At 37.4% G+C, this 72,089-nt stretch overlaps 4 protein-coding genes and 1 long non-coding RNA gene across 6 annotated transcripts in view; 2 read left to right on the forward strand and 3 right to left on the reverse strand.

Annotated features, from left to right (window-relative positions):
* Positions 1–6,521: 6,521 nt before the first annotated feature.
* LOC115921851 lies at positions 6,522–11,391 on the forward strand. The gene is made up of 4 exons (XR_004063132.1): positions 6,522–6,652; positions 8,353–8,473; positions 10,121–10,261; positions 11,330–11,391. It is a non-coding gene; the product is annotated as an uncharacterized LOC115921851 (long non-coding RNA).
* Positions 11,392–11,420: 29 nt separating this feature from the next.
* LOC580768 (protein ZGRF1) lies at positions 11,421–40,194 on the forward strand. Its single transcript, XM_030979751.1, has 21 exons — positions 11,421–11,506; positions 11,861–13,127; positions 21,007–21,197; positions 21,962–22,100; positions 22,946–23,190; positions 24,605–24,805; positions 25,668–25,767; positions 26,170–26,316; positions 26,918–27,032; positions 29,177–29,267; positions 29,494–29,611; positions 30,359–30,521; positions 31,020–31,097; positions 31,481–31,691; positions 32,325–32,510; positions 33,204–33,332; positions 35,031–35,242; positions 37,237–37,365; positions 37,566–37,675; positions 38,682–38,867; positions 39,494–40,194. Exons 2-21 carry the CDS (start codon positions 12,044–12,046, stop codon positions 40,060–40,062), a joined length of 4,404 nt encoding a protein of 1,467 aa, XP_030835611.1. The 5' UTR covers positions 11,421–11,506; positions 11,861–12,043; the 3' UTR covers positions 40,063–40,194.
* A 4,663-nt stretch (positions 40,195–44,857) lies between these two features.
* On the reverse strand, positions 44,858–53,333 carry LOC115921723 (F-box/LRR-repeat protein 15-like). Of its 2 annotated transcripts, none has more exons than XM_030979753.1 (4): positions 53,266–53,333; positions 51,603–52,035; positions 46,096–46,761; positions 44,858–45,129 (listed from the first exon to the last, which is right to left on the reverse strand). In XM_030979753.1, exons 2-4 carry the CDS (start codon positions 51,938–51,940, stop codon positions 44,922–44,924), a joined length of 1,212 nt encoding a protein of 403 aa, XP_030835613.1. In that variant the 5' UTR covers positions 51,941–52,035; positions 53,266–53,333; the 3' UTR covers positions 44,858–44,921. The 2 variants fall into 2 exon arrangements, with proteins under 2 accessions (XP_030835613.1, XP_030835612.1); XM_030979752.1 differs by having other exon boundaries at positions 53,211–53,327.
* Positions 53,334–63,430: 10,097 nt separating this feature from the next.
* Positions 63,431–66,942, reverse strand: LOC115921724. The gene has a single exon (XM_030979754.1). It carries the CDS (start codon positions 66,931–66,933, stop codon positions 63,985–63,987), a length of 2,949 nt encoding a protein of 982 aa, XP_030835614.1. The 5' UTR covers positions 66,934–66,942; the 3' UTR covers positions 63,431–63,984.
* Positions 66,943–69,744: 2,802 nt separating this feature from the next.
* Positions 69,745–72,089, reverse strand: part of LOC115921725 (dystonin-like) — a 4,713-nt gene continuing 2,368 nt past the window's right edge. The window contains exon 4 of the mRNA XM_030979755.1: positions 69,745–69,873. Within this exon, the coding sequence (XP_030835615.1) occupies positions 69,777–69,873 (97 nt within the window). The 3' untranslated portion in view covers positions 69,745–69,776. The remainder of the gene's footprint in view (positions 69,874–72,089) is intronic.

Consider the following 72,089-nt stretch of genomic DNA (forward strand, 5'->3'; position numbering starts at 1 on the left):
CCAACAAACACATACAAACGTATAATTTACTAAAAAGTGAGGAAAAATCTCGGAAATTATGTCATATCAGCATTATTTGTAATCCACCGTTGTGGAATTAGAAATAAACCACGTTTGAATTTGATTTCCCCCAAGCCCCCCCCCCCCTCCCCCCCCCCCCCCCATCGGTACGCCAGTATCTCCTCTTTTCCTTTTTTCTTTCCCTTTCCTTCCTTCTCTCTTATTTTTTTGATTGGGGGGAGGGGGGGGGGGGGTCAACAGCCTGGGAGGCAAGGCCCTTTCGCCCCCCCCCCCCGATCTCCTTTTTCCCCCTTTTCTTTTCTTCTTCCTCTTCTCTCTTTCCCTTTCTCTCCTCTTTCCCTTTCCCTTCTTTTCCTTTCTTCTCTCTTTTTTTTTTTTTTTTTTTTTTGCGTGGGGGGGGGGGGGGCCAAGGCCCGCTCGGCCCCCCCCCCCCTGGATCCGCGCCTGCTTCCTTCTCCTCTCTTTTACACCATTTTATCCCTTTCTTCTGATGACATAAGATTGAACTTTTAAGTGTTTAACATTGTGATTAATGTAATATTCGATGAGGTATTCAGTTTAATGATTGATGTATTATAGTTTATTATATTTTATCCCTCTGATGACATAAGATTGAACTTTTAAGTGTTTAACATTGTGATTAATGTAATATTCGATGAGGTATTCAGTTTAATGATTGATGTATTATAGTTTATTATATTTTATCCCTCTGATGACATAAGATTGAACTTTTAAGTGTTTAACATTGTGATTAATGTAATATTCGATGAGGTATTCAGTTTAATGATTGATGTATTATAGATTATTATATTTTATCCCTCTGATGACATAAGATTGAACTTTTAAGTGTTTAACATTGTGATTAATGTAATATTCGATGAGGTATTCAGTTTAATGATTGATGTATTATAGTTTATTATATTTTATCCCTCTGATGACATACGATTGAACTTTTAAGTGTTTAACATTGTGATTAATGTAATATTCGATGAGGTATTCAGTTTAATGATTGATGTATTATAGTTTATTATATTTTATCCCTCTGATGACATAAGATTGAACTTTTAAGTGCTTAACATTGTGATTAATGTAATATTCGATGAGGTATTCAGTTTAATGATTGATGTATTATAGTTTATTATATTTTATCCCTCTGATGACATAAGATTGAACTTTTAAGTGTTTAACATTGTGATTAATGTAATATTCGATGAGGTATTCAGTTTAATGATTGATGTATTATAGTTTATTATATTTTATCCCTCTGATGACATAAGATTGAACTTTTAAGTGTTTAACATTGTGATTAATGTAATATTCGATGAGGTATTCAGTTTAATGATTGATGTATTATAGTTTATTATATTTTATCCCTCTGATGACATAAGATTGAACTTTTAAGTGTTTAACATTGTGATTAATGTAATATTCGATGAGGTATTCAGTTTAATGATTGATGTATTATAGTTTATTATATTTTATCCCTCTGATGACATAAGATTGAACTTTTAAGTGTTTAACATTGTGATTAATGTAATATTCGATGAGGTATTCAGTTTAATGATTGATGTATTATAGTTTATTATATTTTATCCCTCTGATGACATAAGATTGAACTTTTAAGTGTTTAACATTGTGATTAATGTAATATTCGATGAGGTATTCAGTTTAATGATTGATGTATTATAGTTTATTATATTTTATCCCTTTGATGACATAAGATTGAACTTTTAAGTGTTTAACATTGTGATTAATGTAATATTCGATGAGGTATTCAGTTTAATGATTGATGTATTATAGTTTATTATATTTTATCCCTCTGATGACATAAGATTGAACTTTTAAGTGTTTAACATTGTGATTAATGTAATATTCGATGAAGTATTCAGTTTAATGATTGATGTATTATAGTTTATTATATTTTATCCCTTTGATGACATAAGATTGAACTTTTAAGTGTTTAACATTGTGATTAATGTAATATTCGATGAGGTATTCAGTTTAATGATTGATGTATTATAGTTTATTATATTTTATCCCTTTGATGACATAAGATTGAACTTTTAAGTGTTTAACATTGTGATTAATGTAATATTCGATGAGGTATTCAGTTTAATGATTGATGTATTATAGTTTATTATATTTTATCCCTTTGATGACATAAGATTGAACTTTTAAGTGTTTAACATTGTGATTAATGTAATATTCGATGAGGTATTCAGTTTAATGATTGATGTATTATAGTTTATTATATTTTATCCCTTTGATGACATAAGATTGAACTTTTAAGTGTTTAACATTGTGATTAATGTAATATTCGATGAGGTATTCAGTTTAATGATTGATGTATTATAGTTTATTATATTTTATCCCTTTGATGACATAAGATTGAACTTTTAAGTGTTTAACATTGTGATTAATGTAATATTCGATGAGGTATTCAGTTTAATGATTGATGTATTATAGTTTATTATATTTTATCCCTTTGATGACATAAGATTGAACTTTTAAGTGTTTAACATTGTGATTAATGTAATATTCGATGAGGTATTCAGTTTAATGATTGATGTATTATAGTTTATTATATTTTATCCCTCTGATGACATAAGATTGAACTTTTAAGTGTTTAACATTGTGATTAATGTAATATTCGATGAGGTAAATGATTGATGTATTATAGTTTATTATATTTTATCCCTCTGATGACATAAGATTGAACTTTTAAGTGTTTAACATTGTGATTAATGTAATATTCGATGAGGTATTCAGTTTAATGATTGATGTATTATAGTTTATTATATTTTATCCCTCTGATGACATAAGATTGAACTTTTAAGTGTTTAACATTGTGATTAATGTAATATTCGATGAGGTATTCAGTTTAATGATTGATGTATTATAGTTTATTATATTTTATCCCTTTGATGACATAAGATTGAACTTTTAAGTGTTTAACATTGTGATTAATGTAATATTCGATGAGGTATTCAGTTTAATGATTGATGTTTTATAGTTTATTATATTTTATCCCTCTGATGACATAAGATTGAACTTTTAAGTATTTAACATTGTGATTAATGTAATATTCGATGAGGTATTCAGTTTAATGATTGATGTATTATAGTTTATTATATTTTATCCCTCTGATGACATAAGATTGAACTTTTAAGTGTTTAACATTGTGATTAATGTAATATTCGATGAGGTATTCAGTTTAATGATTGATGTATTATAGTTTATTATATTTTATCCCTTTGATGACATAAGATTGAACTTTTAAGTGTTCAACATTGTGATTAATGTAATATTCGATGAGGTATTCAGTTTAATGATTGATGTATTATAGTTTATTATATTTTATCCCTTTGATGACATAAGATTGAACTTTTAAGTGTTTAACATTGTGATTAATGTAATATTCGATGAGGTATTCAGTTTAATGATTGATGTATTATAGTTTATTATATTTTATCCCTTTGATGACATAAGATTGAACTTTTAAGTGTTTAACATTGTGATTAATGTAATATTCGATGAGGTATTCAGTTTAATGATTGATCCCAATAAACAAAACACTAAAAAGTAACCTCTTTTGGAAGTGTATTTTAAGTGATTTTAAAGTATGGTGCCCTTTGAACTAAATTTAAACGTTATCGACACGTGCTTTCATTTTAAAAAAAAAGGTACTCCTGTTCACGATTTCATCTAACCTAAAAACCACCAGTTTATCACGCGACTGGAGTAACGTGATTCCACTTACCTCTGTAAATCACGTGTTTATGACCAAATAACCACTTGACCAAGCAAAGAGTTTTTTGTCCGTTAACCGATGGTGGTGATAAATAAGTAATTATTCGGTCTTGTAAGCACCTTAATCGATTGGTTTCACAGGTTATCCAGGTTGATGGTAATAATCACGTTACTTACACCGGCTAATCGTCTTATTGTTCTGTCTGTGAATCTCTGGTTATATTAAATTAGTAATTCTGAGGTGTCTTACACACCTCTTTAAATGGTTTCAAAGTTACCATAACTTTCTTGGTTATGATCACGTAGCTAAAACTGATTTCTAATCTAAGCTGTGTATTCGTGATATTTAGGTGTGAAAAATTAGTAATTTAAAACACCTATTTAAATGGTAGTCAAAGTTGCCAGCAGTTCCGCGGTGATGATCTCGTGACTCAAACGGATTATTAATCTAAGCTGGGCATAAGTGACTTTTAGGTGTGAAAAATAAGTAATTATTAGGTGTCTTAAAACACCTTTTTAAATGGTTTCAAAGTTACCATAACTTTATTGGTGATGATCACGTAGCTAAAACTGATTACTAATCTAAGCTGTGAATCCGTGATATTTAGGTGTGAAAAAATAGTAATTACTAGGTGTCTTAAAACACCTATGTAAATGGTAGTCAAAGTTGCCAGCAGTTCCGCGGTGATGATCTCGTGACTCAAACGGATTATTAATCTAAGCTGAGTATTCCGTGATTTCCAGGTGTGAAAAATGAGTATTTCTGGGTGTCTTGATGGTTTCACAGTTACCATTTAAGTTCCGTGGTGATAATCCCGTGTCTGTTGGCATATTTCTATTTTCACCAGTTGATAACCGGTCTGTGTGCATATTTCCAGTTGCACCAGTTGATGACTGCGGGCTGACTGTTGGCATGTTTCCAGTTGAACCAGCTGACACAAATTAATTTGCATATTGAATATGGGGTGCGTGCAGATCTATGTTTTTTAAACAGTTTATCTGAATTTACAGCATATTTCTTAATTACTGATGATTTAGTTATATGCAATTCATTTCGAAAATACTACAAATATAAATTACCAGTTATAAGGACATTTCGCTACAGGTCGAAATTCCAATAGGATCCGATAGCCTATTGGACCATTAGAGCTATTGGTGTCTATTGGTTTCAATAGGGAAAGTGAAATATTGGACCCACAGAAACCAAAACAAAATATCTGTTGGACCAACACAAACCCACAGAAATAAATGCTGATGGACCAACATAAAGCTTCTATTGGACCAACATCCACAAACGTCTTCTATGGGTTTCTGTTGGTCCATTAGATATTTTTCTTTTATATCCTGCATCAAAACTTTGTTGGCTTTTGATTGGTTGAGAGCTTGTCACATGACCAGAAATATTTGACCTATTTTTAGAAAGTACTATATGAGAGTTTTATTTTGGTTTACTATTTGGGAGTTGAAAACAAAATGTGATTTATTTATTTATTTTTTTTTTAAAATAATTTTTTGATGCAGGATATAAAACAAAATACCATGCCTTCTATTCGAGGTACTGTTTAAACTATAGGCCTCGGTGACTCCAAAAGTACCATTTGCTTCGGGGCTGCGCCCCTCAGCAAATAGTACTATTGGAGTCACCTCTTGCGCATAGTTTTAACCAGAACCTCTCAAGGCAGTGTATATTTGTATACTATATGGGTTTTCTGTTGGTCTATTAGATTTTTTCTATGGGTTCCTGTCGGTCCATTAGAGATCTTTCTATGGGTTTCTAATGGTCTCATATTCTGAATTCCCTAGTGGTTCAATAGTCCATTGGCTTCTATTGGTAAATCAATAAAGATAAATAAAAAAAAATCGATTTTAGCAACTGTCCACCAAGAAGGTATATTCAAGTCTCAATTGCATTAACTCCATCACAAAGATCACTTGAAGTGAAATTAAGATTTAAGATTTTCTTAACTTAAGGCTTGTACTATTCTATATAATAAACATATATGTTGTTTCTTGGTGAGTAATCATTATAATCAATATATCTATTGCTAGAACGTGAATGTAATTGTAACATGGTCAGACAAATAATCTATTGGTCAATAATTGCCGAAATAAAATAAAAATCACAAAATTGATGTGCATGGTCATAAGTTACTTAACAAATTATGATAAATGTATTTTTCTGTGAAAACGTATAAAGTAATCATGAATTATGCATGAGATAGATTTAGCTGTTGGTTTCTATTGGTTTCTATTGGACCTATTGGTTTCTATGTTTCTTAATTCTATTGGTAATATATATTGGTCCCATTGGCTTCTATTGGTTTTATTGGTTTTCTATTGGTCCTATTGTTTTCTATTTATATTGGTTTCCATGGGCCTTGGTTTCTATTGGTTTCTGATGGTTTGAATGGTCTCTATTGGATTCAATTCTATGGGTCCAACAGAAACCAATAGACTCCAACAGAAACCATGAGAGACCAATAGATTTTTTCTAATGGTCTCTATTGGTCTCTATTGGATTTTCGACCTGCATTGGTCAGATACTGGGAACAAAATATCGCAATGTTAAGAGCACTCCACTCCAATTCCAACTTATCTATAAAGCCGTGTTTTTATTTGTAACTGGAGGCCATAAACGTACACATGCGATACTGTTTTTACCAAGATAGGGCTGAAGCCCCTGGTCCTATTTGCCGCCCCGCCCCGCCCAGCCCGCCCCCACAACCAACTGGTGTATTTTGGTAGTGGTATCATCCATGACGTCATCTTTGTGCAACATGGCGGCAAACACAAAAGTTCTACGCGCTGAGTAGTCTGCTGCGGCGTTCGACTCTTCGTGAGCAGTGTGCCGGGATTTTCGTTTATGAATAGAAATCTCAGGGTATGTAGAATGCACGATTTGAGTTTGTGTACATTTATTTGAATTGTTTAGTTATTTAGTATTCGATTCTAGCGTAAAATTACTGTTTCCAAGACCAAGCAGCTCGGCCGTCCACGGGCCTTTGGTCGAGGTGAAGACTGCCGCTGACAAGCTAGCTCCTTGCCCCTACCGCAACGGGGCGGCGGAGGCGGAGGCTACTCCTCCATACAACTAGGCGTTGATGGCGTGCGCCTGTAATCCAGCTAACAGTGGAAGTTACAAACTGATTCAGGCGAGGACGTAGGTTCGAAACTGAGTCACGTCTTTCGGATGGTGACGTTTAAAGGTCGGTCCCCAGACGTAAATAATCACATCTGATTGATACACGTCTGTAAAAACCCAAGACACATAGATCTAGGTCTAGCCTCTAGCGAGTCTAGGTCTACATACATACACGTCTGTCAACTTGTCGTCTGCAGGCTCCTGTCCTAATGCGGCGCATCTTCTTCTTCTTCTTCCTTTTGAGTCCAGACCTCTTTACAGAGTATTATCGTACTATACTGGGGGTGTGTGCAGGTGGACCACTACACAGGGGTTTCCCCCTACTCTTGAGTCTTATAGTAACGAATAGTGCAGTGGGTTCTTTACGTGCAAAGGTAGGGATCGACTCTTCTGTACACGGGTCCTCCATTTAACGTCCTATCCGAGGGACGGAGTGTTTTCCACTTGACATAACCTGCGTCTATGAACAAGGGAAGGGGCACGTTAACACACAACGCAGGCTTCAGTCATCCGCCTGGGTGGGAGTCGAACCCGGGATCTTTGGTTCGACAGACGGACGCTTTACCGACTGAGCCAACTCGCGGCTTTCGAACTTTCACTCTTTCAGCTCAGAGACTCTGAAACTCGATCGACATTCATGATCAGTTTTTCAACAGAATGTTACAAGTTTCATGTACTGTAGGCCATGCATGGGAATAAAAACTTTAACAATCAAGACAAGTTTAGTATGAAGGGGTGACCAAAGTTCGCGGTCATTTTAGAACGCATTACAAAGTGTGATATTCGATCTATGATTTCTCATATTCTACACAAATTTATTTATTTCAATTATTACCGAATGGACGGCAAAGTTTTTTCTACAGATTGGTTCAATTAAAAAAAATTATCGTCGAAGGATTTCGGAGATATAGCGATCTTAAAATTTGATGTCCGATCGTGCGTGCGCGCTGAATCTAAAAAAGTCATAAAAACAACAAGACCTAACTTCACGCACAGGGGTTTAGATCTACAGTTGATTTATCAAAAAATGTGATCCATCAAAAATAAGGTCATATCATAATTTGCAAGGCAAGACATCATACAATCACTTGGTACCACTTTTTACTTACAAGTTTGAGGAAATCTGCTCTCAAATTGAAGATTTTCAGACCCTTATCGGTAAATTGATAATTTTTCGGAACAGACGCAAAAGGTTGCAAAATTTGCTGATCTTTTGTCAATATTTTCACAATTTCGTACACAATTCCAAAGAGAATTTCATATCTGGGTAATTTTATGTTTCTCTTTCCATTGTTGATATCAGATTTTTGAAATCTTACTGATTTTTTGAGATAGCGAACTTAGGTCACGCGCGAACTTTGGTCACACCACCATACATTAATATTAATAACCTTTTCTTTTTTTTCTTCTCCATTTTGCTTCTTTTGTTGTTTTGGCAGGATCAAACTCAAAGTTTCACTACCAAGTCAAGTGTCAGTGACGTCACGTTCCTGGTGATATTATTATGGGCCTGCTACGATTACATTTCAGATATTAACCATGGCAGGAAGAGAGTTTGTTGTAAGTAAGCCCAAATTTAAACTGTGTCTGTGGTCATTAACACTGCAAAGATACTAGACTATTACTAGATAGATTGATAAAATATTGAATTTTTAAAAGAATACGTTAGCTCTGTAGATCTAGTCAAACTCAATGTGATACGTATTTAGTACACCTACATGTACACGTCCTATGTCCGGACAATGTTTCATTAATATTTTCAGACTTATTTTAGACAATATCTTAAAAAGAACAAATATTTATAATGGTTTGATAATATTGATGGCTACTAGTACTACTAATATCTGATGCATATTATTTTTTGTGTAAAGTCCAGTTGCCAACATGACGGCTTTACTTTTTCTTTAGTGTCTAGAGAAATAATCCTCTACCCTACATGTAGGTCTACTATTATTACATTCACGGTATCTCTTTTTTTCTTTCTTCAAATTTAAATAAAAGTTTGAATGAAAGGTCGAAAGCATAAAGTCTGTGTCGATCAGTTATTTTGTTATAGACTGAAGAATATGAATTTCATCAGATATTACAATGTACAACATTTTGCATCAATGTCACAAAAATCATTCACACAATGCCATAGACGGATCATTAGACTGAAATAAAATGCATCATATTTTACTTGCATCTCTGTGCTTTTAGCTGATTTTCTTCGATTTTATGGGGACATGTCCCAGTAATGAAACTTATCTCAAAAACGTAAAATAGGCTGGCACCCTCCAAACGCCCCCTGAAATCCGGCCAAAACAATGTAGTGAAAGTGAAACTCTCGCTTCTGACGTCACAACTCGAGCCCCTCTATCAAAAGGCTATTCCTGTATTCTACAATGGTGATGTTTTTAATAATGTTTGCAGAATAGAGTTTGCAATGCACAAGCATTTTTGATACACTCAAATTATGTATTTACCTATTCACTTAGTTAACAAGTAATGTCAATCCTTGTTTATAGTCAGGATTCAAATAATCCTATTTCGTTTCTTGATTTTGTCTTAAATGTATTTCAGATCAATGACTATTGAGAATTTGTATGATCAAGATGACACTGCACATTTGTAATGGTATAACTGCATACATGTATCACAAAAGGTTACAAAATAAATACCGGTAGTCAATTATTTAGTACTGTTGATATTTATCCAATCAAAGAGCACATTATAAGGTAGACCGAAAGCTTCAGTCTCTGATATCGACAGTTGTTTCGCTGAGATTTCATCTGGCTCCTCTGACCGCCTTGAATGTTGACAAATGTCAGTTTTATTAAAGAATGACCCCATACCAGACAGTTATTTATGTCTGATTATAAGGAAGATATTACTATTTTCTAAAGACCCCAGCTTTTAAGCCAAATATGGCTGGAATTACCCGTCTCCATGCAGCAGACAAAATATACGACATTGATTCATTCTTAGTAAAACGACATTGATTTATTGTTGTAGTTATTTATTAAAGTAAGTCAGTTTATGAAAATTATTGCTGAATACTCTAAAATATTTGTTTTGAATTCAAATTTACGTATACATATATATACACTCACATGATATGCATGCATTTTTCTTCTTCTTCTTAAAAATCCAACAACAAAAAAGGGGGAGATAATGATATCATGTTAGATTTAATACTGATCCCTGTCATTTTTTGTTTACATTTAGGTTTTATACACACATCAGAAGAGGAAGAAAGCCAAGGTTTGGCAAGATGGTGTCCTCAAGATCAATGACCAAGGAACCAAAGCTGATCTTATCGGAGCAGGAAACAAAAGGTTGGATCAAGTTCATATCAAAGCAAACCAGGTAAGCCCCAATTGCTCTCATTAAGTTTTTTCGCATGGTTAGTAACCCAGGAGTAATAAATTTTGTAAAATTCTATCATTCTTCATTAACCTAGGGGGTGTTTCACAAAGATCCTAAGTTGAACTTATCTCTAAGTTGGACTTAACAATTATTGAAAGCCATTAGCATCTTTGAAATATTTTGTAAAAGGTACTTTTAAAGGCATTAAATGTTGATTCAAATCATTCATATCTTCTATTATCACGGAGATTTCATGTTCTTGATGTGGAATTTGTGAAAAATGTAAAATACTTGAGTTTTTGCTTTTGAATATATTTATCCTAAGACTACAAATGGCTCTCCATAATTTTAAGTCCAACTAAGAGTTAGGTTCGACTTAGGATCTTTGTGAAACACCCCAAGGTAGATTATGAGCGCATAATATTGACTGCATTCATGAACTCTATCAAACATTTATTCTGTGTCTCTATTGGGTGAAAGACCTGACATATTTTTGTGAATGGAAATTCATTCTCATAGATGATGTTTTGAGACACTTTTATGCATGGAGTTAGCGGTTTGTTTGTTAAATAGTACTGCAACCTTGATGTACTTCATATTGAGGCTGTTAATGGCTTCAGCTATAAAAATTCTCCACTTAATGTTTAGCAGGTCTTAAATTTTACATGAAGTTTCGAAAGCCTCATTTTTATGACTTTTTTCTTATGTACTGTACTTAGCAATTGGCAATATAGTTTGATCCTTTGTAGGGTAACCTTTTCATTGAAAAAAGTAAAGGGACGTGACATTTAATGTTTCCGTTCACATTAATACATCTCCATTTTCCTACCTAATAGAACTTAGAAACAAACAATTTTAAAATATATACTTAAAGTTCTTACTCCAATCCAGTGCCAACAAGTGAGTACTAGGGAAACATGGAATGTATGTTCGCCCTGTTTAATTCCTAGAACACGGCTTCAATATAAAGAAGCTCCTATATATCTAACACTTTCAGTTTACTGTTTATTGCCTGTTTTATTGTTTTCTTGACTTTTTGTATACTTTTTTTTTTCTTCACTCGTGCAGGCTGCCATTGGAGAAGAGCTAGAAAGTGAGAAATATTTGATCACAATCGAAGAAAATGTATCCTCTGATAGACCAACCCCAGAAGCTGTTAATCATGAAAAGGCTCCAGTAAACCAACCTGATCACAAACCTCATACCCAGGTTCCAAGAAGACAGCCACTGAAGAGAAAGAGAACGGTAAGTAATTGATGATTTATTTTGTTTGTCTATAAAAGCTAATTGAGGGCCAACTAAAACCTGTTATGTACGACAACAAATTTGCTTGTTAAATGAATATCAGGACTATCAAGTATTTTGTGCACAATTGTGGCCCCTCTGAACTTACTTATCTAATATGTGTTCTTTAGCAGAAGCCAGAAATGTTAAGTACACTTATTCTCTTGATTTGAATTATTAAAGTGGCAATTGTAGACAAGTGGGAAGTGGCCATTATATAAATATATTCTATCAGTATGGTAGTATTGAGTATTGGTCATTACTTTTGAATTTGATTACAAGTATCTATTTTATATTACTTTTATTGGTTTGCAGGGATTTGTACCTCCAAGGCAAGCCAACAAGCGACCGAGTCCTGAGAAAGAGAATCCTCCACAGACACAAGAAATCCAGCAATTGGCTACTTCGTCAGGGTTCGGAAGTCCCAGATCTTCACTCTTTAGTGTTCCAGGTAGCAAGACAGAGGTATCTTCGCCACAGGGTCCAAACATCTTGAACATGTATGGAAGGAGCACGGTCAACGCAAGTCAAAGCAATTATGCAGCATCTGAACTACAACATACAATGAGAAGCAATACCCAATATGATCCTCAACAGCTCAAAGATGACTTTCAACCGGTATCACAGGAATTGAATGAGGACTACATGGATGACGTGACTCTTCCAAGTCATAATACAGCCACTAGTTTCTCACCACATCCTGGAAGTACCGGCAGGACTGTCATGGGTGTAGATCCATGTGAACTTCAAGTCAAAAGTCAACCAGAAATGGACCTTGACATGAGAGGTACGTGGGATGATCGAGAAGGTGGAAGTGATCTCTCCAGGACAGATGTACCTGTCATGAACAAATCTTCCTTCTCTACCGATCCTAGTTCCACAAATCAGGATCTATGGAGAACGTCTTCTGAACAGGACTATACCAGCTACAGGAAGCACACAGATCTTTCAGCTAGTTCAGTCATGCCAGGCACTAACCCGGATAGTGTGGAGGCTAGGCTGTCAGAAGAAACCAAAGGCAACACTGGGAATGCTCCAGGAGCTAAAAGAAGCACCTCTAGAATTCTTGCTTTGCTTGGTAAGGGGAAGAAACCATTCCAGCCTCCCCTGAAGCAGAAGATTTCGCAAGGTGGAGTTACTGACACAGTATTACATTCATCTATAGGTCATATGGAGGATACTAGTTCTCCGACAACCATCAGACCACAAGCACCAGTAAATGTCTATCAGAGTAATTACCAAGCAAGTGTGATTTCTTCAGAACCTGTGGCGCTGGAAAAAGATGTGTTTGATGAACATCTGTCTTACAATACAGAATCACATCCTCTTGACAGTCTTCCTATACATACTTCTAGAGAATTTGATGCAGGTCATATGAGAAGAACTGCAGCATCGATGAGAACGTCACAACATCACAGCATCCCCAGTGAGAATGATCTTGTGAGGCTGAAGGCCACTAGTGGTCAAGCAGCCGAAGGTGGTCACAGGGAAGCAGCAGTCTGTGATGAGTCCAGGGTCTCTCAGGAGAGTCAGGCACCGAGGCAAAACCAGCACATGAAACATTGTTTGAATAAAAGAACAGGTATGTTGAAGGGAACTTTGTCTCTGCATGCTTAGGTATCCTAATTTTTCTATAGTTTTCTTATAGTTTTCTCTTAGTCCACGTACAGTATGTAACACATCATTGGGCCACTTCTGTAGCAGATTTAGGTCTTGATGGGTAGTTTGGTTGAGAGTAATGCATGCATATTCTTAGTTGAATATACCATTTACAATTTATTTTAAAAAAAAGTCACTATGTTCTTAGTACATCAGTTTGAATCTTATGATAATTAAAACAAAAGAAACAATACATGTACCAGTAAAAACAGTTAAAGTATAGTTATCCTGTGTTTTGCTATGCTTTAACATTCTGAAGAAGAAATTTCAAGCAAATATATCTAAGGTAACGGATAGTTTCCTCCCAAATTGTCCTCCTACTCTTAGGTTTAGAGACAGACAAGATTATTAAAAAGTGCAAGGTAGACTCACAGTCAGAATTAAAGACCAAGGAATGTAAGAAATGCAAGGGCATCAGGTGTACATGCAATATACCAAGTAAAGATCACGAGGAAGAACTATCTATGACTAGTACAAGTTTAGAGTCAAATATGAATAGTAATAGAATAGATGTAGAAGAGATTCAACATTGCCCATCTGAGAAGGCAGCTGAACAGATTCAGGGCCAGAATAGGGATGAAAGAAGTTGCCAATCCCCTGCAATTCCCGATGTTATTTATTCTCATGAAGAATTGGTCTTGGCAACTCAAACTGGCAGCAGTTCTGATCAATGTCAGGAAAAAGAAGAAATTAAGATTGTGCCAGATATTGATGAACAAGATATGAAATCAAATACACCAGAAGAATCTTCCCTTGAGATAGATACTGCTCACAAAGCACCAGATACCCCTCAGCATTCACACAATAACAATGGTGCAGCCTTTGAGGAAGTTCACAAGACCGTGAAGCACCCATCCCTGGATCTGACCCAGAATGAACAGAAAACCACGCACAAAATGAAACGTAGGAACTTGACAGGTGAATTCTCCGGAGAATCGAATTGTGATAGTATGGAGATATGTTTTCAGATTGACTTTGATCCTGATGATTGGTCTCAGGACCAAAGCTGTGAAGAAGATGGGTCTCAGAATAAAGTGGATGTCTTCCAGAGGTCTCCAAGCATGGCAGCACTATGTGATCAAGGTGAAGGTGCAGACAAACCTGAGAGTAATAATGCACATCAGGATGATGGTATGGACTCTAAGTATGAACATACTGGTGTAAAGAGGACAACTGATGGACTCAAGAATACTACTGATGTGTTACAGAAATCCCCAAGCCTGTTATCAGTTTCTTATCTTCATGAAGATGATTCAAATGACACAGTGCATCCTGTCGTTTCTAAAACTGATGGAACTTGTATTGACCCTAGCAATGACATTGCTAGCTATCAGAATATGTCTGAAGTTGACCAGAAATCCCCAGGCCATAAATCAGTTTCAGATGTTGGTGATCATGAAGACAAACCTGAGAGGGATGATGCAGCATACATTATACATCCTGCTGATTCTGATACTGACGGTACATATGTGGACTGTGTTAATGACCGTGTTAGCTTCGACTCTGCGACTGATGTTGTCCAGAAACCCCCAGGCCCAAAACCAGATACTGCTCAAGTTGAAGATAGAGACAATCTTGTGAGTGGTGATACGCATCACGTTAAACCTCCTGACATTACTTTTGATAATGATGATAATATGGCTTTGAACTTGAGCTGTGAAGAAGATTGGTCAAAGAATAAAATGGATGTCTGTCAGCTATCTCCAACCTCACAGAAATGTTCGGATGTCCATCATGCTGTTGAAAATGAAGCACAGTCTTTGGGAAAAGATTCTCATCGCTGTATAGATCCTGGTGATATTGATACTGATGATGCATCTCTCAAGATTACACCTGAAGCTGATGTGTCCCAGAAATCCCCAAGTCTGAAAGCAGTTTCTGATCTTCATGTAGGTGATGAGAGATACAAACATGTGAGAGAATATGAACAGCAGCTTCTGCATTCTGATGAAGTTAATATTGTGTCTTTGAATATGAACTGCGAAGAAGATAGTTCAGAGAATATATTTGACATCTCACAGACATCATTTGGTTTGGACGCAGGTGCTAATCCCATTATTGATGGAAAGAAATCTGTGAAGAAAGATATGCAGCTACATGTAGGTGAAGATCCTATTGATGACTCTATGGACTTGAGTGGTGAATATCATTGGTCCAACGATACAAATGATGTCTTCCAGGGATCCCCGCATCTGGGGGCAGATTCTGATCCTGTTAATGAAGGTAATTTGTTGAGGAACAATGCACAGAATATCATTCATCCTGTTAACCGCAATCTTCACAACTTCAGCTCAGAGCTGCTTGAAACTTCTAAGAATCGGCAGAAGAAAGAACATGTCAGAAAGCTAGGGACAGCTGACCTTAAATTGTCCAATGGACCGATATCACACGATCTTGAATCAGTGATTCCTGATTGCAATAGTCAGCAGTCCACTGCAACTTCCATAGACACTTTAGACTTTTCACAAGATACACAGAGAAATAAGGACACAACATTTTCTTTTCAAGACATACAGAGTGGCCACTTCTTCAAAGGGAGTAATGGTCATTCACCTATACCGTCTCAGGATATTGATGCTCTGGTTCCGGACATGGAATTGATTGATACACGGCATCTTCCTACAAGCCCTTTTGGAGGATATGGTACGACTGGGGCTGGGCATCCACCTTCCAAGGAAGCTTCAAGGTTGTTTTATCCTACACTTATGTCAGGAGGTGAGCAGTCAGTTCCAGAGATGTCTGATTCAAGGCAACATGAATCGGCCACTAATCAAGTCCAAATTGCAGAGAAGTCATATGGAGAGGTGTCTTCAATGGGACAGTGTAGCACTTCCGCTCAGATAGTGGGACTATCAGGTCAAGCATCTGAATGGTTCGGAAAGGAAGTAAATGGACATGGTGATAGTAATGCCACTTTGTCATGGTCTTCAGAACAAGATCACCAACAGGTCAGAACCGCCCATGTTCAGACACCACATCTGGTTCCGGGAAATTTGATTCAGGACCAGAGCAGTAGTGACATGGTCATCTATGACAATGTTAAGAACTCCAGTGAGTGCCAGTTTGGAAAGGAAGTAAACAGAAATGGTGATAGTAATGCCACTTTGTCATGGTCTTCAGAACAAGATCACCAACTGGTCAGAACCGCCCATGACCAACCATATCTAGTTCAGACGCCACATCTGGTTCCAGGAAATTTGATGCAGGACCAAAGCCGTAGTGACATGGTCATCTATGACAATGTTCAGAACGTTGGTGAGTGCCACCAGATTCCAATCTCTGTGACACCAAACCAAGCAGAGGAAAGCATACCTGTTTGTCAGATAAGAGAAGGATATAAATTGGATTCAAGATTCACATGGAATACTAGCCAAGACCAAAGAAAAATGCAACTTCAACTCGGATCACCAGCATCAATGTCTAGCCATGGATCTAAACAGGAGACATGGTCACCAGTCTTCAAATTGCCACCTCCTGAAGAGCTACGTAGCTTTGCTGCAATGCACCCAGGTGAGTGTTGATCATTACTGCTTATGTTCATCTCCATCGCACTTTTCCATCTTTAACTGGCCGAATTGTTATGTTTCCCTTTCTTTCTGTGGCTTCTGGTTCTTGTATTTAAATTTTCATATGCTATTCCGTACTCTCTTTGCACAACAATACATTCAGAAACTTTGGGCGTAAACACTTTTATAAAACTTTCACAGCCTATATTGGTATGTTCACAAGTGACCAAACTTATAATTTTTGCGTATCACCAAGGTGTCTTAATTTCTGTGAAAATAAAAGTTTTTCTAATACAATTCACCCAAGGTTCATTTTTCAAAATTTTCTAGTTTTACAGTTTTGCACCTTTGCAGTTTGGGATTAAGTTTTCACCAGAATTGAGCCTGTTGTCTTAAAGCCCCACTGCACTACTTATAGCTACTTGCGCTCTCTATACAGCCAACAATGCCTAAGCGGTACCTGTTGATCCCCCATGATGCCCTTTTTCTTATGTTAATTGAGAGCTGATGTGATGAGATAACCACCTGCCAGTGACCTTGCAAGGAGGTCTAATCCCTCCATGCCAAACTAGTGCAGAAGGGCTTTAAGATTTTAAATTCAAGATGAAAGTCATAAGTTTCATTTAATGTTCTTGTTTCTTGTCTTGTTTGATATGCACTCCATTAAACAATGTTCAGTTCAAAGTTTGTATTATAAGAAGATTAATTTTCTATCTCACAGACCATTGCAACACTCCTGATGTGAGACTACAAGATAATCATTCTTCCAGCCCTGCCTCTGCCATATTACCTCATCCTTCATACCTGAAGACTTCAGTGAGAAGAAACGCAACAAACAAATCGGACTTTGAGATTTGTAAGGTAAGAATTGGCATACCCTTGTTGTTTAAAAGTAAGGATTCCAGGTTTCACAGATGTAACCTTTAAAACTACGACAGACCGTATGAACATCGCTAGTAATATTAAGGGCTGGACTGGAGCTTTCTGAACCCTTTGTTTGTGCTTTACATATGTAGCTTAGACTGTACTTAACCCTAAAAAAGTTCTTTATGTTTGAAATTGTGAGTGATTATTATGAAAACTAGTGCAGTAAAAGAATCAACCCCACTGGGACTTTAGGTTTGTATAATTCATGGATTCATAAAGGAAGTCAAACAAAAGGTAATACATAATGGCTATTAATCATTATGTGTTTAATACTACTAGTTAGAAAAAACTGTTGTAAATGCTGCTGTCAATTTAATGTTTGAACTATTCAGTAATTGATGGATACAGGTAAAAGCTCACAAATTAGCAAGGTGAAAGATAGATGTATATAGAGAGGTTGCAATGTTTTATTATTGAAAGAAGGCCTGCTGCCAAAATGTATACAGAGTTCAAACAGTTGTAATATGATGCTTTCTTCATGATTGTTGCACATTATAATAATTTGATTACCCAAAAGATACATGTTGTTCATGTTGGATGGATGTGCAATATTCTTGATGTTTATGAAATACATTGTGTGGGATGTTAAAGATCTAAAGTCATGCATGTTATTTTAGTTAATTATATGTTGAATGTACATCTATGCATTTGTTATTCTTTTCTTTTCTTCCCCCCCCCCCCTTCTCATTTCTCTATGTATCTCATTTTAATTCTATCCCTCTGGGCCTCAGAATAGTTTACTAGATCTATGGCACATAATAAATGTTGTATTATTATTATTATTATTATTAGGTGTGCCTTTATTTTCTTTTGATTTCTCCAGGACCAGAGTGATTCGTCGAAAGGGGGAATCTACTGGAAGCAGTTTGTGTCCAGTGGAAAAGTCAAAAGAAATCCACAAACTCCTACCCAGTCAATGTTCCTATCAAGACAAGATTGGGGTGACGTCCAAGAAATACTGCCTTCCGAGACTAGCAGGATGCTGCCATATGGTACTCCTCTAGGGAGTAGTGCCAGGCTTACTCCACCATTTGACACCTCAGAGAGGAGGCAACATTACACTCCTACCCAGAGAGAATTTCAACCGAGACACGACTGGAGTAAACCACTTCAGATACATCTAACACACGCTGACAGTATCCAAGCACGTAGCACCCCTGCAAGTGGAATGATCAGGTCTACAGCACCATTTGGAAACCTGTTTTCACCTCCTCAAAGCTCATCCTTTAAACCTATAGTGGAGAGTTGCATAACCTCACCAACAGCAATAGAGAGGCCGGGCTTTTGCTCCTCGCAAACCTGTATCAGTAACACAAGAGACAACCAAAGTTTGCCTGGTCTCTCAGAGAGGGATTTCTTAGAGGTTGGACAATCTTTTGCTGGCACAAACATGCAGATTTGGGATACTAGTGTACCCCACACCCATTCATCTGTAGCACTTGACTGTGGTGACTCTCAATCCAGACAAAATTCTCATCCCTTCACCTCAGATGTAAGATTGCAGGATGGGTTCTTTATGTCACATGCAATGCAAAATAGACAACAACATCCAACTTTGCCAAACTGTCACTCACCATGTGATTTCTTTGGAGTCAATGATAGTCAAAGTGGTTTGTCCAAAGGCGCTGGAAGATGTGGAAGGCAACAGCTGTCACAATCCCAAAATGTTGAGATCCTCTGCAGTGTCAACAGACGAACTGACATACCCTCATTTGAGCGAGATGTCATGAGTTTACACACCACAAGAGGCAGAGAGATATGCAGGGATGCTGTCCTTGAGGAAGAGAGATGCAATCGGAGTTCCTCGCCTCAAAGAAAGTCCCAGTTTCATATGGGTAACATGCAGATCTACAATGCTGAAACAATTGCATCATGCAAAATCCCCAATGATTTACAGACTCGGTCTGTTGATCATTTAGACCAAGTGGATATGTCTCATGTAGACCCAAGAGATCAAGAGTCAGAACTCATCTTGATTCTTGAATCAGATGATGACTGTCCATCACCTTCACAAGTACATGTACAGCAGAGTGAGTTCACACAAGATGGCAATCAAGCAAATTATTCACACAGTGTCTCCTTGGATCGATGTACTTCTAGAGAAGCCAACATGAGTGAATGTATACAAGGCCATATGAACCAGCTACATCAAGAAGAAAATGACTGTCTTGACTTCTCTCAGATTACACCTTGTAGAACGAACCTACCTCATAAATTCACAAAAGTTGGCTCAAAGAAACATTATGGTACTAATAATGAGCAAGAACTGGCAATAGACTTTGACATGGTAGATGTAGGTGGAGAGCATGGACAGTCGACATGGGACGTCCACCAAACAAGTTCTGAGGATTCCATCACTGATGATGTCCTCTGCAGTAGTTTCCAAAGCAACCAAGTTTTCCCACAAGAGCAAGAGAATGATGTATTACACGGAGTTCCCATGCTAGTAAAAGATTGTTTACATTATACAGGAAACAGTGTACAGCCTAGAAAGAACTATGAACCGAGCAATCAGTTTAGAGTAGGGACATCACAACAGGGTTTAGCAGTAGGACAGATAGATTTACAAGGTACCTTATGTTCGTCTGTATTTTGAATGTCCACTTTGCTTTCTTAATAGTGGCAACATGCCTGATGAGTTTGCATCAATGCGATATGGTATTCTGTTTTTCTTTCTTTTGTAGATTTGTCTTCCATTTTTTTCTTCAGATTTAATTGATACACATCATTTCTTTTGTTTTGCTATTATGTTGATTTGCATCAATGTATTCATCATCTGCTTTTGAGAATCCTCTATTTCTCATGTCCAACATGATTGGGGACTAACGGTGATTTAAGTGATCATTAATAATAATAATACATTATATTTCTATAGCACTTATTACAATGTTTCTAAGTGCTTTACAAAGTTGTACTTAGATAATAATACATTCAATATCTATAATTAATATATATACTAATCAACCTACAATTAATTCAAAATACATAAGCACAGATACATCTAGTCAATACATATAGATACAATAGAATACAATTAATTTTAGGGCAAAACATTACAAATTCAAATTAAGGCAATTACATTACATCTACCATGAAAAACACATTAAAGCTACTCAAGTTCATATAACCATAATGGTGCATCAATCGTGTTTGTTTGGAAATTCCTGAAGTCCTTATTTTTTTCAGATAAATATTTATCAGTTTCCACTCAAACTTGTGTATAAGTTGTATTGGAAGTTTGGAAATGAGGATATTGATAAAAAGTGTTTGGATGCATCTCATAACTCATCTAATTGTGAATCCAACAATACCTATTTTCTTGATATATACGAAATGTCTAATAATTTTGTTTCAATTTATCTATTGAAGTCGGCAATACCAGAGGAAACTTATCCTCACTGCATCATCTACAGCATGCACACCAGAATAGAACACAAAGTTTAGTTGGGATGAGTGGTTCCCAGACACAGTCAGGAGATGCAGTTTTAAGAGGAGTACCTGGTAGAGAAAGGACGGAAGTGAAGAAGGGGTTCAGGACACCAGTCTCCATGATGTCAAATGTAAGTTACATGCTCAGCTTTTATTTACAATAATAATAATAGGCATTTCTATAGCGCCGTCTATCTAGAAATTCTTTCCTGAGACGCATTTATTATTACCCCGGCTTTAGCCTACATGTAGCTGCCATTACAGCGCTCCAGCATTTCAAGGAATGAATTCCTGCTAGGTACCCATAATACCTCACCTGGGTTGAGTGTGGCAAATGAAGATTAATGCTTTTTGGTTTGCTCAAACATGCAGAACAATAATGTAAACGCAGTCATATGACTCAAGAAATTAAACGAGTTGGGATTCCTGTATGATAGCATTATTGTATTACCTTGACAACTGTCAGATACAATGGGACCTTCTAAGTTGTAAAGAACACTGTTAAAACAAAAATATATAATTACGAAGTAATTTTGCTGGTCCTACATCCTTGCATTTTGATGTTGTTATTGTTGTTTTGTGTTTTTTTTTTTTTTTGGGGGGGGGGATATATATACATATATATTATGATACTGTAATTTCCGTTATCCTGAGAAGTTTGTGATAACAAGTTTCTGCTGTATTATATCTTTTATTTGTATACAAATTGCTCAATTTGTTGGTAAATTGAACATTTTGTCATTTTGGTGACTGCTTTTGTCAAGAAAATATGTACAATAAAATTGATGTGGAACACGCATGATTTATTGAATACATTACAGTGGATATTATTCATTATTATTGCAAATGTATTATGCTCTATGCTTTTGTGTACATACTTGTATGTGCATAACAGATTGGAATGCGTGGTGACCTCAACTTTCCAGCGGCGGACACGGTACATAGTGGATCAGTACGTCAGAGAGAGATTGTGATACCAGTCTCCTTTCCTAGTTTGTCAAGTTACAAGCAGATAATGACAGAGGCTGTCAAAGGTTGGTTTAACAATTCTTTGATAGCTTGGTTTCATATTGAATTTAAAGGATCAAAGAAAATTGAAAAGCTTTCAGGAAAAAGGTGATTTCATATTAAGGCTCACATAGTAATTTAATCAGAGTTAACTTCGTGAGTGTACATGAGTGCATAGACAAGTCGATCTACTCAATCATTGATTTTTCTTTTATCTGAGATTATTTAAACTTACAATACATCTTAAAGAAATTATATTTGAAGTTGATATTTTGTATTACAGTACTTGCATGGAACCCCAATCATAGATATAATAACTATTAGGTGAATGCTACCCTTACGACGTTTCCTTTAGTTCTGGAACTTCTGGTAATAATCTAGAATCTTCTGTGTCATACTGTACCACTGTTAGGGATCATAGTCAGGGATCCTAATATTGTAATTGGATGTTTTTCTGTGGCATGTGAACATGTTCAATTCAATTCAATTCAAATTAGTTTTATTCAATCTCGTCAAAAAGTCCAAAGACTAAAAATGTGAGTTTACATCATACATGTACATACAATTATACAACAAAGCATTAAAAAAGAAAAACATAGCAAATGGGGAAAAAGTATATAAAAATGAATAAATGTTTACATCAAAACATCAAAGCAGCAAGAAAAACAAAAACAACAAAATTACAAAAATAGTATATTGCAAGATTGTCGGATGAGTGTACTGAAAATAAAGTAAATCAAAATAGATTGAAGCTTAATGAGAAAAAATGAAGAAATTAAGGCCTTCTGTTTTGTAACTGAGAGAATAATTGTCATAGACAAATAAAATGTAACATGTCTTTCTCTCTTCCCTTGTACATGTATATAAACAGAGCATTTGAACATCCTCCTCCTCGAGCTCTCTCACCGCTACCACTCCACCATGGAGAAAGCTGACATCACGTCTTACACCAAGACCCATCACGGGGGAAACCCCTCAGAGAGGACCGGTGGTGGAGGGGGGAATCCCCCATGCAAGCATGGCCAACCAGCCAAGATGGTGTGTGTCAAGAAGGATGGTCCTAACAAAGGCAGGATGTTCTACGCCTGCAACAATCAACGGGAGAATCAGTGCAAGGTAATAATAATTATATTTGCTTATATAACGCCGAACACTTACTTTATCAGAAGTCTCTAAGCACTCTACATTAATGCAGCATAATTACCCTGGCTTTAGCAGAGCAGCTGTCACACGCTCTGCGCTTCAAGGAATAAATTCCTACCAGGTCCCCATTTTCTTCACCTGGGTGGAGTGCAGCACAATGTAGATGAATTTTTTGCTAAAGGAAGTTAACGTCCTGGAGTGGAATTCGAACTCATGACCTTATGATTGAAAGACGAGAGTCAGAACCACTACACCATGACGCTTCCATGGTACATGTACATGTAGGTGTGGTTGTAAAATGGTTGTTGGTTGGTTGTTTGGTTTTTGTGCGTGTGTTGTACTATCTTCTTCTAAGATACAATTTAACACTCTGACATGGCTGTGAAAGAGTTTAGTGAAAATTGTTGATAAGTTTTGGCTTTGTATTTTGTACAATGAGATCACCGCAACAGTTTAGATGGAAAACAATTAGTACAGTGAAACCTGTCTCTAAAGACCACCCAAGGGAGACCAAAAATATGGTCTTTATAGGCAGTTGGTCTTTATGTACAGGCGTCTATAGTACATGTTTCAATGTTTCAAGGGAAACAAAAAAAGTGGTCTTTGTAGAAAGGTGGCCATTGTAGACAGGTGGTCACTAAAGCAGGTTTGACTGTAGTATATGTAGTAAGGGAAAAATAAATACATTCATTTTAGATATGAATGTTGGAATATCATTTGTATCATGATACAAATAGCCCTAAAGTCAAATGTATCTTCACAATTAGGATTATTTTCAAAAGAAAGTCATAGCATTGCTGTCACTCATGTTTTATTGCTGCCCATTGATTAAAACCTCTCTGACCAGAACCAAGATCCCCCCCCCCCCTGCAGAATGCTGAAAGCATGGAGAAGTATGTAAAAAACCAACAAGTGTGTGTGTGTGAGTGTAATTAGGTTTTTACAGACGTGTATCAATCAGATATGATTATTTTCATCTGGGGACTGACCTTTAACGTCACCATCCAAAAGACGTGACTCAGTTTCAAACTGGGGTCGCCTGAGTCAGTTTGTAGGCGAAGACAGAGAGCTGACCAAGTGAATGTGCCGCTAGACCAACTCACATCTCCCTATATATTTCTACTGAGATAATAGACCGGTTATTTGTAACTAACATATTCAAAGTTATGGATGTATCTTTCCTGGGGACCTATAGTGACGAGGTATTGCATTAACATGTTATTAATGAATAAACTGCAATACTTGGAATCCAATCTGCATACATAAATTGTTGCTATGTCAGGCAAGCCTTCAGGTTGTCATCAACAACCTTTGTTTAAAAATTAAGCATAAAGTTTGAGTATGTTAAACCAGTCTATTGACAAAGTTTTCCGCTCTTTAATTGCAGTTCTTTGTATGGGCGGATCAGCATGCAGCGCAGGCACCACAAACTTCAACTCAACAACCCTCACAGTCCAGAGCTAAGATTGCTCTTCACAATGCTGAAAGCATTGAACAGTTTGCCAGGACCAACCAGGTTCATCTCTACTGTGAATGCCAGTTGAGTCGGAGAGGCAGTTTGAATGAGGGACCCTTGGGATCAGCGCCGGTAAGAATTTCCTTGGACCAATCCTACGCTTTTGAATTATCCTACTTGTTTCCAGTTTTATTACCGGTACATGTCTTAAATCCAGTTCCTACCCCTCCTGATTTTCCTTCAAATTCTACATATTCCTTTCTGTTAGGGTCCTTATATTGATGTTAGTTGTTTGATGATTATTTTACCTGACTGCTAAGAAAGCATGTGTATGCTTGAAAGTAAGCAACCAGGGGACTTGAGGCTTTAAGTCTTCTACGAGGGTTAATTCCTTACCTAAGGGCACCATCGCATTGATTTGGTTCAGAATGCGGTTACGAGACCACTGCTCTACCACTGATCCATCGCGCCTCTAGTAGAGGAGTGTTTTCTTTCATTTCAGGGGTGATCTGACAAATGCTACAGCAACATTTGTCCCTTCGTTTGTTCCGTTAACTATACATGGGTAGGGTAGTGATTGGGTTTTAGATTAAGTTTAGGGTTAGGGTTAGGGTTAGATATAGTTTGTTTAGTCGAGGGTTGAAGAAGGGAATTTCATTGGCGTACGAAATTGACAACAGAGCATGTGTCTTAGAAACACTGCAGATGAGTTTTCCTAGGATAAATACCATAGATTTGTTCTTTCTTTCCAAATGTGAAATGCAAAATTATGAACCTTGCCTCATGAATTTTTTCTAAAAAAACAATTATAAATATGTGTTATTGCTTCAAATAAATATTTAACGATATGCTTTTACAAAACTCAGTATGCTATTACAATATAACATGCATAAAGATGATCAAAGATTCTCAGTTAAATAAATTCTTAGTATGTTTTGGGACTTTGTAGCACTGTGATGGTTAATGTAGATGAATTGTTTTTCTTTGATCGTAGGCTTGGATTAAGAAGTACAGAGCACAGCGAGTGAACAACACCACCAAAAAGATGTACATCAAGTTAGACAGGAAAGAACACTCATCTACCTATGCCAAAGGTTTGTGGCAGGCCATAATATTCAAATTTTAACTTTTAGTATTTAATCGTTCGTTCGTGTCTCCTTAGATCAAGATTAATGTATCTTGATCTTCGGAGTGGTTGCTACAACCGGCCGTGTCAGACACGTTGCCCCGGGGTGCGAGATAGGACTCTTGTAGCGTGCCCCCATTTAAAACAATTATACAATAACAGTTAACATTGCATTTAATTAATAGTATGAAACTATTAAAATTACTCTCATGTTACGGGAAAAATATTAGTATTTATATTAGTATTTAATTTACTAACGTGATGGTCATGATCATACTATGTAAACTGTTGAACCATGCAGAAATAAATAAATATTTAACTTTTAAAGAACCATGATATGAACAGTTCTTTTGAATTGTTGTGATTCCAGATGACCTGTGGATCATCACTCAAGATTTGACCTTTGACCCATCAAGTTCCTTTGTTGCCAAGAGCATGTTCCATGGACCATCCTCCACCAGTGAGATTGAGATTGAACCGCTGACTGGATACTCACCCTCAAACTGGTCTACAGACGGTAAGAATTCTGCTCGTGATATCTTTTTTAAGCATTTCACTAGGCCACTGCACAGTGCATACCTCGTGACCTGGATATAGGATGAATGTATATATATGGGCATCCCTGCTGTAGCATGCTGTAGATCCAATGGAAGTTGTATTTCTTTCCTGGGCATTCATCAACAACAAAAATATTATTATTATTATTTATTTATTTATTTATTTATCTATTTTGTTTTGTTTTTTGTTGAATACTTTTTTTTTTTTTTTTTTTTTTTTTTTTAGGGGGGGGGGGGGGAGAGGGGGACTTGGAGGGGCTTTATTGGGTACTCCACTGGTCCAGTTTATGGGATGCGCATCCTATCTGTGCTCCATCTGTAAGGACATTACCGCAGATATTTTGTTGTTCGTTTTTGTTGTTCGTTTTTTCATAGCGAGAAAAAAAAATGGACTTTGCCCTTATAGTAATAAATCAATATTTCTTGTTTAAAATGAGGATAATATAAAGAGAAATACTATGTTTCTAAGCACTTTACACTGTAAATTTGAAATTACTATTATTAATGTGTCTACCATCGTTATTCATCTTTTTCACAATAATTTATATGTTGCTTTCACAGGTTCAGTGTACGGAATCTTGGCTTGCAATGCTAGCTCTGAGTTAACTTGTCTCGGAAACCTACAGGAATATGTCACCCCCAGAACATTCCCCATCCTGCCCAATCTCATCAGTTGGTTCGTATACAAACTACTTGGTTCTTCATGGGTGGAATGAAATTGTTATTTAATTTCACAAGTTCAAGGGAATCAATCACCAAACACATTATTATTCTGTATGTCTTATCCTACATCATCTGTTGAGGTGTTGTGGTCAAGTGGATACGTCACCAGACTTTTGATCAAGATCAAGGTCCGCGGTTCGAGTCCCACCGCAGCACTAATGTCCTTTGGCAAGACATTGATCTACATTTGTCTCTCTCCAACCAGGTGTTAAAATGGCATGACGTAAAGTCCTCGTAGCAAAATTGAAATACCCCCTTGCTTCTTGCTTAGATGGAGGTATTGGGAGGCTGCCAAGAACCACTGATCCCCAGGTCAACAATGTGGTTTTGCCAGTGATCGTTGCTGGAAGGGAGAAGAGAGATTGACAGATCGCCATAGTAACCCCCATAGTAACCACTGACCTCTAGGTCAATGGTAGTAACCCTAACGTGACTGCACCACTGACCTCAGGACTGCACTGAGTTGTCCACATGTGCGGACGAAGTGTCCCCCTAATAAAAATCCGTGCAGAAATTAGTCCTCATTAAGAAGCTGCATTCCGTTGCATGAGTATTCACTGATAATAAAAGTACATGTTAATATCAATTAAGATATAACAAGCTTCTGACACAAGACAGAAAATCGTTAGATAGTGCAGTGTAAAGAGAACTTTCTTGTTATTATCAATGTTCGGGTGAAGGGGGTGTTTCAAAACCCGAGTTTGAGGACTCATAATTTATGAATGGGGTTTTTCAATCAGGAAAAAACCCGAGGACTGTCGCTTCGACTTGGAGAAAAAGACTAGGCCACTGTAGACTGAGAAGAAGAAGAAGAACAAGAAGAACAAGAACAAGAAGAACAAGAAGAACAAGAAGAACAAGAAGAACAAGAAGAAGAAACAGAAGATCGAAGAAGAAGAAGAAGAAAAGCGGCCGCCAACCAGAGAGAGAGAGAGAGAGAGAGAGAGAAGAGAGAAGAGAGAATTAAAATTTTGGAGAGAGGGGGAGAGAGAGAGAGAGAGAGACACGGACACCCGGGGAATGGATCGAGAGACAGACATCAATAAACATAAGGAGAGAGAGGTGGGAGAGACAGAGAACTAGGGAAGGGAGAGATAGATAGAAAGGAGAGGGGGAGAGAGACTGAAGGAGGCAGCCTGAAAGAAACAGAGTCGGAGAGAGAGAGAGAGACGGAAAGTAGCGCGAACTATGTTTGGAAAACAAGTTGATCAGTGGTTAGGCCTCCTCTGCAGCAAGCAAAGAAGGGGGTGTTTCAATACCCGACTTTATGGCCATTTACTCGGGTTTGCGAGCTACGAGGGTCAGACGTAATGGGTACATGGTAGGATGCTAAAGCCAATGTAGTATGCCTAGCAATTTGAGCCTAGTAGCTCTTGCTGGAATGCTCCCCAGGGAGTGGAGAAAGTGCATACATAGTGTGCGGTCAAACCGGAATAATGTAAAGCGCTTAGAAATTTGGACATTGCCAATGTATTAAGCACTATATAAGCAAAAATATTGTCTTTTCAGAGCCAGAAGGGCATTAACTCTGTGTTAAAGTATATGACTTTATGTCCTTATAGCTTCAAACATCCAGTATCCAAATGACGGCTTCCTGTACAAATTCATACTGCAAGTATAAATACATCAATTGCAGTATTTGTAAAGGTAGTTAGCAAATCATGAGTAGACTAGCGGGCACACATGCATACAAAAATTGGATCACAGAAAAGTGCAGTATCTGTGTGGACCTTTGTAGTTGTAATCTGTTTCCTCCTTTAAGCTCTGTTATCATTGACCATTTGAATGTCTCACAGTGTAGTAGATACCACTTTTTCTTCTTCTAATGTATGCATTTACATGTATCTCACAGTGCAGTAGGCTTCACATTTCTAATACAGTGAAACCTGCTTTAGCGACAACCCGTATAGAAAGACCACTTGTCCGTTAAGAATACATTTTTTGTTTCCCTTGAAAAATTGTTTCTCATTGAAACATGACTGAGTGAACCTGTACGTAAGACCACCTCATCATAAAGACTACTTTTCTTGCTTTCCTTGAGTGGTGTTTATTTACATGTTTCACTGTATAATTATGCATTTTATACATGTATCACAGTGAACCTGAGAGGAACCCATCTTCCCTGCATGGCCCTGCCTTTGTGAAACCATCAAGGTCACGTCGCCTCAATCTCCCAGCATCGCTCATCGTAAGTCAAATCTTAAGCCTTAAATCTTTATGGGCATTTATTACAATCTTCACTTTATGGGGAACCATCAAATTCATTCATATACAAGCTGAAATTTTAACAATACAGTGAAAATAGTATGTGTCTATAAACAAACATATCAGCACGGATGAGTAGACTATTACTAACGATAAGCATTATGATTGCCAATATGAAAGGATATTGTTCTTTGTGTTTTTCTTTGCAGACTGAGCTAGTTGAAGATACCATTAGATCGTACCACTTGAATCCAGACCAGTCATCAGCTTTACATCAGGTAGCTGGCATGGTGGGAGGAGACTATCCACCTGTTACACTCATTCACGGTAAGATATTGAATTGTAATAGTTCAATTCAATTCAATTTATTTCTCCACAAATGCCAAACATAGGAAAATACATAAAATTGAAATACATACATACAATAATAGAACATCTACAGCATAAACGACTTCATATGAAGCAATGTATATTTAAAAAGAAAAAAAATCTGCAAAAGTAGCAGGAGTAGTCAAAAATAAAAAATGATTTGATGAGGACTACGCCAATAATAAAATCAAATTATACTATTTATAAGGTCAAATGATGAGGTGGTGCCAATAATGCGAAAGAAGAGGAAGAAAATATCAAAGACAGGAAAAGAAGAAAAGAAAAAAATAATGATAACAATGTGCCATACTATCTACCTTTGTGTCTCAGCAGCTGGTCTCTACAACTCTCACTATGGCCCGAGATACATGGCATCATGTAAAGTGGAAGTTCACTTTAATAAAGTGAATATCAAGATCAATTTTTTAAAATAAAGGTAGAAGTTTAGTGAAAATGGTCAGTAGATGTCTGATGAAAATTTAAACCTGTTTTATCATATATACCACTTAAACTTTAATATACATGTAGATCCTCTTTATTATATGAATGAACGGGCCCTCAAACAGATCCTTAGATTTGTCTGCATTATATCAATCTACTTGCTGCGCGTGAGGACTTCCCCTTCACATAGAACAAGAAATTTCAAGGCACTCTTTGAAATTGAAATTTTTATCTGCTCATTGTCCAAATTGACCTCTCATTTAGGTGTGTTTGGTGCTGGTAAGAGCTATCTGCTGGCTGTCATGGTCTTGTTCTTGGTCAAGCTTTTCAAGCTCAGCGAGGAGAGTGAGACCACTGGTCAAGAGGGTGGATGGAAGGTCCTCATTGCATCCACCACCAATGTAGCGGTAGATAGGATACTCCTTGGGTGAGTCTTGAATAGAATTATAATGTTTGTTATTATCTATGATTGATTTCTTTATAGAGAGTACAGTGAGAATAGTGAGGCTTGGTGTTAGAGCATTGGTCTCATAACAGGGAGGTCCCAGATTTTTCGAAGCAATTCAATGCGCTAGTGACCTTTGGTATGGCATTAATTCTCATTACCGATTCCCTTTGAGAGGACTTAAAGTGGTTGGTCCCCTCATTGCCTACCTACAAGCATATGCTTTCTTAGCAGTCAGGTAAAACAAACAAACAAACAAACAAACAGAATATCACAAGAGGGATTTTTTCTTATCATATGATCATGGGTACTCAAAATCATAATTTCTTTAAATATTAAATCAACTGATTTTTAATAAATTTATTATTTTAAAATCAATGAAAACAAAATGATGTGCAATTTTTTTTTCAAGATTGAACTTGTTAGTGCATAAATGTGTAGTTCATGTGTATTCCTGTTTTTATTATCTTTTGCTTTCAGACTTCTTGAGCTAGGATTTGAGGATTTCATTCGTGTTGGCAGCCTGAGAAAAATAGCTAAACCTGTCCTACCATACAGGTATGAGTACCATTCCTAATCTCTTAGTCTTTAGCTTAAATTATACCTTTTTGTCTTACCCCCTTTCCCTCTCTCCCTCTCTCCCCCCTCCCCACAGTCTCCGCTCTTCCTCTTTCCCACTTTTCTTACTTGTTCTCTTTCTCCCTCTTTCTATCTTGGAGAATGTGCATACATGTACATTTTGTGCTCGTAAGCCTGTCCTGAAAAGAGCTTTATAAGAGCAAACTATTATTATTATTTTTTTTTTTTTTGGTGCCTCTAATGAGGTATTTATTTATATTCAAACATCAAAATAAAATTGTGAGAACAAATACAATTGACACACATTAAATATTATTATTATTATTATTATTATCAATCTAATCGGTTTATGACTCTTGCAGTGTCCATGCCTCAGACAAGGAGAACCAAGAGATGAAAGAGTTACAGGAGATGTTAAAGGGAGACCTCACCGTCAACGAGAGGCAGTTTGTGAGGAAGAGCATTGAGAGACACAGGCTCGGAAAGAACAAGGAGATGCTCTCCCAGGTCAAGGTCATTGGGGTCACGTGTGCAGCGTGCAGCTTCCCTTGCATCAAGAATCTAACCTTCCCTGTAAGTTGTCAAGAGTAGTGGTGGTGATGATGGAGGAGGTGGTGGTGATGGTGATGGTGGTGGTTGAGTTTGTGGTGGTGGAGGTGGTGGAGTTTGTGGTGGTGATGGTGGTGGTAATGAAGGTTTTTGTAGTAGGAAAACAAGGAGATGCTAGCCAAGGTCAAGGTCATTGGGGTCATGTGTGCGGCGTGTAACTAACCTTCCCTGTAAGTTGACAGTAGTAGTAGTGGTGATAGAGGAGGTTGTGATGGTGGTGGTGGTGGTGGTAGTGGTGGTGTATGGTGGTAGATGGGATGAAGGATTTGTATTAGGAAAACAAGGAGATGTTATCAAAGGTCAAGGTCATTGGGGTCACTTGTGCAGCGTGCAGCTTCCCTTGCATCAAGAATCTAACCTTCCCTGTAAGTTAACAGAAGTAATAGTGGTGATGATTGTGCTGGTGGTGGTGGTGGTGTTGATGCATTTGCTGGGGTTGGTAGTGGTAGTGGTGGTTATGACAAATAAGGGTGATATGGTGAAGGTGATGGTGATGGTGGCGCTGGTATTTGTGGTGGTGGTAGTTTTGCTATAGATATTACCTGTTAAATACCAAAACTTACTGGTTCTATCCAACATGGCTGTCTTTGATATCAGGTTGTGCTGCTTGATGAATGCAGTCAGATGACCGAGCCATCATCCCTCCTCCCAATGGCCCGGTTTGGATGTGAGAAGCTTGTTCTGGTCGGAGACCCACATCAGCTCGACCCTACCATCCAGGGATCAGAGTCAGCGCACAAGTCAGGACTTGAACAAACCCTCTTTGATAGACTTTCACTCATGGTAATTAGATATTCCAGACCTTTCTAAATAACCTTTTATGCCTTTTTTGAAACAGTAGTTTCCGAAAATAAATCATAGTTTGCTGAATAATTTTATGATGGACTCACTCATGGTAAATGAGATATTCCAGACTTTTCTAAATAACCTTTTATGCCTGTTTTGAAACGGTAGTTTCCAAAAATAAATCATAGTTTGCTGAACAATTTTATCAGGATGTTGTCTGAACTTTGCCACTGAAACTGTCACACAGGTATTAATAATATCTGAATAATTGTATGGAACTCATTTCTAACTGAATCATAGTTTTCAATTCAATTCAATGCTTTTTCAAATACCTTTTTTCCCATCCAAGTCTTGGAAATTTGTTTTGTTTACACATGTAATACATGCATACAATGTAGGTACAACAACAACTACTACAAGATTATTATAGCATACTTGCACCTACAATGTACTTGACAAGTTTTACCCATTCAGTTGTACTCTCCATTATCTTTAGGAGTTCTTCCATTTCCAAACCAGTGTCTCTTTCTCTAGTTGAGTCATTACCCCAACTCATAGTATGTTTGCTATCATTTAAAGAGGCCTACTTGATGGGTAAATGATTTGAGCATTTACAGTGTTGATATTCTTTCACAAGGTGTTTATTAGGCATTTCTTGATTTTTTCAATTCTTGACCATATTTAATATAGGGCTATGATCCCATCATGCTGAGGACACAGTACCGCTGCCATCCCTGCATCAGTAGCCTTGCTAACACACTCTTCTATGATGGTCAGCTTTTGGATGGTGTCATAGAAGAAGACAGACCTCCTTTACTGGTAAGCATCTGGGGGGTGTTTCACAAAGCCCCTTTTCAATGACAAATAACAAAAATCAGTGACAAATCCGCTGATAACCAATCACAAGCAAGGATTTCAGTAGTTTATAACAGAAACTGTCATTTGTCACTGATGTCAAGTTTTGTGAAATGGAGCCTGATCTTACACTTTCAGATATTGAGTATCAGTCTGTTCAGAGTGATAATGACTTTCACTAATTGGTCTGTATTGTATATAAAATGTTATCACTCTTTCTTTCTTTTGCTTAATGCAAGCATAGTGAAACCTGTCTATAAAGACCACCCAAGGGAGAAAAGAAAAGGGGTTTATATTGACAGGTGATCTTTGTGTACAGGTTTCTTTAGTACATGTTTCAGTGAAAAAAAACTTTTCAAGGGAAACAAAAAATTTGGTCTTTGTAGACCGATGGTCTTTCTATACAGGTGGTCACTAAAGCAGGTTTGACTGTAGTAAGACAAAAAGGAAAGTGGTATAGTTTAGGAGAATAGAAGGCAGAAGGAGATGTAGGAAAAAAGGTAGAGGAGAATGAAAATAAAAGAAGGTATGAATTGAGAGAGAAGAGATATTATGGGAGAGAAGAAACACAAGTAAAAGATAAAGAGGGAAGCACAAACGCATCAAAAGTTTGGTTTAACTGGAGAAACCCAAAACTTTACATTTGGTCAAATGTTGACAATTAACTCTCCCCATTACTGTCCGGCATTGCTTGATTCTTTTAAGTAGTGTATGTTTGTTTCAACGGTTTTATGCATCTTCACACATTAAATTTCTCCATTGAATATATTATCAATATTAAAAATTAACTCTCCCCATTACTGTCCGGCATTGCTTGATTCTTTTAAGTAGTGTATGTTTGTTTCAACGGTTTTATGCATCTTCACACATTAAATTTCTCCATTGAATATATTATCAATATTAAAAAGCCAGTACATTTCTGGTATTTGAAATACACTGATTGAATTCTTGTCACTGACTGAAGCCCAACCTCCCCACATTGTGCTTCTTCAAACGGTTCCTTGCTTTGTTCAATGCAGTAACAAATTTATGTTGGAATCGTTTTTATGCCCCTCATATTTCTTTCCATTGAGGAGACTGTCATTAGCTTGCCATGGACCCGTCTTATAAAGAATTGCGATTGATTTGAATCAATCGTAAGCCCTCCAATCAAGGGCAAGTGTACAGCCTCCTATTGCAAATGAAGTGGCAGTTTATTTGGAATTGATATCAACCGCAACTATGTTTATAAAAGATAGAAGGCTGTAAAGTTACAATTGATTAGAGGACATGCGATCAAGTTGGATCAATCACAACTCTTAATAAGATGGAGACCAGGGGGGTGTTTCACAAAGATCTTAAGTCAAACTTATCTGTAAGTTGGACGTTACAATGATGGAAAGCTGTTAGCATCTTTATAAATCATTTTGTAAAAGTTATTTCAAAAGGCATAAAATGTTGATTCAAATCATTCATATTCTCTATTATCAAGGAGATTTCATGTTCTTGATGTGGAATTTATGAAAAGTCAAAAATAGATGAATTTTTGCTGTTGAATATATTCTATTTTAAGGCTACGAATGGCTCTCAATAATGTTTAAGTCCAACTGAGAGTTAAGTTTGACTGAGGATTTTTGTGAAACACCCCCCAGATGTGTAATGATTCTTTGTCTTTGACTGTAGCCCAACCTCCCAACCCTGTGCTTCTTCAACATCTCACACGGTCGTGAGATGAGTGCGAGGGATGGTAGCTACTTCAACGACCCCGAGGCAAGCTTTGTGGTGTTTCTCATCGGCAGCATGATGGAGATGGGGATTTCCCCTTCTGATGTAGGGGTCATCACACTTTACAAGGCTCAAGTCAGCAGGATCAGAATGCTGCTACAGACATCAAGGTAGAATGCATTATATTGTCAGTTGAGAGCAAGAATGGCATTAGCCCTGTGTTTATGAATTAACGCCCTTTTGGCTCTGATCAGCAGTATAAAAGATAACAACTAAATTATTCATATCCTTAATTTAATGTTTTTGTGTTTTTTATAACTCCAGAAAGAAATGTTGACTGGTTGACTTGGGGCCTCTGTTGAATACTAGATATAAGCCTTAAAGGCATCATTTAACAATGTTAAATCAGAGATGCATGGCCCTACGTGTTATCAGTGTCTGTGATATGGTGTAATATTGAGCCCTAAAAAAATTGAGCTTCAAAATGATCATGAAGTGCCTCAAAAAAGTAACAATCTTTGAGTGACCGGTTTTACCATACTTATTTTCCCCAATAGACTGAAGTGTTATAAAAACTGTTAGGAAAATTATTTTTTTTAAATTTTGATTTCCAATCATGAATATCTTGATATTCAGACATGCGATCGGGTTGTAAAAGTCCCATGTTCCTGACTGACCTAAAGGTTTATAATTATCATTGCAGCATGAGCTAAATCCAGGATTATGTTTTAGGATCTGAGACAAGGTTACCAAATCCCTTTAATATGTCACATGCTCAAGAAATGTAAATCAGGACAAATCAATTTTTCACATACTCAAAAAATTACGAAACTTGGTAAGGGTATGAAAAATGTAGTTGTTTACTGTACATGTCCAGTTGATATAAACATTGTAGTATTATCTGTTCAGAGCATGAAGGGCATTATCCTATATTGAATGATGTAAGATAATGCCTTAAGGCTGTAGAAGTTGATGTACAAGTTCATTTGTTAGATAATGCAACCCTGACATTTGCAAGCCTTTTCCTTTTCATCCTTATAGGTGTATCCAATGATGATAAAAATTGAAGAAATCTATTTGACGACATCTTTGAAGTTTTGTACAATGTGCATTTAACCCCATACATATGTTACTTCAACTTTGAATATTAAACATCTGTGAGAGTGCTGAAAAATTATTTTAAAAAACAGTAAAGAAATGATTAGTAGCACAATCAGATTCCTGCAGTTAAATATATAAGTCTTGGCATACCATTCCTATCCCCTATAAATATCATTTCAGGTTAATCTCATATATTTTGCTTTACCATGCATTTAAAAAGAAGATAATCAGGTGATCAATCATGAAGAACCTTGGACTGGAGGTATAAGCTTAAGATGTATGGATTATCATTGAGTTTAGAGAAGAGAGTAATGTAACCTTGAAGGATGGGTGTGAGCTATGTGGGATTAAGATTAATGAGGGTGGACTAGGGGTAAGTCTAGGAAGGTGTATCAACTTAAGAGTTTTAGGTGAATTTCATTTAGTGGTTGAGGTATGTAGGATAGATAGTTTGATTATAGTGAATTAATTGATTGAGGGTTTACTTTAGTATCAGGTTTATACATGTAAGATCAAGAGGCTCAAAAGTTGTGTTAAAAACCAAATCATCTATGGATTTGGTCAACCCATCAAAAAAAAACTTTTCTTTTTCTGTATTTTTTACAATTTTATTTACCAATCATCATGTACACTACAATATTGATGCATTCGGTAGAGTTTTGGAAAAAAATATGTTAGGCCTGCCTATTTATCATCTTAAATTCTTTAACTTTTCTTCCAGTACCCAGAACAGTAGTGAACTGAAAGCCATCCAGATATCGACAGTAGATGCTTTCCAAGGTGTCCTCTCTTGTCTCATCTTGTCTTGTCTTGTCTTGTCCTGTGTTAAGACCAATCAATTAATAGATTTGTTCTGATTTATTCAGTTTTATTTGTTTGACAGCACTCAGAATAGTAGTGAACTGTAAGTCATTCAATTATCCACTTTAGATGCATTCCAAGAAAGAGATTCTGCTTGTCTTGTATTTTGTACTCTTCTCTGCGCTTCTCTATTTTTCTCTGCTCTTCTCTTCTCTTGTGTAAAGATCAATGATTAAACAAATTTGTTTTGTTTCTTTGACAGCACCCAGAACAGCAGTGAACTGAAAGCCATCCAGATATCGACAGTCGATGCTTTCCAAGGAGGGGAGAAGTCCATCATCATCTTGTCTTGTGTAAGGACTCAGAGAGTCGGATTCATTGACTCTGACAAGTAAGTGCCAGGAAAATACATTAACTAGTCTTGTATTTGATTATTATTTTCAAAATGTTATTCTCAGTTGTTGATCATGTAATATCGTTTATTCTGGGGTTTTAAATCTAGAAAAAAACAGAAAACCAGATGCCCCCCAAATGTTATTGAGATGGAGCAACAAAGTGGTCAATGTATTCTTCCAATGTATTTCTTCATAGACGAACCAATGTTGCACTGACCAGGTCCAAGAACCATCTTCTGATTGTTGGAGGGATGAAGATGCTTTCAGATAACCAGCTCTGGGGAGAGATTGTCCACAAATGCCAAGGTAATGTCAAATATGTACTAATAAAAATTCATTCATTTTGAAGGGTCAGTGACACAAAGACGTAACTCCATTTTGGCCATTTTGAGAAAAAGTGGGCCGGAGTTAAGTCTGTGTTTCACAAGCCATTGACTTCAATGGGGTGTTGGGTGGAGTTAAGTCTTTGTGTTTCCTGTAAAGCCCACATTTTTCTGAACATTTTGATATCAAATACTCATTTGGCAAAATATGGAGTTACGTCTTGGTGTCACTGAACCCTCCATTTCATCATTTTCTTATGAAGTTACACATTTGTTTAGTCCATCAGGGTATAGCTTCAGTGTATCTGCATTTCGTGCTATTTGAAGACATGACACCTCCCTCCCCCCTCCTCCAAGAAAATCTAGCCATCTGATTGGTCGAAATTGGAGTCGTGATTTTAGCCATTTCCGTAAAGAAACGAACGATGCAAGTAACGGTCAATAGTTTATGCGTGAGATTCCCTAAAGATTCCGGGTACCGGGAAAATAGTAAAATTTTGATGAGATCCCCATTGGTTTACGAATTAAAAGTTGCTGTGTGTGAGCGCGGATACCATACAGCGCTTTTTGTGTGCGATTCTCAAATGATTTTAAAAGACAGTGTCTCAGATTTTCTGTGATGTTTTAACCAATCTTTAATCAAGAAAAGGATAAGGTAAGAATTCTTGGTAGATTTTTGTGTCAATTTGGTATATAAGAGATATATCGACTGCTTTAATATTCAACAGCTGGCTGTTTCTATACTGGCTCTCGGGGACGTTGCATCCTGCCATGACCCTGATGCACGCCTGGGGGGGGGGGGGGGCCTTGAGCCTATAAAAACTGCCAGGCCTCTTGTTGCAGTCGAGATATCTATAATACATGTTTATCTAGTACATTAATTTACACATTACTCCAAACACTCAACTTGAACAATACTACAACACTTAAATATTTGAAGTAGGTGAAAAGTTCAACTGTAATGGATTTTTATTCTGTCTTTAATACAGAAAGATCAGATGGAATCCAGGATTCCAAGGCCTTTCAGAAGCAGTGGGAGGAGAGACTAAGGGAACTGAAACAAGATGCTGACCTGGAACCGGCAGAGAGACCCAAGAGAACGAGGGGAAAAAGAAGAAAGCTGGAAAGGAGCGAGAGAGAGCATTCACCAGCCATGTCACTGGATAGCAATGATGGTAATGGGTTCTTGATCTTTATTCTCCTTCTTCATCCCTTCTCCAAATTCCTCTTTGTATCTTTACTCACTTTATTTTCCTTAAAAGCCCACTGCATTACTTGTAGCTACTTGCACCCTCTCTATATTAAACAATGCCTTATCGGTGACCATTGGTCCCCCATGATCCTCTTTTTCTTATGTTAACTGAGAGCTGAGTTGATGAGATAACCACCTGTCCAGTGACCTTGCAGGGCGGTCTAATCCCTCCTGTAAACTAGTACTGATAAGCTTTAAATTCTAGGGCAGCCAATATAAACTTTCCCTCAAGTCCCCCCCCCCCCCCCTAAAAAAAAGTCAAGACTTTGATATCACTGTGTCAAATTAACATTGTATTAATTATGTTACTAAAATTTGGACAGCAATAGATCTTTCCTTTTTCTGTATTTTATTTTAAATCTGCAGTAGCTATTTAAGAGCAGTTTTTTGTTTGCTTTGTTCTAATTTAGTGTTCAGCTTTCTAATTAGTCAGATTCCGAAGAAAGCGAAGAGGACCTTCCTAACGTTAACATAGGGAATTTGTTAGGATGATGCTAGTCTTCCATGTTTATGTATTTTTCAGAGCTATTCTTAAACTTTGATTTTCAGAAGATTTTGTAAGCAGTGTATCACCAAGTGTACCTGGAACTAGTAATGCTTGCAAGCCCACCGTCTTAGAAATGGACTGTTCTAAGAAGACATTGCTGCACCCTACAGGATCACCCATTTCATCCATAGGGGATGATGACTTGCCTTGTATAGATCTGAGCACCCCGCCTGAAGATGAGAGACTGAGCAATGCCAGATTAAAAATGGACTGTATGGCATCGCCCCGCTCACGAGAAGTCGTATCTGCAACTATACCCGTCGCTTTTCAAGTGGACAACACTACATACTCACCTCATCCGTATTCAGAAGGGCATGACTTGCCCCTAGTTAACCTGGATACCGTACCAAAAGACAAGGACATTGGCGATGCTAAACGGGGCGCAAATCACGAGGAATCTTCCGATTCTGAAGGAGTCGTTTCCCAGGGGATGAGAGATCCTCTCGTACAGGAACCCTCAGAAATGCCAGATGCCAGTATCTCCTACTCTCCTCTGGAACACGTGGTAGATTCAGATTCAGAAGAGAGCGATGAGGACCTCCCTAACTTTAACATTGGGAATATCTTATGATGATGCTAGTCTTCTATGCCAAAAAGGTCATCACGAAGGTTCATTGACACAAAGAGTCAAAGACTTAACTCCATGTTTTGCCAAAACGAGTATTTGATATCAAAATGTTCAGAAGAATGTGGGCTTTCCAGGAAACACAAGACTTAACTCCACCCAACACCCCCATTGAAGTTGATTGCTAGTGAAACATAGACTTAACCCTTAAGGCCCAAGTGGACCTCTATCTTTAAACCACTTTTTCTCAAAATGGCCAAAATGGAGTTACGTATTTGTGTCACTGACCCCTCAATTTGTTTGATTTTAATAGAATGGTGTCATATTTTGTACTGATGCAATTCAAATGTATTCTTAATTGTACGATAGTCTTTCGTAATAGTGCCTATTCACAATGAGGCAGTATATCAAAAGTTTGAAGTAAATCAAATACAAATATAATGAAGCGCATAACTTCACATGGACCAGAACATTTCACCCATCTATCACATTCATCTTTTTTTTCTATAAAAAGTTTCGCCACATTTAGAATCCCAAACAGCTTTGGGTTGTTTGTTGTGTATAGAACCAAGTGAGAGTAGAGTGAACAATGAAGAAAACACCAGGAACAACACAAGAGTCATTAGAATTACAGCTTTCAAGTGACATTTAATTCACATTTTTATATTGTATTGTGTCACACACATACTACATAAAGGACATACATATTGTTTCTTTGTGCCAGCACTTGTTATATATCAAATATATCAGGATAATACACTGCCGTGATGCATACCGTGATTTGCCAGTGAACGCCTTGTCCGTAAATTTCACCTGTCTTTCACAAACCTCTTTGAATACGTATTATTTATACATAATATGAAACACAATTTAATGTGTTAAGAGCCAGGAAGGCATTATCTCTAATTTAAAGTATATGAGTTAATGCCATTCTGGCTCTCAACAAACTACAGTATGTGGTAGTTACATTTACAGTAAAATGAAAACAAAAGCAAAGTGTATGTCTATAAAAATGTTTTTCATTCAATTTTAACATTTATCTTCACAAATTACATGTATAGTGTTAAAATCCTGTACTTTTAAGAGGTTCGAAGATGTTTTGTACCAATGTGTTCATGTGCAAGAAGAGGAAAATTTGCTACTCATTCATCATATTTATCAGAACTCGACCTTCGCATTAAGAGAGAACAATTGAAAGAAGCTAGACAATAGTGTGTGGGAGTCTGCATTACGTAATATGTTTCCTGCAATCTGTGGGGTGCCCCTATGTTATAAGGGATACTGGACAGTACCCATGAAACCCTAGATGGTTTAATACTTAGGAAGCAACCAATTACAACCTGCCTGTCTGTGGACCCAAAGTGCTCAATGCTGAATGTGAGATGTCGGTATGAATACTAACACTTTTTAACCAGGTAGATGACATCAAAATGTGTCACAAGTTGTCCTTCTAAAACTGCATAACTTAACTGTAGACAAGATACTCTTCTCATTATGCATGTTGAATGACAATGTTACTAAATTGACTGGTTTACTTGTGGACTGCGCATGTTAAATACTGACAAAAGCAACTTTTTTATCAGTAGACCTATTAATTGACAGTATTACTACATGTATTACTTAACTTACAGTGGAGGTTTCCTTAAAACTAATTCATTGCAAAGCTTCTTTTTTACTAGCTTTTCAAAAGGCAGAAGATATGTCTGTAACTACATGTAAATGCAAATCTATCCGAGATATTTAATCCTGGGCCCCATTTCACAAAACTTGTCAACTGTCATTAGTGACAAATGACAGTTTTTGTTATAAGCTATTGAAATCCTTGCTTCTGATTGGTTATCAGCAGATTTGTCATTGATTTTTGTCATTTGTCATTGAAAAAATGCTTTGTGAAACGGATCCCAGGATTTTGATTCAATATACAGAGTATTCATATTAAAAACTTAGATTTTAAAAAATACAATAATTCGTTCCAATCATAACTGCACATTTGTTTTAGTATTCATCAAATTGGCAATATTTAATGTTATAAGAATAGAAAACAACTTGATGGGTCTCATGCAGTACAAACAGAATTCCACGTGCCAAATAATATAATATATAATATTTTAATATTCAAAAGTTTAATTACATGTTGCTGTGTGAAACAAGAAAATACTATAATTGTTGATCATCCTTCTCAAATTGTATGTTTGTTCAATTCTGTTCTTGATTGTTTGTGACTATATATACCTGTATAATATATAAATCTGTCTATTTATATCTTTCAGAAAGAGTAAAATAAAACTGATTATAAATATCTTACATCAAAACTATTTCCAGATGACTATTTCCTTTGATTCTGAGTATGGTTAAACTTAAAGTTCACTCACACACAAAGTCTTGAAGGAAATCTTGGTAGAGATGTATTTTCGGTCTCCCTTTTCTATTCATAGAACCAAATTATGTTAATACTCAATCTCGTGTAATAAGTCCAGATATTGATCTTTCATTAAATGTATTGATATCTGTTGGTCATGAACATAGGAACATGTGATTACAACTTCCCCATATACATGTAAATCTGGTACAAGATGAAGGAAATTGCAGTTTAAAAATTTCCTTGAGTTTCTGATATCACTTCACATTCAATATTCATATTGAAAAGCTTTCTTTTAAATAAACTTTTCAATGTGCATGAAAACTCTCCTGTTACATAAAATCTAAGAACTGACAATACAAAACTGGTGTTTGGTGGCAAATTTTTACAATCAATAAATTACTGGAGTGTCGAATATCACCTTTAACATTAAATATTTGATATTGATACATGATATCTTTAATACATTTTAAAAAGTTCATCAGATATCGTTTTACATTGAATCTAGGATTAAGGAGTGCAGAATTACAACTTCCGATAAATACCAGGAGTTTGGTTGCAAATTAGCATTAATATTGTAGATTATTAGTATCAAATAACATTTAATATGGGATATTGAAATAATATCTTCCACATTAACTTTTCTTAATTCATGACAAATATATGTTACATTAAATCTAGGAACACATAATTGCTACTTCCGATACAAACCCGGTGTTTGGTGGCAAATTATAATTAATAGATGATCAATTGCAGCATCCAAGATCACAACATGAAATATTGGATGTTGAAATAATATCTTAAATTAAACTTTTCAAAGATCATGGAGTATCTCCTGTTACAATATGGGAACATTAAATACAACTTCCTATAAAACTCTGAAGTTTGTTGGCAAATTATCAATGGAGTTTCAAATATCACAACATTGAATATTGAAATTATATCTGTTGTACACTTTTCACAGTTCACATGAGTTATCATTTTACTTTATACCAATATGTATTTCCACATTAACTCACTTAATATTGGATTACAGCTTCCAGATTATGGTGTTCAATTACAAATTGTAATCAATAGATTATCTCTGTGTCAAAGATTAGCTTGCACTAAATCAAATATTATGTTCTAGTAATGTCAGAAAATATATTACCACAGAATCAAATGAAACATAATTATTAATGGTCAAGAATAAATAATGCCTACCAAAACAATTCTGGTAGAAAAAGTATAAAAGCTAGGTAAGGGCCAAGTAAAAATAGAAATATATTAACGTAATTTAAAGTGTTTTGAAAATATTCAATATGTCTTCAGCTATGCTCGCGAAAACTTGTCTTACTCGTGTTTCAGAGACCAAAGGCCTATAGTATACAATGATCTGTTTAATCTGGTACAAATAAAATACTTGCCAGATATCTACATTAAATGTACATGTATAATCTGAATTCTTGCTTCTTATGACAGTTTTGTTACATGATAAGAATGATAATATGCTGTTCTTGTATAGTGCATATAAAAAATCTCTAATGAGCATCTGCAGGACTTTGGATATTATTACCCTGGCTTTAGCTCCGGCAACCGTAGTGCTCAGTGCATTCAAGGAATGAAATATGAATCCTACCAGGCACTCACTCACTCCACCCGGGTCGAGTGTGGCAAATGTAGGATTAATGTCTTGCCAAAGGACGTTAGTGCTGCGACAGGGATTCAAACCCCGTACCTACATGTAGTGGTGCACTATCCGAAGACTTATCAACTAGACCACAACACCTCTACATGTTTTTGTCTCTCCAACTGTGTTACTATAAAACAAACGTCAAATATTTAAACTTTAACAAGGCACTGTGCAAAACAAACATTTCTGGTATACATGTTCATACTCAAATACATACTTTCCTATGTATATGTATACATGTATACAGTGTAAGTGTGGAATATCACATTGTGTTATTGAATGTGCTAGATGTAGATTCAAACCAGAACCAAATACATTTTGAAAACATACTGCTGGAATGTAACGTCGTCGCTTTTAAACTAGAAAATATTGTTAAGTGACAAACCAAAGACCCCCCCCCCCCCCATCCCCTACAAAAACAAAACAAATTGAACTGATATATACTGTTCTGTAGTAGTTGATATTTGATAACAGATGGGAATGAGAATTTGAGAACTTGCCAGTGCATCATGCAATGACATGCATTATATCAAACCAACTCTGAATACCAACTCTCAACTCTGCTTCCTTATACATGTGCAATGTACATATAAATTCACTATCCTGTACTGTACTTTAAACTTATGAAACCCATTGAGGACACTTTTTTCATATCAATTCATTTGTGCATAGTACAAAATTACTATTGAAGAAAATAAAAGAAATAACAGTTTTTATTTTAAAAATGCCATGTTCTTGGGGTTTTGTTCTTGTTTTAAATATACGTTAAATTAACTGTGGCACATACAGTACATGTACATTCGTATGTAGACTGAAATACAATGCATGATGACATCATAACGCAAAGTTGGGTGGTATACTCCTTGCTCGTCCAAACTCCCTAGCCCGTAGATGGCGCTCTAACTTGGCGAGATCGCTCTCTTCTGGAAGCAATACATCAATCTGAACCCCTTTGGCGCGGAACCTCGCGAGACTTCTCTCTGTAATATAGCGACAGTCTTTAACTTTTAAAGTTTTCAGGCTCTCCAAGTTCCATAATTGGCTGTTCAAATAAATAAATGGGGAAAAGGAGGGTACAAAATAGATATTCAATGCTGGAAGAGAGGCCATCCAAAGTCAACTCTCTAATACATGTAGTATCACATTTCATTTCATTATCAGCTTTTCAATGTTTCTGAAATAAAAAATGTGCTTCAATTATGCAATTATTTGTTTTCAGTGCTTAGTCTAAGCTACATGTACATGTATTGCTTCATTAATCTTCAATTTAATTGACATTGACAAAGATGAATCTGATGACCGGGGTAATAATATGATTGCAGGGCCCTCAGGGAGAACAGTATGAATACTGATGAGGCTACCCTGGGTAAACAAGACATATTATTATTATTATTATTATTATTATTATTATTATTATTATACAAATAAGCTTATAAAATGAAAGGACAATATTAGGTATTATTATCTATGTAAGGCTTTTAAGTGGTACAATAAATCAGTGCATTCAATATCTTTAGCGCAGTACCCGGTTACTGACCAATATTGTCTCTGTATTGCTCAGTTCTCCGGGAACTTCAACTATCGATATTGATATCACACGAAAACAAATCAATATTACCATGGTACAGTAAGTCAAATTTTGTTATTTCACTAGTCAGGATAATATAGATAATAATAATATTGAATGGCTTTGTTATCTTTTGATACAGTACAAGAATAAATTGCCCTTGCTAAGGCAATATTAGACTCGTCTTTGACTCGTCCAATATTGTCATAGCTCGAGCAATATATTCTTGTATCACACTCAAAGCCATTCAATATATAAGTAATCATATTCCTCAAGAATGCTGTAGTTTTGCTTGTCAGCAGGCCATACATTTGACAAGTAATATTAAGTTATTTACCTTATAAGAATACATCTCATCAAACAGGAGAAGAAGACAGAGATTCTCAGTAATGTGGTAGTAATGTGTACAGTAAATTACAACAACAAAAAAAAACCACTTACCGAATTGCAGCATCTGTGATTCTCCAGCACCCTTCAACATCCAAGTACTCAATGTTTGGACAGTACGTACATATCTGATCCACAAGAAGATCTGTAACACCATACGCTCTGGCTACAGACAACCACTTCAGCTGTGGGTGTAGCTGCAGGACCAGACTGAGAGTATCATCGTCCATAGCCCAGCATCCCCTGAGGTCCAGGTGCTCCAGCTGGTCACAGTTCATCCCGACACACTCAACAGATGTCGACGTCACCTGTTGACACTCTGCAAGGGACAGGCTGCACAGGTCTGGACACCTGGTGGCTATCCTCCGCACCACGTTGGTCGACAGACTCGAGTTCTCAGAGATGCTGATATCCCGCAGGTTTCTATTCGCTTCGATGACGGGCAGGATTAGATCGTCAGTGATCCACTTCTTGCAATTGGCAACGTTCAGCGTGGTGAGGTTCTTTGCCTCAGCAGATACAACGCGAAAGGCATCCTGGGTGAATTCAGGTCCTACAGCAGACAGGTCAAGGTGATGATTGGAGGCAAAGAATATCGCTACAGCATCTCGGCAACCGCAGGACACCTGTCGCAACTGAAACAAGTCTGTGAGGCTCATGAAGGGCAGAATTCTGGAGACTAAAACATCTTCCCAAGGGAGAATATCCAGGACGGTCAATCTAAAGTGAGAGGAAGAAAACAATGATAGATTGACAAAAGATTTTTCGGGATTTTACTACATGACAAAGAAGAAGACGTCAACTAATTGTATTCTCTTTCACTCCAACTATTAACTTACGGACAAGATAATAGAATGATGCTGCTTCTTAGAGAGGAAATTTATTCCCTACCCTTCAACAAAATGTTCTTAAGGGGAATTTTAGAATGACAAAAGATAAAAGCCTAAATGTATCAATGGACGTTGGTCACCAGGCTTACCGCTTTTTCTTTGGTTTTAAACAGCCTCCAATCAGATGCTTCAGTATTCGCATCAAGTTTGCCACAATCAATGCCATAGTTACTTCCACTAACAATGCACCACTTTCAAAGGAACCTCGACAGCTCGATCCAGGCCAACACCAAAAATGATTCTCAAGTCAAGTCGTTTCTCAAAAGCAACTCGACTTCAACCAATGCATCCATGAGCTGAACTAAATTTGTCCAAACAAATCCATTTCATATGTTCATTAGACTAATTTTGTCCCTCGAAAAATGACATCTTCATGTGCTTTTTGACGAAAAAGAAGGCGTAGGGCGACTCCCAGCTCTTACGATGGATTATGAGAGTCTAAAGAGCTACGTGTATTACGGCAATAAGGCATTCCAAGCTATGAGTGGTTAAGCTGCCCTCGGAGTGAACCTCTAGAACCAATGACACATCGGGCTAATCGCAGCTGTCAACAGCAGAGTGTCTGGTACTCTGGTGAGATACTGCATGCGCGCGTACATGTAGGTTGGTAGGGACAATGTACATCCTGCATGTAACCCTGCATGGTACGTGAATGGTTGAGTTTACATTACACTGATTCAAGGGTTTCAGGCCATCAAGATCATTTAAATCCCCAATTTCTTCAATTTTGTTTAATGAATTCATCACATGTTTGAATTAATTAGCTGATCAACTGGTAGATATGGGTGTACATTACCAATTCTAATTAGCCATACTGAAAATTAATGTTTGGTCTAGTAATATACATATTTCATGTTTATAAACTCTTGGTTGCCATACATGTATGAACAAACAAATTTTCTTTTGTTCTGAATGTCCTCGTTTTTTTTTATTATCTGTACCTACAATGTATGAGGTTTCAAGAAAACCATTTTTTATTAAGGATATATGGCCAGCGGCTTCTGAAATTAAGAAAAAAAAACCTTACAAAGTTACAAAGGGATCATTTCTATTACCATTTTCTTCATACCTTGTTCATGCTGTCAAAGAAAACATGACAACTAAATTACAGGTCTCTTTAATTCTCCTGTTTTACCAGTCCCAACCAAACACTTCCTGCCCTGGCCTTGTTTACCGCTATGCTCTTTAGGTTTAATCTAATTTCCACAAAATGTATGCTGTGTGACGTGAAGGGGAACATTGTTCAGTGCGAGGGGTGGGTCCAAGAGCAATGGGGAGGGTGACCGGATGAGTCCTGGGTATAAATTGGGAAGGGGGTGAGGAGGTGAGAGGGGGGGGGGGGGTGAGGGGGTGAGGGGAGGGGTGAGGTGGGTGAGGGGGTGAGGGGGTGAGGGGCAGGTGAGGGCAGGTGAGGGGGGGAGTGAGGGGGGTGAGGGGAGGGGAGGGGTGAGGTGGGTGAGGGGGTGAGGGGAGGGGAGGGGTGGTGAGGGGAGGGGTGAGGTGGGTGAGGGGGTGAGGGGCAGGTGAGGGCAGGTGAGGGGGGGGGGGGGGGTGAGGGGGGGTGAGGGGAGGGGAGGGGTGAGGTGGGTGAGGGGGTGAGGGGAGGGGAGGGGTGGTGAGGGGAGGGGTGAGGTGGGTGAGGGGTGAGGGGCAGGTGAGGGCAGGTGAGGGGGGTGAGGGGGGGTGAGGGGTGAGGGGGGGGGGGGGGTGAGGGGGTGAGGGGAGGGGAGGGGTGAGGTGGGTGAGGGGTGGGGGGGGGGGGTGAGGGGGGTGAGGGGGGGTGAGGGGCAGGTGAGGCAGGTGAGGCGGGTGAGGCAGGTGAGGTGGGTGAGGGGCGGGCTGAGTAGTACACTGTAGGTAGGGATGGGGTGGTGTTGTGTGGTGCGGGTCCTGGGAATGAGAGGGGGCGTGGATCTTAGTTTGCATTTTGCAATTAAGATTTCATTAGAAAAATGTCCAAAATCTTGAACACACTTGATTATAAGACTTCCTTTTATAATACTTGAACATGTATTATTTGTTTACAAGAATTAAATACCAGTAGCTTAATTTTGACACAGAAACTTTGCCCCACAGTTGTGCACTGGTGAAAGAGCAGCAGCAAGGTGAACACATCCATGCAAGATCGTTTCAAAGCGACTAAAGACTGCTTGTGGAAACTCATCGTCTTTTCAATCTTACGAGTACTATGCTTTGTTTGCGATGAGGATTTACTGCCTTCCTGTGAAAGGTGAAAATCATGACGCACACCTGCTATTATTCAGGGTTTTCAGACGAGAAGTAAGGTAAAGTACATTTATGTTGTAAGGGATACAGTTTTTAAAATGTATCGTACTCAGCCCATAAAGTTCCAAGACCTTCTTGTCATTAGTTCTTTATTCTGCAACTCAAGTCTCAAAATAGTGTACGGGATCAATTGCACATTATGAGAGATATATTTTTATTTAGGTGGGAAGGGGGGGGGGGGGTTGGGGGATCTGGGGATACGTGAGGTGAGGTGTACTTCATGGGGGGGGGGGAGGGAATTGAGTAGTTAGTAATTATGCAGGGGGTAGTTTGGATTATCAACAAGGAAAGATTAACATGGGTCTATGTGTACAAATCAAATCATTAGGCCTACCATTAGATTTCTGTAATTTACAGTTTGAAGGTTTACCAGTAGATCAGTGTGAGAGATAAAATGTTAAAACAAGGTACATGTACATGTATATGCAAATTTTGGATGTAAACACTAAATAGTTTGCCTAAAAGTCTGCTGAAGGTATCAATCTCTCACCAAAAGCACCGAATATACACTAGAAGAAGTGTATAGCTCAAATGAATATTACCGGTATTCATCATTAATTTTAAGAAGCATGTGGTCATGTATTTGTAGTACATTAAGTCTGCAGAAATCGCAGTGGCCTTGGGTGACGATATTCTTAGACGTTGACGCAGACAAATTAGCACTTGGAATTAAGCAGGAGATTATACATGTACATGTGTATAAATGTATGCACATATCCCATAGGGCATGGCATTCAGCCCAAGTATAAATCAGATAACCTGAAGTCTGTAACTCATAAAAAATGTCACCTTTTGCCATTCACCGTGAATACTGATTTTAGCAAAGTCTCATGATGTGTTGGTCATACATGTAGTCCTACCCATGCAAATCAATTAAGTCTTCAAGCGTCACCAAGTTCACAAGTATTTTTTACAAGCTATTTACTCCTTGTGTTTCCTACATGTACATACCGTATATATGCACATGTGTCATGTACATGAAGGATGTTAATTGTTAGATTAGGGGTAACAACAGATACTGGGTAATTTTACCGCATTTCACTTATTTCGAATGAACCTTAATTTTCCCTGACTTAACAATGATCACTATTCTTTAAACTAAACTTTAGGTAAAATATTTTCTCACATTCTTTTAGATACACGAAAATTAATAAACATTTCACAGTTCAACTTTGGGTGATCTTGTCGAACTACATCAAAATACTACCTTTGAAATGCAAGATTTGTCATTATACAACAAAGATCTATGATAAATTACCCTGAGGATTTAACAAATCTTGGCCACAGATCACTATTTTGTCATGACACTACCAATAGAGGGAACTAGACTGTGATTAACCTGCTGCAACTTCCATTCATACGATTCGCAGTCACCACTAGAGGGCACTAGACGATGGTTAGCCTGACTGTCACATTAATTACTGTCGCTATTACTAGGTGTGACAAACCAATTACAAACTTCAACTTAAAGGGGGAGTGAAACCCCTGGAAACAAGTTGTTTTTGATAAAGGCAGAAAAATGAGGGAAAAAGATCTGTAAATGTTTGAGGAAAGTCCAATTAACTAACCTGCAAGGTAAGCAGGCGCGGATCTACGGGGGGGGGGGGGGGGGTTTAGGGGGTTTAAACCCCCCCCCCCCCCCTTGGGCGGCCCAAAAAAAAAAAAAAAAAAAGGAAAAAAAAAAGAAAGAAAAAAAAAAAAAAAAAAAAAAAGAAAGAAAAAAGAACACACGCTGGAGAGAAACCCTTTCAAGTGCAAATATTGTGAGAAGATATTCAACTCATCTGGTAACTTACCAAACACATGATAACTCTGGATATAACTGTGTATTTAACTGTTACTTGATTTAAAAAGACGTTATCATGCACTGCTTTTTATGGTCTCCATTGTGTTAATAGATGCCAGGAAAACATCACTTACGGGGTTGAAATAAACACCCCCAAAAAAAATCGGTTCGCCGCTTTGCGGCTCGTGGACGATGCTTCGCATCGTCATTATTGTTCAACCCCCCCCTTAGCAAAAAGCTAGATCCGCCCCTGGTAAGAAAGTTGCAGGGATTTTTATTCAAATTGACAAAATGACTGTGGGATAACCAATGTGAGCAGCTGTTCATGTGTTTTGAACTAGACATTTCATCAATTCAATTTTTCTACATTTCCCATAGTTTTGCCCTCAATTATTATTGTAAACTTGTGCTTTTACATGTACATACCCTCTCATAACCTTCATTTTTGTATCCATAAATGTAGGAGCAACAATCAATGACATACATGTACATGTACATGTATGTCATATTAAATGAAAAATCAATGAAATACATATTTTTTTAAACAATCCCACAGTCACTAGGGATTTCCCCTGAATTATGACATCCATTTTCCTTACCCATCAGCAGGGACAACATTCAATGGATTATCGTCTTCCTCCTCTTCATCCTCCTCTTCATCATCGTCTCTCGACCTCTGACTTGTCCTTTCTTTGCAGACCTTCGTCCAGTCACTTTGTGGTGAGAAAGAAAGACCCGCCTTCATCGACATGATCGACAGGTGACTCAGGACGTCCCTGTCCAGTGCACCACTCCCAGCGTCTCTGGATCCATTCACGTCTGATTCAGATTTCCTACCCTGTTCTCCGTTCACATCCATTCTTTTCTTAGCAATCGGTTCTCCATCCTGGTTCTGAAGAATGATTACTTCTTCCCATTCTTGTCCGTCACCAGCCATTTTCTCTAATTGACTGGCATTACATTCACATGATGATGATGATGAACTGGATACCTTTTTTTCATGTGCATAGCCAATATAGAGTCGGTAAACACCTGTTGAAAAAGTAAAATCATAAATAAAATAGAAAAGGGATCAGCATCATTTTTGACACATTAATTCTTCAAACTTAAGTTATAGACTACTCCAATTAAAGGTTACCATCACTTAATCAAAATCTGGTTAAATAAACTCAAGAAAACATATAAATCATCATAAATTCTACCATTTCACTGCCAAGCTTAGGCCAGGATATGAATAATTCAATAATGATGATGCGGTGCGCGGCCGCGGTGCATTATACAAATAACGCACGTCCCAGAGTGCAATAGCGGTGAATGCAGTACGCGCGAGGTTTCTTTAGATTGGTGCCGCTCTGTGCAACGAGCCGCTTGCGGCGAGTTGACAGTGCGAACCATCTGAAGAAACCGAGTGAACACTGCATTTACGTTTCGCACAACAGGGTCAAGTGCGTTATTTGTTTTATAAAATAGCGACACAAACAGCAACAAACAAAAGTTTAGATCTTTTATAATAGTAATACGAGAGTTCGATCTAGATCTAAGTGTTAGAGTTATGTTGGTTCTAGAAATAAAATGAGGGTCTAAGACCTTGCAGGCTTACCAAAAAGTCCACGGGATTCATTGTTTGATTAAAAATAAAATGCATAGGGTGTCTAGAGACGAGTCTACGTACATCAGACAGCTGAAATTCCTGGCTAGCTTCATTATAAAATCCAAAAGTCAAAACGGGTCTAAATCCAAGGCAAAAGTAAAACAAAAATTTGCTTTCTAATAATACCCCGCTCTAGCTAGACTAGAGCTAAGCTACGCGTACGCTGAGCTGGGGATCATGGTGGAGCGTACAATATTAGCTACGCGCGTAGCCTATAGCCTACAATGCACTCGAGGGAGCGTACTAGTACTACGCGTACGCGCGCGCACTGGATCTCCATGGTCACGTACGCGCCGTGCAATATAACTTTTTACTGCGCTTTTTCTGCACTCATTTCTGCAAAATCGTGCTTGCATCAAAAATTTGTCAATGCCATGTGACGCGTATTGACCAATCACGATGCTTAAAATACTAGAGCCATTTTATAAATAATGATGTAGCACGGGCCGGGTCTGGCCCTCTGGGCCTGGCTCTCTCACGTCCATGGCGCATCCACGACAGAAGGGCAATAAATGTAATACTCTAAAAATGAATCTTAATTGGAGTTAAGATTTACCTGATTTACATTTCTGTCACTATAGACGTGCTATTATTGGAAGAAGAAGATGTACCTGCTCTGCACGGCTGTAGTCTACTCTTACAAGGAACCAAGCATCTTTATTATCATCCCTAACTCATCCGTGCGTTGATCCTGGCCGGAATCACGTAGATTATTGGTATCCGAAAAAGGCCAATTTAACGGTGCCAATTTAATGACGACTTTATGAAACTAGCGATTCATTATAGTGTAAAAGGCATGGAGATTGTCGCCGAATGCGAATCCCACTGGTGCGAAAGAGCATTATTCTAAAAACGTATCCGAAGTATATTCATTTTTTTTTACAGGACAAGTTACGTAGTCTCTCATCCAGGGTCATTATTATATTTTTGTTTCTAAATTTTTCCTTTCTTGTTTGCTTCAGAGTTAGAGTATTTTTCGGATTTGTGTTGACCATCGGTCGAGTGCTGTAATAGTAAACAAATCCTGGCTTCATGCACGGTATCAGGGGGGGGGGGGGGGGGGGGGGGGCAGGGGGGTTGGGCGGTGGGGGGGGGGGGAGGAGGCGGGGAACGTTTTTTTTTTTTGGGGGGGGGACACGTCTCCCCTCATTTTTTTAAAGGGGGATCGTCCCTCCCCCCCTCAAAATTTGAAAAAGTGCCCCCGAAAAAGGTAGCAAATACTAAAGACTGCAACTAACTTAGGTTCTGGAGGGCCCAAAAGTGCAGCGTTTAGACAAATAAAAATGCAAAAATCTTTTCACTCGGAAGCTACGTTCCCTTGCATAATAACCTTCTAAAATTAATGTACAAGTAAATACTGAGCAAAACGAAGTGTGAAAAAAGTTTATTGCTTGTTTTTATACTATAGTTTTGCTAAGAAATGTAATTTTTTAATACAACCAAAACTTCAAAAATCTGTAAGGCGCAGTCCCTCTCATTCACTACGCTCCCTCGCAATTGCGTATTGATGGGGGGGGGGGGGAGCTTTGGGGAAGTCCCCCCTCAAAAAATGTCATTCAAACGTGGTTTATTTCTAATTCGATACCAGTGATTTACAAATGTTGCTGAAATGGCATTTTCCCTGACCTTCCGGGGGCTCTGCCCCCTGGACCTCACCAAGGGCCCTTAAAGCAGCCCCTGGTTGCTAATCTGACCGTAATTAAATGCCTAAAATTCCTGAGCTTCGGGGGCTCTCCCCCTGGACACCCCCATGGGCCCTAAGGCGGCCACTGGATGCTCTTCTGATCGTAATGTAATGCCTAAAACCCCTGACCTTCCGGAGTTTCATAGGGCTCCGCCCCTTGACCCCCCTGCCGGGCCTCTGCTCCTTGACCCCACGCCATGCAATTTACGGTCCACTTGCTTCGCTCGGCTTGATCTACCTGATCGTAAATACTTTAGCCAGGACCTGCGTAACATGTAAGAGTGATGGTGATGCGGATTCTTTTCTGCCCCCCCCCCCCCATTACGCCACTGCTCCCTCGTCCCTCGCATTTTGCCCCCCCCCCCCCGGTCGTGAAAAGAAATCGCCGCCCCTAGCCGCACGGTATGCACCATTATCAAATTCGATCTAAACAAAATAATGTCACTGCATCATTTTAAATTCAGTCAGCCTCTTTTGGGCTGCCACGCAAAATAATGTGGAAAACTTTGCGACATTTTAGTCAGGATGTTAAAGCCCGTCTATACTAGTTTGGCCAGGGGGGAGGGGGGGTTAGACCACACAGCGTGGTCACTGACAGGTGGCTATCTCATCAACTCAGCTCTCGATTAACATAAGAGGATCATGGGTGACCAACGGGCACCCGGCGTTTAGGCGTTGTTTTCTCTCCAGAGGGCCAATTTAGCTACAAGTAGTACAGTGGGGATTTTAAAAACAGAAATAGCACGTATTAATATTTGTTCTTCTTCTAATTCTGATATTTACTTCAAGCTTGCTAATATAAACATTATTATTTATATTCCCGATTTCTTTAGATTTCTTTGGATATATTGTTGTTGATTCTTAATTTGAGAAAAGGGTCATTATTCATAAGGGTCATCATTCATATTTAAGGACCCCGATTCATAATCGAAAATGAGGGTTGCTATTCATAATATGAGAAGAGGGTCGTACTCGCTATAATACAAAATCGGGTCGAAATTCATAGGCCTAAGGGTCCCTATTCATAATACAAAATAAGGGTCGCTATTCATAATACGAGAAGAGGGTTGCTAGTCATAAAAATTACATAGCAAACAAAATGATAAGAAAGGGAAAAGTTGGCTGTGGCGTAGCTCTGGGGGGGGGGGGACGACACATGGCCCCGAATATTTGTCGAAAACATTATGAACATTTACTTTCGTGACAGGACGAGATAGTTTACAAGCAAACCACCTCATCAGGCCCATAGAAATAAATATGAATGTCTGACATCTGAATGTCCGAGTCGTCATCATAAGCGTAAAAGGCGAGGGGTAATATTTCATAATGTAGATGTGTTTGTTTTATAATGATCTATCTTGTTTAATGACAATTCACATCAGCCTTACTCCTCGTTTGTTTTGTTCCCTTTATTGTAATTTTTTATTTTGATTTGGCTATTTAATGTCATTGACTCTTTATATTTTGTGTGTGAACCTGTATGGATGCATACGTGTATTTGAATAATTATTACGTGTATTTTATCAGTTGCTTAGGATTTATCAGGTCTCGAATTAATTAATATTAACTTTCCTGAACCTGCATGCACATTTGTATTTACATTCCGTTTTTTTGTGTGTTTGTTATGTATTCATCATTATATCCTGCCCCCTTGTTGCTACGAGGAGGGCTAGATATCCCACCCCAATTAAAAACAAAAACAAATTCATCACGGCATTTATTTTTATTTATTTTTCGCACTAGACCTTATCAAAACCTCCTGACCCATCACCACAAGGCGTCGCTAGACCTTTTTCAAGGGGGCGGAGAGGGGGGGGGGTGTAGGGGCCACCGATTATCGACAAAACTAGCCTCCAATATTATTACCGACAAATATACTAATGCCAATGTCCCAATGTCAACACATTTCACCCTATAAACACGGGGCTAAGAGCTAAACTATTTTTCAGTGCGAAAGCTTTGACATATCATTATATTGTTATAGAAAGAAGACGATTCGTTATACCTTTCCCGACTCGTAAATCCTATTCTGAATTTAGTTTTCCCCCTCCCACGCGGAGCGCTGAAGCTTTGACATTTCATTAAATTAATATTAGAGAAAGAAATTCTCAATCGCAGTTCCCGGCCTCTTCCGCTTTGCCTTTTTTTTTTAATTATTAGAAAGAGAAGACGATTCGTTGTACAGTTTTCCATTCCTAATCCTTGTCTGAATTCAGTTCCCGGCCTCTTCCGCTTTGCCGTTTTTTAAATTTATTAGAGAAAGAAGACGATTCGTTGTACCGTTCTTGATTCTTAATCCTAGACTGAATTCAGTCCCCCCCCCCCTCCCGCACGAAGCGCTGAAGCTTTAACATTTCATTAAATTATTAGAGAAAGAAGACGATTCGTTGTACCGTTCTCGACTCTTAATCCTAGTCTGCATGAATTCAGTTGCCCCCCTCCTGAGCGAAGCTTTGACATTTCATTAAATTATTAGAGAAAGAAGAGGATTCGTTATAATGTTTTCGATTCTTAATCCTTGTCTGAATTCAGTTTCCCCCCTACGGCGCGAGGCGCGGAAGTTTTGCCGCTTCATTAAATCATTGAGAAAGAAGACGATTGGTTGTACCGTTCTCGACTCCTAATCCTATAGTCTTAATTCGGTTGCCCCCTCCCGCGCAAAGCGCGGAATCTTTCACGTTTCATTAAATTATTTTAGAAAGTAGACGATTCGTTGCACGACTCTTAATCATTGTCTGAATTTTCAAAAATGTTTCTTTGTCCGATAAAAAGTCACAGTTCGTAGGGGAAAAAAATGCCGGCCGACCGACATAATACATCCCACCGAATTAACTTCTGCATTGATATAGTACACGAGGATCGAGCAAGAATACCGAAACAGCGGACCCCACACAGCAACATATCTATGCGTATGCATCATTCTTGATCTCTCGACGTGGCGACTCCACCAAACATCCCCTCTCTCTCTTACTCCCACCCCTCCTCTCTCTCTCCTCTCTTTCATCCCCCGTTTGTTTTCTTCTCTTTTTTCCCTTTCTTCTTTTCTTTCTTTTCTTTCTTTTCCTTTGTTTCCTCTCCTTCCACTTGTTTTATTTTCTCTTTCATTCTTCTCTTCTCCTCCTTTCTTTCTTTTCCTTTTCTTTTTTTCTTTTCTTTCCCTTTCCATCTCATTCCCCCCTACCCTTTTCTCATTTTTCCCGACAGCAGCGCAATTTTACCGACAATATCTTGACAAGTGCGGGGAGGGGAGACGGGGGTGTCTCACACCCCCCTTTAGCGACGCCCCTGACCACACGGTCCACTACCCCAACCACATCCCAACAAAAAGGATGTAAATGTTTGGTTCATATTCGGATCGCATTACCTCTTTGTACGCTACATGACGCGAAAACCTTTATTTTGAATAGCGGTCCTTACGCCCTTTATTATAGTGACCCCCTTTCAGTTTTATGAGTAGCGGTCCTTACGAATAGCGAGGTTACCCCCTCTTCCACTTTGTTTGCTTTGATTTATAAAGCCATTTGTTTTTTAAACTCATACTAAAACCCTTTAAACAAAAAACTCTCACTATATACCTATAAGGGACTGTTTTTTCTTCTCCTTGTTGATGGTTCGGCTCTTTTGAAACAAAGCCATGGTTGTTGGAGGTGGGGGCGTAAGTTTAGGGTCTTCCCAACTGTCTATGGTAATTGTAAAACTTGCGTACTGCCCTCAAACTTTACAACACACACAACACACACAAAAGGTAGAAAAAGAAGAGAGGAAAAGGAAAGAAAATTAGAAGAAACGAAAAGAAAACTGGAGAAAAGAAGAAGGATGGAATGGATCTTTTCTCGGTTTCAAAAACTTCATAAAGCATTTATTCAAGGGGACGGAGGGCGGTTCCCCCTGGATAATGCTTAACATTTCCCCCACCCCCATCCCCCCCCCCAAAAAAAAGTTTATTACCCATGTCTATATTAGGGGAAGATTCCGGAGCTCCAGTGGATGGAGCCCCCTGAAGCTCTTGAGTTTTAGCAATTCAGAACCTTCATGATAGCTGTCTTTAGTGTAAGCGCAAACTCTTCTAGTGGGTTTCGCGGGCCCACCTTAGAGCCCCATGGAGTGTTGCAGCCCCTTCTGGGGGTCCGAGAGCGAAGCCCCCGGTTATAACAATTCATAACCTTTCCCGATAGCCGTCACGAGTGGTATAGATTGCCAATAGAGCGTCTAGGTTTTGCAACAAAATGCAGGGTTTTCGGTTCAAGTGAAATTGGGGGCGGCTCTCCCAGGAAAATTTAGAAAATCTCCCTACCCATTTCGAAATTAAAAAAAATAATTGCTAAACCCATCCCTAACGGGACAAAGATGTGTGATCTCAAGGTACTCTAAAACCTTTCCGGGAGGGGTCTTCGGGCGGTACCGCTATTGCTCTTGAGTATTAGCAATTCAGAACCTTTAAGATAGTCGTCTTGAGCGATAGAAATCTATCCATAAAAACTGGCCCTACCGGATTATTTTTCTCTCTCGGTCTCTCTCACAACCATAATTATGCTCTCATGAAGATAATTGTATAGAATAAAGGGTTGTCTTGGGAACCACTTGTAATCTAACAGGTAGGGTCCAGGGGCCTAAATCCCGGCAAAGGCTATGCCCCTTATTCCCGTCATAGACTTTTATGACGGGAATAAGGGGCATAGCCTTTGCCAGGATTTACAGGTAATAGACACCAAGAACCTTTTGACTTTTATGCAATCTAGAACCTTGCAGAAGAGTGGTTGGAATTGCGATTGTTTGGAGGACTTGCGATTGATTTAACTAATCACAACTCTCAATAAGACGGGGCCCCTGGTCTGTATTTTGGAAGAAACGAAATATACAAGGACATACACACTTGCGTACTGATGGGGGGAGGGGGGGGGGGGAGGCCTTGGGGGCAGTTGTCTCAAATAAAATTCAATTGAGGTTTATTTTCAATTTATACTATAGTGATTTACAATATTAATGTTGCCGAAACTTTCTATGCGTTTGTTGGAAAATGACAAATTCCCAAATGTACAGTCAGGCGCAAAGTATGCTTATTTCGAAGCCTACATGTCAGGGTCCGCAGAACAGCGGTGCCTGGGGACTCGAGCCCCCCCCCCCCCCTCACTTTTTTGAAAAAGTATGTTAAAGAAAATAGAAAGTAAGAAAGGTGACCTGCCAATATAACAAATGAAGTATCAAAATATGCTCAACTGACCATACTTTATTTTTATGCCTAAAACCCCTGAGCTTCTAGAGGCTCTGCCCCCTGGACTCCACGCCAACTATTGGACAGTGGTACAAATAAGGTATCCAAATTTGCCCATCTGACCGTAATTTAATGTCTTATACCCTTGAGTTTGCGGGCATGGCCGGGCGCGCCGGAAGAACTTTGGGATTGGGGGGGGGGGCAAACATTCCAGGGGGAGGGGCTCACCTTCCAGGCGTCGAATGAGCGAAAACGTTAGGGGGCAGAAGAAAAATATGCATCACCACCACTCTTACATGTTACATGCAGGCCCCGCGGAATGTTTTTCAGAGTGGAGTATTAATGATCCGGTAGAGCGTAGCGAGCGAAATGACCCGAGCCTGCATAGGCTTGTGGCCTCGCTCTGGCGAGGGTCAGGGGACGGATCCACCGGAAGCTCAGGGTTTTTAGGCCTAACATTACGGTCAGATAAGCATATTCAGATACCTTATTTGTGACACTGGCAGGTCACTTAATGGCGGGTAGTCCAGGGGGCCGAGCCCCATGAAGCTCAGAGATTTAAGGCATTTAATGACGATCAGATGAGCATCCGGGTCCCTCCTCCAGGGGCCGAGCTCCCGGAAGCTCAGAGGCTTTTTGTGACACTGGCAGGTCATTTATTCTTAGTTTCTCTCTTTGTTTCTTTTTCTTTTTAACCTACTTTTGTTTAAGTGTGGGGTGGGGGGGGGGGGGCTCGAGCCCCGAGCCCCCCGTTCTGCAGGCCCTGACATGTAGGCTTTTCGATAGGCATATTTTTTTTCCTGACTGTATGTTAGGCAATATGAAATTTTCAAACAGAAGCATAAAAACGCATAATTTACCCCAAAAATGAGAAAAATCAGTACGCCAGTGCATAGGGCCTCATGTCTTATCGACCCTATAATAAAAATATACACACGCTTTCCCATCCTCTCACAATATTTCCACGATATATATAGTCCTTCATTTATAAATAAAGGGGAATGCAGAATGCTTTGAAATTTTTTAATACCTGTTTACTTTCCTTTTCTTTGAATGGAATATAACTTTTATGTGATTAAATTCAGGTATTATTATTTTTTTTATTTTTTTGGGGTTAAAAAATACAAACAATTTTTACTCCTTTAGAGGGGGGGGGGGGGTGTACTCATATTAGATTTGGACGGGGGTGTGCCGCTCAAGCCTCGAAACCCCTTCCCATTTAAAAGGGTCATTTGGGTGATTTTTTTCGAAGAAGAGCCCAAAGACGAATCCATATTTAGCGATTTTGGGTGAAAAAGTGACCCATTAGAGCGGCATACCCCCGTATGTCTTGATAATTGAGTACCTCCGGCTTTATTGCTGATTTTTTTTCCATGAAGAGACTTTCGGGGGGGGGCGAAAACGCGTTTTGCCCCCCCCCCCCCATTTTTTTCATTTTAATTTTGTTTTGTTTTGTTATTATATATTTTTTTTAGGGGGGGCAGCGCCCACACCCTGCCCCCCACTTCCGGCGCCTATGGGCATGGCTCATCCGACCTTAATTTAATGCGTAAAACCCATTAAAATTTCACAATATAACAAAATGCAAGACGTTAACAAGACATTACAAACTAAAACAATACAGAACGACATAATTTATATGGTAATTGTATGTATCATGGCAGTCATTTATAATTATGTGAAAAGAAAACGCAACTTATATTTCGTTTTGATAGAATTTAGAGTGCTTGCATTTTTAATTGAGTTTTCAATATTGTTCTATTTATCTCCTTTTTGTTTCATACAATTTACTTTTCTTAAATTGAAACGTGAATATGGCAAGATTTGTTGGATTTTTTTATTTTTTTTTATTTTTTATTTATTTTTTATTTATTTTTTTGGGGGGAGGTATTTATCAAACACGGGTAGTAACATTGTCCATATAATGGTACATAAAGATCTTTTTTTTTTTAAATATATTCCGGAATAATTTCTGCTTCTCATTTATAGAACATAAAATATCTTGAGTTATGCATGGTTTTGTTTTCATATCTCTGATTTTTTCCGTTGAAATAATGCATTAACATTTGTGACTTTTTACATTTGAATTTATTAAGAACAACACATCAAAACGATGACAAAACATATGAACAATCATACAATGCAAAGAATAATACTGATATTTGTATTTTGTATTTATTAACATTTATTTTCTTCTCAACAGTACAATATGAAATACAATGTTTATATAAAATATATATGCAACAATGATTTCAACATAGAGTATACAGTAAATAATTCAGATACGGAAGGAGGCGAAAACCCGGAAAGCATAGGCTGAGTTGGGAACGCCCATAATAAGAACATTATTTATTACATAATTATATAACAGAACGTTGATAGGAAAGAAAAGATAGTAAATGGAAGAGAACAAAATGAGAAGAGAACAAAATGAGAAGAGAACAATATGAGAAGAGAATTAATTATAGGAGGGCATGTTCACTTATAAAGAGAAAGTTAACTCAATTGGTCTGTGCATGTGTCTGCGATTACATCATGAAAATAACAAAGTACTACAATTCTAAAATAGACAGCGGATACATATCATTAAAAACAAGCAAACTTCAACAAACAACACCTTCATCCGACAGCATTGTCCTGGGGAATATACAGATGGTACCTAGCAACAGCTGAGGCGTGTACGTAAGTGATCAAAATAAATATATAATCGGTCATACAACATGTTATTGAATTCCACAAGAAGTCATTTCACATATAAATACACATAACAGAAGAGTAATGATGATTGAACAGTAATGGCTTTAAAACGATATCTAGACATAGCTCTTCATACTATTAAAATGTACAAAACATACACACGTAAATACGTGTATTACTAATATTAAGGTAAAGTTGTTAATGGGAACTAAAAGTTAGCACAAGTGCTAGTCGAGCCTAGTTCCATTCTTTGGCAAGATTAAAAAAAAAATGGTTATTGCATATGAATGTAAAACTTGTTTGTTTTGTATTTACATATACAACAAAAATAATACAGTATCATGTAACTTTTTTTACATTTCTAAAAGAAAAGAAAAGAGAAAAGTTTAAGTGCTAAATCATTGTAATGAAAGATAACAAATCTTTGAAGGAATACAATCATCAATTTGTTCATAAAAATTGAAAGGATGTATTTTAAATACAAATAATATCATACAGATGTGTGTACACGCTCAAATCCTGTGAAAGCTTAAGGGCAGCTATCGTTAACACGCAGGTGTATACATATAAAAGGAAGACAATTAAAATATCCAAGGCAGTGTATGTAAAAATGCTTCATAATTATGCCGAGTTTGTATCATTACATTACATTGACAAAGCCAATTCTTTAGACTTAAATCCCTGGAAACGTTTTCATAATTTAATTTAATTCAAGTACAATCCTGCATACGCCGGACAAATTCTGTCAACCGACAAATAGGGAGGTGAACGTCACAATAAAAGACTCCAGTATAAACTGTTTTGTCCAGAACATTATTAAATATGTTATCAATAAATGTACAGCATGACGCCGTAACACATGTGGGCTTGGTAATCAATGGTTGAAAATCATTAGAATACATGACACTTAAAAAGTTACCAATTTGAGAGTGAGAAGAATGTCTCAAAATAAGTCGCGAAGTATATGACAGTATTATTTTCTTTAAAAATAGCTGACAAACATTTATATAATAAATCGTTAACAGATTTTCCATCAGTTTGAAGCTTTGTATATTACACCAACAATCAATTTTTTCTTAGAATTAAGCTGTAGCTCTATAAATAATTAATCAATATCGTTATTTCCAAATGAAATATCTGGTCTTTCTTTGTAATTGAAGTTTATGAGCAATCTCCTCCACCTAATCGAGTTTTTCATGTTTTGTGTAAAAAAGAGTATCCTATACATAATGGCATAGATGGAACATTTTGCCTGAACCACGTTTCTGAAAATGCATATATTGAAAATGTATGGTGTAAACTCTAAATATAATCCTGAAAGCTCATATTTGGACGCCAAACTTTGACTGTTTAAATGAAACGTTGAAAGAACATTATTTTCCTTATAAGATTAAAATTTACTATTAAATGTATCACTGAATTGCATGTACTTTCAAAAGTACCAGGTCCATTATTATCCTCATTATCATTGGAAATATCAAAAAAATTGGAACAGAGCAGTGAGATATTATTTATTGTTCAAGGAATCCCTTATTAGTGTTACGTATATGTTATATTTGGGCCCTTAAAATGGGTACCCGAGGCGTATTTGGCGGGTATTTGGCTATCAAAGCCTCATACCCACAATGTATTTTTGTATTTTGATACATTAATAGAATAATCGATGATTATTCTGACATTCATTGAGGGAATATATTCAATTAATACTTTGTTATTCTCTGAATTGTTGACCAAAACTTACACCCAGCAAATATCCTTAATAAAATACCAGTCAGGGTTGTAATAGTCATCACAGTCCACCAAATTTATATAGGCCGTTTCCCAATCGGGATGGTTCGATATGAGGGTACGGACTATTTGATAATAGTTCCACATCCCCGTGGTATTTTTCATTACTTCCACACTCAACCATCCTGCTGCGTTGATTGTCTTTTCTGCAAGCCCAGGAGATATATGAATTTTTTTGAGATATCTAGATGCTAAAGATCTAAATATTGAATTGAGTCTTATAAATTTATATATCTGAGAGTAGTCGGATCGTAAAGTGATACGCATAATTTTATCCCACATTTCAAGTGGAAGTTGTGGACATTCATGAGATGAAAGGTCATAAGAACTTTCATTTTCAATTGTGGATGGACCTTCATCCTGATCAGGTTGCAATTCATACTGAATATTCAAGTAATAAGAGTGGTCATTTACAATATGCTGCCTATGATTATTATGATCCGTTACATTGTTTTTCATTCTCATTGCTTCTTCATAAGTTGGAACATTTGGTCTATTTCCTGTTGCACCTTCTCCTTGTGATTCATCTTTTTTTTTACCCAGAACACAAGCAGTAACTAATTCATATGCGATGGTATAGCGCACATTTTCCATAAAAGTAGTTGTTGTAGGAAACTCAAAATTAGCGTCCATTGCTAAACATTTTGCAAAGAGGGCAATGAATACCCCACAATTTATTGAGTCAGTTTGTTGGGGAAATGTTCGGAGCAGTGAGGGAGAAAATATGGTCCAGTCATGGGAATCATATGGAAGAGAAGGGTCTATGGCTGAAAGATGCATGGAAATTATTTTGGTAGCACGGTCTAATAAAACATTGTATGAACTTACTTGTCTTCCAAGTGAATCATATAAGTTTATATGATGAAGGCGAGGATATGCTACCAAAAGAAGCCAGTGTTGTTCATTATGGTTTATTGGCATTACTAAAACTTCTTTGTTAAATATTTTGTCTCTGACATTTCTGTTGCGGATTGCAGTAACAGCAATCTCTTCAATAGGCCTGTTAAATCGAGGAACAGTGAAGGAATCAAGAAAACCAAACTTTGGACTGTTTTGAAAAATTAAAGTCATGTAAGTGTTTATCACTTGGTCATTTACCCACTTGTTTGTCAAAAGCATTTCGACTGACCGGCGTTCCACAATTTCCTTCTCTATTCGAATATCTTGTTTGTGATTGTTGACAAAAGATTGCATTTCTGGACTAGCGTTACAGTATTGCTGAATGTTGGTATTTGAAACATGTTCTTCAACCCTATTTGTGCCGATGGAGTGATACAATGTTACATTATTCGTCAAGTCAGGTTCAATCCTGTCAAAGAAAGCAATTACACTAACACCTTTTTTGCACTCTGCTTGTAATTCTCCCATCTGAATTGGGGATTCCAAACCTGAAGAAGTAACAGCCATGTTCATCACTTCACCATCTGTGATTGTATACAAATCAATTGAATGATCATTGTGTTGTAAGATGAGATAAGATAAATTATAATGAACAACTGGATTCATACCCATGATCCCATTTTGTTTTATAGACAAAGTTGTCTCAATTTCTTCAGGATTACAAGCTGCTAATGCTAATGTAGGGGGAAGAAAAACAGGATAAGGTGCTGGTGCTATAACCCTGTCACTGTTGCAATGCTTACATGAAATCAAATTATGTAATTCTGATTCATGTAATGGTATCACTTTAGCAAAACTATCGGAGTTTATATCATTTAGCTGTGTAATGATGAACTTCCTATATTTCCACACTGCTGGGTTACTACAGTGATTGCAAAATGAAGACATGGCATACACAGTACCAAAGCAGTGGTCAGCCTTAGACAACACACTTTGGACTAAGCCAAATAAAGTAGGCCTACATTCCTTATCTGTAACATTTAATGAATCATACAGTTTGTGGATATTTGACCATAACTGTGACACAGTTCTGTTTTCTTGCTTCATGTGCACTGCTTTTCCCCCCTTTGTGCTATTTATAATGCACATCAATCTACTCAAGTCTTCTATAGATGGTAAATATGTTGAGTGTATTTTCGTATAGGCTAAAACATATGCATCTCCTTTGTGGACTTCACGTGAGATGTTTGGCCTAATCACTGTATCATCTAAATGGACAGTTACATCATCTGATGGGTGAAATATTGTAGCAGTATAGTGCCCACTGTCTGTATGTTCACCATGGTGGTAAACTACACCATGTAGTCGATATCTTACATGGTTTACAGTCATATACTCTGGAATGTCAACTACATTGCGTACCTTTACAGTTTGTTGAATCTCAGTAACAAACATTGATCTGACAATATTGACCAAAAGAAGGAGTGGGAGAGACGTTATGTTCTTTTTAGTTTTGCATGTATGAGAACTGTTACTACATATACCGATACTATTCTGGGTCTGGATTGCTGTTAGACGAGAAATAAGCTGTTGCAGAGAAAACTTAAGGAGTGGTAGTTTAAAATTGAATGGCAATGAAACAAGTAAAGTTGAGGTAATCACAGTCTGGGTCTTACTCTTATAGCAATCAAGGCACTCTTCAGATTCTTGAATTGTTATATCTGTATCTATCCCTTTCACTTTGAGGTATGTTGCTGCAAGTTTTGTAACATATTCATGAGCATCTACCTGTTGGTTGTCCTGCTCTCCGAGTGCTTTAAGTGCAGCACGTAAAGCAGGTTTGATAATCTTATCATCGAGACAGTCTATGTTAGAATTATCATGCACTTCTTTGTAAAGAGAATGTATTTTATCAACCAGGATGGAATCTTGTCCTTTGGCCATAGTGGTCGTTTCTGTGGGGCCATTTGATTTGACAAACATATTCTTCACTTCTTGAGTTGTCACTATCAATTGGTTAATGGCATTAAACCAACAGTTGTTTTTGAAATTTTTCATTGGAAGTAATCTCACTGGGAACGGAGTTGTACATAATTGCTCTACTAGTTTTTTTCTTTGTGCTGTATTTTGGGGGGCTCTATATTTTTTGAAAATGAAAATGTAATTCTGGGTGCTTTCTGATAGGATGCTTTTCTTTTAAAAGCTTTCCCCTTTTTCCGCCAAACTTCCTTAACCGGTTTTGTCGGTGTTGAGACGCCTCGGTAGTAGATGTCAACAAACTGGCGTTCCATGCCTTGTACATCTTCATGGAGTATCGAAATTAGTTCATCTGTTCTTAACTTTTGCTTCTTTTTTAGTTGAATATGTTTCAAAACATGCATTCTTTGTTCAGAAATCCCAGTTGTCCTTTGCACCAAAGGGATATTCATGTATGACTGGACGGTTTGGTCTTTATGACGTTTAAGATTACCTAACATTAACATGGACCAGAGTGGAGTGGATGGGAGGTATTGAGTTTTTATTTTAAACCAAAACTGGGATGAATAATAACTGTTATCTGGAAAGGTAATCGACGGTAAACATTCTATTTTGCTTAATTCCTCTCTGATAAAATTATCCAGGAATGTCATAATTGGAGACTTTGTTTTTGTCAAATTTTCTTCTTCAGTCAACTTGGTGACTTCTTCTTGAGGTTCATTTTCATTAGTTGGCAAATCAAAGGTACTATTCACTGTTTCTTTGAGATCTTCTCCTATTCTATTTATTTTCTGCTCCAAAACAGACAATGCTTCTTTCACCTGAGGTGTCTCTTTGGGACTCATTGTTACAATAATTATGTTTTTTAGTGCATCCATAAATTCACTCCACGTCCATGAATTAAGTAGTAAACTGAACATGTACATGCCTTTTTGTATTCTATTGGCATAACATTCTTGGCATACTTTTTTGACATCCTTCATAACATGCGCGGTGCATGCATGTACAACAGTTTTTGTAATATCATCTTCGCTTCCATTTCCAGTAATTATTTTATAGCACCTATTTAAGTACCCATGATAACTTTCCCCATTGAAAACTTTAATAGATGCTAAAATAAAGACCCATGCTCTGTCAGAATTAATTTGTTTGGGGATACAAAGGTTTCGAGTACCACCACAATACCTACCCTCTGCATGCCTTAATAAATTAAAAAAGTTTAAAATTGTGGGTACCGTGTGATCACTCGAAATCATGGAAGCAATGGGAAGTGGGGATTTTCCTGGTGTCGGATTTGCTATGGTCAATTCATAATATTCTAACCGTTTTTTTGTGAGAGTGGATTTAATTATGGACCCAGTAGCATCGATATAAATAGTTTGCTTGGGGCTAAGATCATGGAAAGTTCTGACCCCTCCCTCAGTAAAATTAACAACATAAAACGGAAGAAGTGAGTGATACTTGTCTAACAAATTTTAAAGATGATGGAAAATTATCTTCACAAATTCTTGAATCTACTTGTATATTGCACATATTTGCTAAACTCTCCAATTCTGTATTTCCTTTCCTATATTGTAATTTGGACTCGCTTGAAATTTTTTGCAGGACACTGCGAGTAGCACCTATTCCTGTACGGTTACCTGATATAAATGTCTTTTCATTTTGATTTTTTAACAGGGTACAATATTTCTTCATTGGGCTTGAACCTAATGAAAACTCTTCACGATACCGTTGTCTAAGGGGGCCAGACAATTTTCTGGCTTTTCTTTCATGTATGTCATGTTTTATATTACCCATACACTGGACAGAGCAGGTGAATGATGCTGACATTTGCAAAATAAATGAGAAAGTGCAATCAGTAAATGAACATTCCCCTTTGCAAGTAAAATATACTGTGGAAGGAGATACATAATGATCCTTAAACCTTAATACACAATGAGGATTTAATTTGCTTATTTCACTATTAACATACTCTCTCCAATCTGGATTGGAAAATCTCTTCTTTTTTCTTGTTTCATTTAATGTATTCCACTTTTGTATATCAAAAGTAAATGTGAAACTTTCTGGCTTCTCACATTCAAAGAAACTACCATGTATGTGTTGGGTGACAGATTTTCCCACTAAGGCGTCAATAGTTTCTTTGCTGAGATTTGCAGCATGAAAATGATTTGCTTCTTCATCATATATATTGCACTTTGGTTCTGTAACATGTTTATCGAAGATTGTATTATTTGTAACGCTAATTTCTTGCTGTCCTAGCTGTTGGACCCTATCACCATTTTCGGGTTCGAGATGTACCACACATTTCTCTTCTTTTTCATTATTTTTTTCTTTGAACTACTAGAAGGGATTGAAACTTTCCCTTTGACAGTCTTTGTCTTCTTCCTTGTTACCTTAGTTTGAAAAAAAGTTGTCTTTGGTGTTTTACATTTATTATTCTTTTTTCTGGAATCCCTGAAATACCTAGTACCATTATTACAATTATTGATTCCACAAAAAAAGGTAATGCCCTTCCCATTTCGTAAGGTTGGAGGTATATCTACACATTTAAAGTGATACCATTCTCTGCAAAGGTCGCAAAGTATATATTTTTGTCTTTTATCATGGGGAGTTCTACACCTACAATATAACATTTTTTTTTAGAGGACTTGGTTTTTTGCCTCAATTTGTTTTGGGATGTACCTAATTTTCGATTTTCTGCTACAAGGCCTTGGATGTTGCCTGTATTTTTTGTCCAACACTTTCTAAGAGTAAGTGCGAATGATTTTACTTTCCTTCGCGGACATTTCATTTTTTGGGCTAAACTTACCCAAATATTATTGTGTTGAGAATTGCTTCATCAAATTCATTTATTATTTCTATTATTTTACTAGTCATGTCATCATAATTTACATGTTTATACTTTTTATTTTCATCAAAATGTCTCATTCCACCCAATAACAGTACTTGTCCGTTAACTTCCTCCTTGCACTCACCGTCTCCAGACTGTACTGCTGTTCCCTCTCTGGGCTTGCCATTACCCTACATGAATGAAACAAATGCAAAACATCATTCCAGGTTAAAAACAATGGATCTTCAAGATATGCAATGTTGGTTTGCTATGAATGTTTATAGTAATTAGTGAAAATAGGCTCTTAACCCTAATCTTTCTGAAAAATGAACAAACCTGACTTCATTCAACTGCTGCATACTTCGTCTTATAACGTATAAACAAACTTTTTTTTAGAGAATGCAGAAATTGGGCGATCTCTTAAAAGATAAAGTGGAGTTATGGTCATGCAATGACTTCGTAAATATCTTTATAAAAACTCATGTAATTAAGCCTGGTCTTCTCTTGTAATCTTTTAACGGTAGTGTATACTTTTTGCAGCCAACATTAAATTCTGTAAAACTTTGCAGGAATCATGAGTATGTCATGTATGTCCTATTTGTGAAATTTAAAGATTAGCAGTACGTGTCCTAGTATTTAAATTGTGCAAGGAAACTCGTTTACTTTCTAAACTTCACTGTCAGACACTATTGAGTGACCGACTGACTTAATTTCTTTGGTAATAACATACATAAACTGAGCTGTAAAGATGCATGAGCATTTGTCTCACATCAATTGCCCACTTCTTGTTTTGGCCAAAATTAAACTGATTGAATCTTTTGGCAGCACAAAACGTAAAACAATTTGGAACAAGGGTCTGAAAATGAGACTATATAATTGAACAACCACGATCGCTAAATTCAACTAACGATCGTTATTTTCCCACAATAAAAAATATTCAAGCCTTTTGGTTTTAAGGGAAGTTATAAATTATTAAGTAATTATTATAAGTATTATCTTTCAAATGCCGTTTTAATTTAACCTTTTCATTTTTGGGGCCTGCAAATGGGACATATAGTTTTTTAAAGGGCAACTCCACTCAAAAATAACTTAATTTTAATAGAAGCAGAAAAATCAGGCAAACCAATCCAAAAAAGTTTGAGCAAAATCGGATAACTAATAAGAAAGATATGAATTTCGGACATGAAAAACTTTGAAAATCACAAGACAGAGTGGCAACTCACTATTGAGTCTGTGACGTCATTGCCTCACTATCCACTACTTGTTTTCTTTATATTGATAATATAAATTTCCACTTTTCATCCTAAAAATCTTACTTCCTCACACCAGCATCCAAGTTATATTGATAGTAATATGTTTTTATGTGGATGCACTAATATAGAGTTATTTGATTTCAGTTAAATCCTGAAAAATGCGAATAAACTATTTATATACAAATCAATGATTATGAATATGCAATATTCTGAAAATAGTACAAACTGTTCAAAGTTCATTAAAAATGTTGTGAAATGTCATGCACGCACTATGATAGAAATCATATAACCTGGGCAAAGGCATGGGGATATCAAGTTAGGGGGATAAAAAGGGAAATTAATGTGATAAAAATATATAAAGCAATTGATAAATAGTGAGGCAATGACGTCATAATTTGATAACCAAATTGGCAATTTGTGCAGTGATTTTCTAAGTTCCATAGTTTTTAATAGTTTTTAATAAATTCATAACTTTGATCCTTATTAGTTATCTGATTTTACTCAATTTTTTTAGCTCTGTTTCTCTTGTTTTTCTGCATCTTTAAAAGCCAATTATTTGTGGAGTGGACTTAGCCTTAAAGCCCCATTGTCCTACTTGTAGCTACTTGCTCCCTCTATATAGAAAACTTCCCCAATCGGTGCCTGTTGGTTCCCCATGATCCTCTATTTATTATGTTATTTGAGAGCTGAGTTGACGAGATAGCCACCTGTCAGTGACCTTGCTGTGTGGTCTAATCCCTCCTAGCCACACTAGTGTTGATAAGCTTTAAAGCCTCTGAGGCACCCACACCCTTCCCTCCCTCCCTAGGACATATATTTTGTTGCCTATCTGCATTTCACACCACTCCATATTTTTCAAATCTTTCATTTATTTTGACAAAAGTTTTTAATAATTGGTCGTATAGTCGTACGTACCATTTAAAAGTCATGTGACCTAGCTGTGAGCATGTCATACTGACAATGGAGAATTTCTGAGTTGTGTGTACATAACGAACATTTCCTTATATTCATTGTATATCACTTATTAGTTATCCTCTTTTCTCATATTAATAATTGTTCAGATAACATGATCAATTAGCAGACTTAAAGAGAAGGCTGAGTTCTGGGAAGAGGTGAAAAATAATCTGTGAGCGTTATCATTCTTATTATGCAAG

Source organism: Strongylocentrotus purpuratus, unplaced genomic scaffold (genome assembly GCF_000002235.5).
Source record: "Strongylocentrotus purpuratus isolate Spur 01 unplaced genomic scaffold, Spur_5.0 spur5_scaffold_10, whole genome shotgun sequence".
Classification (NCBI taxonomy): Eukaryota; Metazoa; Echinodermata; class Echinoidea; order Camarodonta; family Strongylocentrotidae; genus Strongylocentrotus; species Strongylocentrotus purpuratus.

What these genes read in the sequence shown, in the direction of transcription:
- LOC115921724 (XM_030979754.1), bottom strand. Translation starts at nt 66,933, where the DNA reads ATGAAAAATTTCAAAAACAACTGTTGGTTTAATGCCATTAACCAATTG.
- LOC115921723 (XM_030979753.1), bottom strand. Translation starts at nt 51,940, where the DNA reads ATGGCTGGTGACGGACAAGAATGGGAAGAAGTAATCATTCTTCAGAAC. An exon ending in AATGTTGTCCCTGCTGATGG is followed by an intron (nt 46,762 to 51,602) that starts GTAAGGAAAATG and finishes CTCTCACTTTAG; the next exon opens with ATTGACCGTCCTGGATATTC. An exon ending in ATCACAGATGCTGCAATTCG is followed by an intron (nt 45,130 to 46,095) that starts GTAAGTGGTTTT and finishes TTATTTGAACAG; the next exon opens with CCAATTATGGAACTTGGAGA.
- LOC580768 (XM_030979751.1), top strand. Translation starts at nt 12,044, where the DNA reads ATGTATGGAAGGAGCACGGTCAACGCAAGTCAAAGCAATTATGCAGCA. An exon ending in ACCTGTTACACTCATTCACG is followed by an intron (nt 29,612 to 30,358) that starts GTAAGATATTGA and finishes CCTCTCATTTAG; the next exon opens with GTGTGTTTGGTGCTGGTAAG. An exon ending in GATTGTCCACAAATGCCAAG is followed by an intron (nt 37,676 to 38,681) that starts GTAATGTCAAAT and finishes TCTTTAATACAG; the next exon opens with AAAGATCAGATGGAATCCAG.